The sequence below is a fragment of the Sorex araneus genome, chromosome X (assembly GCF_027595985.1).
Source record: "Sorex araneus isolate mSorAra2 chromosome X, mSorAra2.pri, whole genome shotgun sequence".
In the NCBI taxonomy this organism is placed as follows: domain Eukaryota; kingdom Metazoa; phylum Chordata; class Mammalia; order Eulipotyphla; family Soricidae; genus Sorex; species Sorex araneus.
This window is the reverse complement of record NC_073313.1, coordinates 141,379,552-141,451,640: the sequence shown is the minus strand read 5'-3', so window position 1 is coordinate 141,451,640 and position 72,089 is coordinate 141,379,552. Positions and strand designations below refer to the sequence as shown.

Here is a 72,089-nt window from a genome sequence, read left to right as displayed (position 1 = left end):
TAATCATTGCAGCAAGTGTGCAGGTATTTAACCTGATATGTAGGCCCTGGTGAGCACTACAGCTAAAAAATTGAATGGGCATCAAAGGCAGGCATGTTTGTAACCCATGTAACTTTGCACAACAATAAGGCAAAAGAGGAGGGAATAAAAAAATTATAACACCACATGATGTGGTTACTTAATCAGATACATATATGACAAGTGTATGCAGAGGAGCTACTTATGACACGTTTTTACTTTGGGGCCACCCCCAGAAGTGCTAGTGGAGAACTACTCCCAGCTCTCTGATTGGTAGACATTCCTGATGATTCAGGGCCCTTGTAATGTCACCTGTGAAGGACTAAACCAAGGTCTTCTATCTGAAAAGTATGTGCTCAGCCCACTATGCTGTCTTTATGGCTCAAGACATCCATAGTTTTAAAATGTGTAAGGTAAAGGAATATAAATAGAAGTAAGGTCTCTATCTTTAACTGGAAGTAGTAAAACATGCACAAACATAGGAGTACTCTACAATGAATTACATATTCACTTTGTAATACCTAGAACTACAACAAAGAAAACTGTATAAAAGATCACATATTAAAAAGTACTATGTCACTTTTATAGGTCTATTCGTATTTTCCCTTAATTTTTTCTCCTGTTCACCCTTTTTCTGGTTTTGCCATTTTCATACTTTTAATCAATTTATTTATTTCTATTAAAAACGTTGATTTACAAAGTTCAGTAACTTTTTAAACAGTTGAGGTTTAGGCATATAATACTTCAACATCAACCCACCACCATCAACTTCCTTCCACCTTCCCTCCCTACCCCTAACCCCCACTGCATTCCAACCTGTCAACTTGACAGGCACATTATAAAGTTCCAGTGGTTGCTGCTTAGATCTCATGTTTTAAGTGTTGTTGAGTCTGTGTTTTCGAAATATGTTTATACCACTCTCCCATATCATCATTATAAATGAAGGGCTGACACCTGTTCACCAATTACTTCCCATTTTCTTCTTTCCCCTTGATTTCTTTCCTGCTCTGTTCTTCTCCTCTTTAAACACTAGGTTCAAAGGTGATTTAGTAGGGGCTGGAGCGATAGCACATCGGGCAGGCCATTTGCCTTGCACGTGGCTGACCTGGGTTTGATTCCCAGCATCCCATATGGTCCCCCAAGCACCACCAGGAGTAATTTCTGAGTGCATGAGCCAGAAGTAACCCCTGTGCATCGCCAGGTGTGATACAAAAAAGAAAACAACCTAAAAGAGTGATTTAGGCATCCCTCCTTTACAACAATACATTTACTCATCCAGTGTTCTATACACCATACATTAGTGAGATCATCCTGTGCTTCTCCTTCTTCTGGCTTACTTCACTCAACATGATATCTTCCAGTTTCAACCAGGTTGTAGTAAACTGCATTATTTCATCATTCCTTGCAGCTGCATAGTATTCCATTGTATATATATATCACATCTCATAATCCATTCATCTGTCATTGGATACCTAGATTGACTCCATATCTTAGCTATTGTACTGAGTACAGCAATAAATAATAGTGTGCATATGTCCTTTTTTAGAGAGTTTTTTTTATGTCCTGGGGATACATGCTCCCAAAGTGGAATTGCTGGGTCATATGGCAGTTCAATTTTAAGTTTACTAAGAACTCTTCCATACTGCTTCCACAGGACTTGAATCAGGCAAAATTCCCACCAACACTGGATGAGAGTTCTTTTTCAAAACATCCCCATCAATGTAGGTTGTTTCTTCTATTTTTGATATGTGGCATTCTCACTTGTGTGAGTTGGTATCTCATTGTAATCCTGATTTGGATTTCTCTGATGACAAGTGATTTGAGCATTTTCTCATGAGCCTACTATCTACTTGATGTCGTCTGAGAAGTGACTATTCATTTCCTCTCCAAATCTTTTGATAGTTTTTGAATTTATTTTTGTGGATCTTTGTGAGTACTTTATATATCTTGGATATTAAACTTTTATCTGATGTGTTGAATGCAGATATTTTCCCCATTCAGTTAGCTGTCTTATATCTTTTTTCTATGTTTTTATTAAAGAATTGTGATTTACAAAATTATGGATAGTTGAGATTTTAGGCATAAAAAATTTCAACACCAATCCCACAACCAGTTACTTCCCTCCACCTGTGTTCCCGTGTTCCTGTGTTACCATATTACCTCCACACCCCAACACCCACTCCATCTCTTCATGTTGACATGAAGATAGGCAAGTTGACACTTGATAGGCACATTACGTTTTAGTGGTTGAAGCATAAATGTAATGTTTTTAGTTTTGGCAAGCCTGCATTTTAGAAATATGGCTATGTGATTCACCCATATCACTGGTATATTTGAAGACCTGGTATCTGTTCACCCATTACTTTCAGTTCTCTTCCCCACCTTGATTTCTTCTTTCTCTTTGCTTGTCTCTAAACACTTGGGTAAAGGGTGATCTAGGCATTAAACTTTTTAACTACATTTCCTCAACCAGTATTCTATATACCACATATAAGTGAAGTCATCCTGTGTTTGTTATTCTTCTTCAGAATTATTTCACATAGTTTTATCCCATGTTTCTTTTCTCATACAGAAGCTGTTTAATTTTATATAGTCCCATTTGCTTATTTTTAATTTTACTGCCTTTGCCAATGGTATCAGATCATTGAAAAAAATTTTGAGGTCTAAATCTTGAAGTGTGCTGCCTATATTTTCATCAATGTGCTTTATAGTTTCTGGTCGAATCTCCAGGTCTTTAATACACTTTGAATTGACATTTTAATCATAACTAGATTCATTTTATTAAAATACGACAACCTTAACTTACATAGGCTTTTAAGAAAAAATAGAACAGTAATACATTAATTAAGCTAAACTTGTGTAAAAGGGAGAGTTTTTATATAAATGTCCAAATTATCCTTCCGATTTAAAAGGAGATGTGTGAATCTGAAGTGAACACCCAAGAGTCCCATAAAATGTATATTTTGTATCCTCTTATTAGGTTGGTTTGCTACCATATAATTTTTATGAATTCATTTTTCTCCTTAGAAAATATCTTCAGTGTGTGGTTGAAAATGTGTAGTACAGAGAAATGGAGGCAAACCGGAGTTAGTCTTTTAGCCATAGATTCAATTATCTGACAATGTCCCAAGCTTCCTAATCCAGGACTTCTACAACAAAGTACCATAAACTGGGTGTGTATGGCATTAGGAAATTATTATACCACAATTTTAAGTCCTTAAGTAAAAAATCAAGGTGAATTGACTTTTGTGCGAGGTGTAGGATATGTATCCAGCTTTAAATTCTTACATGTAGTTGTCCAGTTTTCCCAGCACCATTTGTTGAAGAGGTTATCTTAACTCCATTTCATATTCCCAGGTTCCTTCTCAAAAATTAACTGTCCATATGTATGGAGTTTTGTCATTGGGTATTTGATTCCGACCCAATGATCAGAGGGTCTATATTTATTCCAGTGCCATGCAGTTTTGATCACTGTAGCTTTATAATGAAGTATCAAATCAAGTAATAAAATACCTCTCGATTTCTTATTTTTCAGTATGGCTTTGGCTATTCATGATCTTTTTATATTTTATACAAACTTTGCATTTACTTTTCTAAATCCTGAAAGAATGTCATTTGAATTTGAGTGGGGATGACATTGAATCTGTGTGATAGCTTAGGCAGGATAGTCATTTTTATAATATTGATTCTTCCAATCCATGACCATGGAATTTTTTTTCATTTCCTGTGGTCTTCTTATATATATTTCTTAAGTGATTTAAAGTTATCATTGGTTCTTGCTCTAGCCAGTGTCCAGAGGACAGGGACATGGCCCCTTGCCTCGGCTGAGCCTGAGCCTCCTGCTTCCTCATCCAGGTGCGCCTCTTTCCCTCACTGAGCTTCCCAGCCCTCAATGCCCTGGACCCTATCTCCAGCCAGTGTCCAGTGGCCAAAAGGGGCGTGACTTCTTTGGTAGTGGGCGTGACCCCGCTTCAGTGGGAGTGGTTGCCAGGAGCAGTGGCCGCTTGCGTGGCCACAATTATTTTCCCCTGTTCTGGTGTACTTGAGAGACATCGCCATCCCCATTAACTAACTTTGTGGAGACCTCCCCAGTTACCTCAAACACAAAAGGCTAAATTAACCACTAGCCTACTCCAATTGCACCAAAATATCAAAAACTCACTAAAAGAAAGATTAACTCTAGTGAACTGGAAGGTCCGACCTCCATACAACCGTGACAGCATAAAGAAACAGCGCAAATCCCCACAGCAAGGAGAGGATGAAGAAAAGAGTCCAGAAGCCTCAGCAGGGGTTTCCCACAAATGTGAACTCTCTGATAAAGAATTCAGAGAAGAAATTCTGAGAATGTTCATCGAACTTAAAGAAATGGTGGAGCAGTCAGCGAAGAAATTACGGGAAGAAATGAGAGCAGAAATAGGAAAGCTACATTCAGAAATGTCAGGAATAAAAGACACTGTAGATGAAATAAAAAACACAGTTGGAACCCTCAACAGTAGAATGGATACAGCTGAAGAGAGAATTAGTGAACTTGAAGGTGAGCAACAGAATACCCACAGGCTACAACAATTGGAAAAGATCTTAAAATAGCTCTAGAGCGAATCAGAGACCTAGGGGATTATACCAAGAGGAATAGCATAAGAATCATTGGAGTTCCAGAAGGACAGGGAGGCAACCCTAATGAGAAAGCCACAGTTCAAGAAATCATTGCTGAAAAGTTCCTGGAGCTAGATAATGCAGTTGTTCAGATCCTAGGAGCCAGAAGGGTGTCAGCTAGAAGGAACCCTAATAAAAAGACTCCAAGACATATCATAGTCAGAATGATGGATGCCACGGATAGGGATACAATACTGCAAGCAGCAAGGTAAAAAAAAAGAAGAAATCACATACAAAGGAGCACCCCTTCGATTCACGATTCACAGCAGACTTATCAGAGGAAACCCTCCAAGTCAGAAGACAATGGTGGGATATAGTGAAAAAACTCAAAGAAATGAACGCCTCACCACGAATACTTTACCCAGCTAAGCTGTCACTCAAACTAGAAGGAACCATACACAATTTCATGGATAAACAACAACCAAGGAATTTCATAGACTCAAAACCAAGCTTAAAAGAAGGACTAAAGGGGCATTTGTAAGGCAAGGAAAAAAACTCTACAAGAACAACAAACCTCACAGAAAGATGACACAAAAACCCCATGACAATAATCTCTCTCAATGTCAATGGCCTAAATTCCCCAATTAAAAGACACAGAGTGGCAAAATGGATTCGGAAATAAAACCCAACATTCTACTGCCTACAAGAAACACACCTGAACAGTCAGAGCAAACACAGACTCAAAATCAAAGGATGAAAAACAATCCTGCAAGCAAACAACTCCCTCAAAAAAAGCTGGGGTTGCCATACTAGTATCTGACAACATATATTTCAGGTTGAAAAAGATTAGAAGGGACAGAGAAGGTCACTTTCTATTTGTCAAGGGATATGTACAGCAAGAAGAAATCACACTCTTAAACGTATACGCACCTAATGAGCGACCGGCTAAATACTTAAAACAAGTCCTAACAGACTTTAAGGAGACATTGCTAGCAGCACAATAGTAGTCGGAGACTTCAACACTGCCTTATCATCTCTGGATAGATAGAAAAGAATAAAACTCACCAAGGAAATACTAACTTTGAAGGAAGAAATAGAAGAGAGAGGTCTAATAGACCTATACAGGGCTTTACACGCCAGAAAAGAAAGACTACACATTCTTTTCCAGTGCACAGGGAACATTTTCCAAAATATACCATGTACTGGGCCACAAAACATACCTCAATAGAATAGGAAAAATAGAAATTTTATCAACTACCTTCTCAGACCATGATGCACTGAAGATAAAAGCTAACTACGCACAGATGCAGAGAATCAAAGCAAACACCTGGAAATTAAACAGCTCATTGTTGAAAAGTGCGTGGGTCAGGAAGGAAATCAAGGAATAAATTAAGAGATACCTCGAAACAAATGAAAATGAAGACATGAGCTACCAAAATCTATGGGACACAGCTAAACCTGTGTTAAGGGGAAAATTTATAGCTCTGCAAGCATTCCTTATTAAGGAAGAAAGGGACTACATAGATAGCTTGACTTCACAGCTCAAGGCCTTAGAAAAGCACCAGAAAAAGGAACCCAAACCAGACCGAAGAAAGGAAATAATAAAAATTAGAGCAGAAATTAACGACATGGAAACCCGGAAAATAATCCGAAAGGTCAAGGAAACCAAAAGCTGGTTATTTGATAAAATAAACAAGACTGATAAACCACTAGCAAGACTCACAAAGAAAGAGAGAGAACCCTAATAAATCGAATCAGGAATGAAAAGGGGGACATCACAACAGAAACCAATGAAATTCAAAAGATCATCAGAGACTACTTTGAAAGTCTATATGCCACGAAACAAGAGAACCTAAAAGAAATGGATGAATTCCTTGACTCCTACAATCTCCCAAGGCTGAACCAAGAAGACTTGGAATACCTGAATAGACCCATTAATATCAAGGAAATTGAAACTGTAATCAAAAGTCTCCCCAAAAACAAAAGCCCAGGTCCAGATGGATTCACTGGCGAATTCTTCCAAACATTTAAAGAAGACCTGTTGCCAGTTCTCCTCAAGCTTTTCCAGGAAATTGAAAAAACAGGAACTCTCCCAAATAGTTTCTATGAAGCAATATCTCCCTAATACCAAAAGCAAACAAAGACACCACTAAGAAAGAAAACTATAGACCAATATCCCTGACGAACACCGATGCGAAGATCCTCAGCAAAATATTAGCAAATAGGATCCAACAACTCATCAAAAAGATCATACACCATGATTCATCCCGAGGATGCAAGGATGATTTAACATTCGGAAATCAATCAACACTATCCATCATATCAAGAAAAGTAAAGATAACAACCATATGATCATATCAATAGATGCAGAGAAAGCATTTGACAAGATCCAACATCCTTTCATGATGAAAACCCTCACCAAAATGGGTTTTGGAGGAACTTTCCTCAAGATAGTCGAAGCCATCTACCACAAGCCTATGGCAAGCATTATCCTCAATGGGGAAAAACTAAGGGTCTTTCCTCTAAGATCAGGCACAAGACAAGGATGCCCACTCTCACCACTTTTGTTCAATATAGTACTGAAAGTACTTGCGATAGCTGTTAGACAAGAAAAAGATATCAAGGGCATCCAGAAAGGAAAGGAAGAAATCAAACTCTCACTATTTGGAGACAATATGATACTATATCTAGAGAAGCCTAAATCCTCTACTAAGAAATTCTTAGAAACAATAGACTTGTAAGTAAAGTTACAGGCTATAAAATCAATACCCAAAAATCCATGGCCTTCCTGTATGCAAACAATGAGACAGAGGAAAGGGACATGAAAAAAGCGATCCCATTCACAACTGTGCCCCAGAAAATCAAGTATCTCGGAATTTGCAAGTAAAAGACCTCTACAAAGAAAATTACAAGACACTACTCCATTAAATAAAAGAGTACATGAGGAAATGGAAACAGATCCCCTGCTCATGGTTAGGTAGAATCAACATTGTCAAAATAGCAATACTCCCAAAGGCATTATACAGATTCAACGTGATCCCTATAAGGATACCCATGACATTCTTCAAAGAAATGGATCAAGCAATCCTGAAATTCATATGGAACAATGAACGCCCATGGATTGCTAAAACAATTCTTGGGAAAAAGACTATGGGAGGCATCACCCTCCCCAACCTCAAACTTTAATACAAAGCGGTAATAAAACAGCATGGTACTGGAACAAATGCAGAGCCTCAGACCAAATGGAACAGGGTGGAATATCCCTACACACAACCCCAAACTTATGACCATCTAATCTTTGATAAGGGAGCAAGAAATGTGAAGTGGATCAAGGAAAGCCTCTTTAACAAATGGTGCTGGCACAACTGGGCAACCACATGAAAAAGAATGGGCATAAACCTCGACCTGACACCATGCACAAAAATCAGATCAAAATGGATTAAAGACCTCAACATCAGACCACAAACCATAAGGTACATTGAAGACAAGGTCGGCAAAACCCTCCACAATATTGAAGCTAACAGTTTTTTCAAAGATGACACGCAACTGACCAACTGAGAGGAAACAGAGATAAACAAATGGGACTACATTAAACTAAGAAGCTTTTGCACTGCAAAAGATACAGTGACCAGAATACAAAGACAGTCTACAGAATGGGAAAGGATATTCACCCAATACCCATCAGATAAGGGTTTGATATCAAGGGTATATAAGGCACTGGTTGAACTCTACAAGAAGAAAACATCCAACCCCATCAGAAAATGGGCTGAAGAAATGAACAGAAACTTGCCCAAGGAAGAGATACGAATGCCCAAAAGGCACATGAAAAAGTGCTCTACATCACTAATCATCAAGGACATCAAGGAGATGAAGATCAAAACAACCATGAGATACCACCTCACACCACAGAGACTGGCACACATCCAAAAGAACAAAAGCAACCGCTGTTGGAGAGGATGTGGGGAGAAAGGGACCCTTATACACTGCTGGTGGTAATGCTGACTGGTTCAGCCCTTCTGGAAAAGAATATGGACGCTTCTCAGAAAATTAGAAATAGAGCTTCCATTTGACCCAGCAATACCACTGGGAATATCCCAGAGAAGCAAAAAAGTATTATCGAAATGACATCTGCACTTATATGTTCATCGCAGCATTGTTTACAATAGCCAGAATATGGAAAAAAAACCCGAGTGCCCTAGAGCAGATGACTGGTTAAAGAAACTCTGGTACAACTATACAATGGAATACTATGCAGCTGTTAGAAAAAATGAAGTCATGAACTTTTCATATAAGTGGATCAACATGGAAAGTATCATGCTAAGTGAAATGAGTCAGAAAGAGACAGACATAGAAAGATTGCATTCATCTGTGGAATATAAAACAACAGAGTAGGAGACTAATATCCAAGAATAGTAGAAATATGTACCAGTAGGTGGACTTCATGGCTTGGAAGCTGGTCTCACATGCTGGGTTAAAAGGCAGCTCATATAGAGAAGGGGACACCAAGTAAAATGTGGTTGGAGATCCCGCGCGGGAATGGAGATGCATGCTGAAAGTAGACTAGAGACTGAACACAATGGCCACTCAATACCCCTATTGCAAACCACTACACCCAATTGGAGAGAGAGACCAAAAGGGAATACCCTGCCACAGGGGCCAGGTGGGGTTGGGGGGAGATGTGATTGGGGGATGGGAGGGATACTGGGCTTATTGGTGGTGAAGAATGGGCACTGGTGGAGGGACGTGTTTGCGAACATTGTATGAGGGAAAAACAAGCTCTAAAATATGTGAATCTGTATCTGTACCCTCATGGTGATTCACTAATTAAAGAATAAAATTAAAATACAAAAAGGAAATCTAATGAAAGCTTTGAAAAGTATTACTTCTTACCTGACATGGTCAGCGAAGAGGAAATATCAACAAAAGGTAGATGAGAAGACAAGACGAGACGAGAGTATGTCTGAATACTGAATCGGAAGACCACAAGTGTCCAGTACAGATGACTGGTCACTGGTGATTGGTCATTGGTTACTTGTCACTTGCGATGACCCAAATGTGTTAACAACTGCACAGTAACCCCAAGATTCTACCATGTGGTGCTAGGTTTTGTGGGAGAATGATGTCATAAAGCAGGCAGTTGAAAGGTAGAGCCTAGCCAATAAGGAGGTCAGATTCCCAAGAAGATGACCGGATTGGATAGAGAGAGGTAGAATAAAGCAGTTTAGTAGATGGAATCCTACAAGACAGTTATAACAGTTTCACCTTCCTCAGACTCTCATGTTAGGGAAATACTCCTCTTATACTCAACAGCTTATATATTTCATTAATAAGTAAATAAAGTTTCTAGGTAATCATTTTTTAAAAAGTTATCATGGTTCTTTTGTTAAACTGATTTCTAGATACTTAATACTTTGTGATACTATTTAAATGGGATAGATTCCTTAATTTCTTTCTCCTCTTATTCATTCTTTGTGTATAAGAAAGCAACCGATTTTTGTGTATTGCATTTGTAGCCAGCCATATTGTATTGGTTTATTGTTTTTAGGGGCTTTTTTGTAAATAATCTAGGGTCTTCTATTTATATCATCATGTCATCTGCAACAGTTATAATTTGAGTTCTTCTTTTCCAATTTTATCACTTTGATTTGTTTTTATTGCCTGATAGCTGTAGATAAGACTTCTAAAACTATGCTGAATAAGAGTGAACAGAGTGAACATCCTTGCCTTGTACCTGATTTCAGAGAGATTTCTTTTAGTTTTTAACCATTAAAGATGACACTGGCTGTCTTCACCTTTTTTGAGGGGGCCACAACCAGTGGTGCTCAGAGTCCACTCCTTCACTATGAGCTTAGGGATTACTCCAAACAACCTCGGGATCATAAGCCCTAGGTCCCTGGGTTTGGTACTAAGCGTCAAACCCAGTTTGACCGCGTGCAATGCAAACACCTTCTCTGATATACAATTGCTCTGGGCCCAATTCTCTTCACTTTTACAAAATTTTATATTAATAGAATCTATGTATTTCAGGTAAGATTTTAATTTATTAGTATAAAATCATCTATATTTTATTTTTTAATTTACATATCTGTAAAAACATTTTTTGGAAAAAATTACCATATCCATCTATCATTTATTTACAGTTTTGTGGAATTTCAGGAGATAAGCTATATTTCTTTATATATGTGTAAGGCCTACCACCTACACACACACACACTCTTTCTCCCAGATATGGGATAAAATAAATATATAAGTATACTAAGGAAAAAAACTGATTAAAGTCATCAGAATGGAATATTCTGTCTATAGAACTGAGCCCCATACACAATGCATAGTGGGGCAGTATTGGAAGGATCCCTGGACCTGGTGGAGTAAAGCCGGGTCTCTGGTAATGGTTGCAGTATTTGAATGATTTAAGCATGAAAAGTGTAATTCACTACATTGTAAACCCCAGTAACTCATTAAAAATGTTTTTAACTATATGTCAGTAATGAAAAAGAGGTAAGCAAGGAAAGAGAACAATAAACAGAGGAAACAAGTCAAATAACAAAACAGCAGGTTTAATTCTTAACATACCACTCACAAACCACTCTTACAGTTTGAATTGCATTTCCCCAAAAGATATGCTAAAGTCCTGTCCCTAGTAACTGTGGATGTAACCTTATTTAGAAAAAAAAGGTTGTTTACTCAAAACAGGTTGCTATAATAATAACTCTAAAGTGGGTGGCTTATAAATGACAAAAATCTGTCTCCCCCCCCAATTTTTTTTTTGGTTTGGGAGCCACACTGGGGCGTGCTCAGGGTTTACTCCTTGCTCTGCATTCAGAAATTACTCCTATCCCAGGGTCACAGCTTGAAGAGAACATGATACTTCTGACTCTTCCCAGGTACACTGGACCCTGCTGAGAACTCTGCGATATTCTCAAAATGCAGGTTGGCACCACAGCGATAGTACAGAGGGTATAAGGCACTTGCCTTGCATGCAGGTTACATGAGTTTGATCCCCCTCATCCCATATGGTTTCCCAAACACCAGCAGTAATAATTCCTGAGGGCAGAGTCAGGAGTAACCCTTGGGTGTGCTCCTCCCCCCAAAAGTGGATGTGTGCATAGTCCCTTTCTGCTTGAAGACAGAGCAGCCCACAGTGGTACCCAATACCATACAACTTAGAAAGAGCCCAGCTTCACAATTGAACCTCATCAAACTGCCAAGCCACAAAATTGTCCCAGATCCATAGGTTGTGGACACCTCAGATTTTCATAGTACTATCAATCCAGTATGACCACAGCAAACATGATTGGGAAGTTTCATAGAAGGATACCAACCTCAATGAGAATAAACAATAATACTGAAGGTTCAACTAGCACTAACCAGAACATAGATTCTCAGACAACGTCTTTATTGACATAATTGTGAGATGTAACAATTATCACAAATTGTGTCTTACTGATGTAAGATTTGATAATTCCATTTGCCTTTGTGTCTTTGTGCCTAAGATTTGAAAATTCCATTGCCTACACACAACATGAAGTAAATTTGGTTGTGCCTGCAAGGGGGAAGCTGGAGTGGTGGGTGGAAAACTGGGGACTTTGGTGGAAGAAAGATTACACGAGTGGTGGGATTGGTGTTGGTACATTTAATTCCTGAAACAACTTTATTATGAACAACTTGGTAGATTATGTGTTTTTAATAAAAATATTAAAATAAAATGCTATTAATGGATATTCATGGGAATTTCACCCTCATATCTTAACTACATCCTAAAGGCCATGCCTCCAAATACCATCACATCAGACTTTAGGTTAAAACCTAAAACTTTGGGAGGGACATATTTAATCTATAGCAAGTATCTTTGCACTCGAGTTAAGATGGGGATATTGGAGAATACCTCATAAAATATAACTGCTCTCCTTATTAGATGTGGAAAATATTGACAAAGACACATAAAGAGAAAAACATATGTTTACCTGACGTGAATGCAAACAAAGAGAAGAGGGCTATATGCAGGTGGGTGAGAATAAAGTTTTGCTACTACAAGGCAAGTAATGTACAGAACTACCAGAAATTAGAGGAAACAAATAAAACTTCTCTAGAAGCTTCAGAGGGAACATATTTCTGCCAACACCTTGATATCATACCTTTAGCCTCCAGGACTGTGAAAAACTAAATTTGGAAGGCTGTGAGAGGGTGGTTGTTTGGCAATGCTCAGGCTACTCCCATACTGGTGCTCAGGCATCATTCCTGGTGGTGTCTGAGAGATTATTCAGTGCCAGAGATAGTACCCATATTTTCCACACACAAAGCATGCACTCCCAGCCATTTGACCCATTTTCCATGCTGAGTTTTTGCTGGTTTACACTATCAGATTGTGCTTTTTATTGCAGCAGTCCTAGGAAACTAATTCAAATACATTATACATAATGCAGGCTCTGCCATGCGGGAGGGATACTCTTGGTAGCTTGCCGGGCTCTCTGAGAGGGATGTAGGCTCTTAGGGCAGCCTCCAATCACCCTTAGAGGTGTTACCATGGTTCACACCAAATTTGAACCCTATTAAATATAGTGCAGGAATAACGGGTATTAAGTGTCTTATGGTCTGTTGCGTAGCCACTTTGCAGCCACGCTGTCCCGAGAGCGGCCTGGAGCGTGGCGGTGGCTGGGTAGTGACAGTGTTGGCCAGTGCAGCAGAAGCTGGATAAAGTATTCCCAATGCTCGCCTATCCTTCGCCAACTACAAGACCAAGATGACTGCCCTCCAGTGTCCCAATGGATTTATCATATCTTCCAGAAAGGCAATAGAGAGGATTATTCATGACTTCTACTCAGATCTCTTTGACACCATGTCCACCTGCCCACATACCAAATTCCGCCGGATGGATATGTCATCCCCAACGTTCTCCCTTCTGAAATCCAAAACGCCATTTCGTTGGTAAAGACGCGTACAGCACCTGGTCCGAACAAGGTCAGACCCGAACACCTGAATAATCTGCCGCCAGTACTCATCAACACATTGGCTAGACTCTTCACACGTTACCTGTCTGAATGCAAGGTTTAATGCAAGGTTTCGTCTCAGTGGAAAAACAGTAGGACCGTTCTGTTATACAAGAAGGGAGACATCCACGACATCAGCAACTATCACCCAATCTTCCTGTTATCCGTCTTCTACACGTTGTTCACTCGAGTCATCCTGAATAGAATAGGCAGAACACTAGATGAAGGACAACCAAGCGAGAAAGCCAGTTTCTGAAGGGATTCAGCATAATAGACCATATCCACACAGTGACCAAATGCATTGAAGTTTTGCGACAGTTCAAGATGCCGCTCTGTCTAACGTTCATCAACTTAAAGAAGGCCTTCAATTCTGTTGAGACTGAAGTGGTCATCGAAGCCCTAGCCAAACAGGGTGTTCAAACTCAGTATAACAAAATCCTTCACGAACTGTATTGTGGATTCACCACCAGGATCTCACCATTCTACAAGGAAGTGATCATTGATGTAAAGAGAAGGGTGCGGCAGGGTGATGCCATTTCACCGAAAATCTTCAGTGCCACCCTCGAGAACATCATGCAATGACTGTAATGGGAAAGAATAGGAGTGAAGATAGATGGCCGGCAATTACACCCCCTCCGCTTCGCTGATGACATCGTTCTCATAACACCAAACATTAGCCAAGTGACACAAATGCTGGCCGACTTCGACCACGAGTGTGGAAAGGTCAGATTGCAGCTGAATCTCAGCAAGACGATGCTCATGAAAAATGAAGTAGTCCCTGACGTTCCATTTGCTCTCAATGGAACAAACATCCACGAATGCAGCAGCTATGTGTACCTGGGTCGAGAAATCAACATGAAGAATGACTTGGTGCCAGAATTGCACAGGAGGAAGAGAGCAGTGTGGAATGCATTCAAGAGCATCGAAAAAGTGGTTAAGAGAACGAAGAGCCTCCGACTCCAGGCACATCTTTTCGACTCCACCATTCTTCCTGCACTAACATATGCCTCAGAGACCTGGGCCCTATGCAAACAGGATGAGAATGCTATTAGGGTATCCCAAAGAGGAATCGAAAGAGCTATGCTAGGAGTATCACGTCTCACTCAAGTGAGAGAAGGAATCCGGAGTTCTGACCTCCATCGACGGTCAAGAATCAGGGATGCTGTCTCATTTGCCAAGGCATCAAAAATCAGATGGGCCAGTCATGTAATGCGATTCAGGGACGACCGCTGGACTAGAGCTGTTACCAACTGGATTCCATGGGACGTCAGAAGACCTCGTGGCCGCCCACCAACTAGATGGTCTGATTTTTTCGTCAAATCCCTGAATGAACGATTTGAGGCTCTTCCTGTTCCTGGAGCAAGCAGATATCATTGGGTTGCACTAGCATGCGACAGGGACAAATGGAGACATAACTGGTGCCCGCTCGAGTGAATCGAAGATCAACGGGACTACAAGTGATACAAGTGATATATAATGCAAAATACAAGGTTAATAAACAAAGATTAGAGCTGAGGAGATAGTACAGCAGGTAGGGCACTTACCTTTCACATGGCCTATCCAGATTCGATCCCTGGCATCACCATTTGATCTACTGAGCACAGCGAGGAGTGCAGAGTCTGGAATAAACCCGAGTATTGCTTGGGTAGGTGACCCAAAGACCAAAAAAGACAAAAAAGTCAGAAATTGGCAGATTGAATAAAGAAAATATGTTCTAAGTATATATCCTCAAGAAAATTACTTGAAACACAGTGACATAAATAAAATAAAAAAAGTGTAGAGATCCACCATGAAACCATTAGTTTTTTAAAAAAAATATTGGATTGGTATATATTGCTCAGGCAATATTCACTGAAGTGTTACTTGGAAAAACAAAGCAATAATCATCAAAATCATATAGACACACATACATATATGCACACATAAATATATGTATACGTACACATAAAAAGAGATAATGAGTCAGAAGGAGAAAGACAGATATAGAATGACTGCATTCATTTTGGGATATAAAAATAATATAAAACTAACATCCAGGGTTAGGGAAAACAGGCCAGAAGGACAGGTCAATGGTTGGAAATTACCAAAAGGTTGTGGAGGTAGTTAAGATAGAGGAGAGTTCATTATTACAACATTAACTGGAAATGATCACTCTGGACAAAAACCAAGTGTTGAAAGTAGGGGAAAGGACATACATGATAACCTCTCAGCATCTGTATTGCAAGCCATAATGCCTAAAATAGAGAGAGATAAGAGAGGTGCTTGCCATAGAGGCAGACTGGGGCAGGGGTGTTTGGGGGGATGGCAGGGAAACTGGAGACATTGGTGCTGGGAGATTACACTGGTGGAGGGATGGGTGTTGGAACATTGTGTGACTGAAACCCAATCATGAACAGCTTTGTAGTTCTCTCACAGTTATTCAATAAAATAAAAATTAATATCTGGAAAAGAGGAAAAGACATAAAGGCTGCACAAACAGATATCTTCAATTTTACAAAGGGAGGGAATAAAGAAATTAAATTTTAATTTAAAAAACCTCCATGATTTACAATACTGTTAATGATAGTGTTTCATGCATACAATGTTCCAACACCACACCCTCCACTACAGTAATGTCCTACCCCTCAACCCACAACACACCAAGAAATTATTAACTTCATCTTTAAAAGAAAAAATTAAAATAATTAAAAATAATCTAAATAAAAAAAATTGACCCCTCCAAGTGCTGTTTGGAAGGCTTGAGGGCCTCTCCCAACAATTCTCAGCCAACCAGAAAAGCAGTTCTCTCTAAGGACCCAGAGTGAGGTGCTTTGGGGGGCTGTCTCTGGGCTATTATCCAGGCATCCAGCAGTGTCTGGTATGAAACCAGTTCAGTCACATGCAAGACATAACCTTCTGCCTTGTATTACTTTCTGGGCCTTCAATTTATCTTTTTGTATTTTCATACCATTTAACTTGTTACAGTGAGAACACAGTGTTTTTGTAAGTTAAAACAAAACAAAATTGCAGTTAAGACAAAACCAATATGGACAAAAATAACCTGCACCACCCATACAAAGATTTTGAAGAGTGCCAGGAAATAGTATAGGATTTAAGGTGTTTGAATATCATGCACCTAACCCAGGTCTAATCTCAGCACTATATGGTCCCCCTGAAGAGCACCAAGTGTGGCTCTAGAGACCCCAGCATTGGCAGGGGTGAGTCATGAGTTCCTCCCCCCAGCATTGTCTGGTAACTTGGGTAATTCTCAGCATTTCAGGGCTGTAACAACACTTCGTTTTAGGGCCCTTGGCATTCAACCACCAGCCCATTTGCCTGAGAATCACTGGTGGGCCCCACTCTGGGCCTCCTGAGGAATTTTTGGGAGACCCCACCACAAAAAGGATTTATAAAACCTAAATTAAGCACAGAATCCTGAATGAAACCTCGCTGAGAAAATCCACTAGGGAACACAGAGCTACTGCTGATTTCAGAGCTAAGGAATGCAACTCCTGGGAGTGGAGAAGTTTCAAAGCTGGATCTGAGGCTGGAACAACAGTACAGTGGGTAGGGTGCTTGCCCTGATTATGGCTGACCTAGGGTTCAATCCCCCACATCCCATTTGGTTCCCTGCATATCTCCAAGGATGAACCCTGAGAGTAAAGCCAGGAAAAATTCCTGAGCACCACTGGATTTGGCTTCCAAAATAAAAAAAAAATGTACATAAGACTGATAGTTCAAGCTTGCACTGAGAAAAGAAAGAAAACTGAAATTCAGCACTGTACTTAAATCTTGACCCAGAGATAAAGTTTTCTGAGCACAGAGGTTTTGCTGAAGTCCAGCTTTTGTGCTTGCACCTGCTAAATGTAACAAAGACTGGGATCTGGCAGGAGCCAGCACTAACAGTGGCCTTATTACTCTCAGCAGCAACTGGGAACAGCCATCCTGGAGGTGAGCCTTGCTCATCAGATCAACAGCTGAGCAGTATCTTGGCAGACTGACACTTGCTTACCCATGCCTATTAACTTTACCATGACCAGCTCACCATGGTGGAATAGCAAGCAAGACCTCTGGAAATGTTGACAACTAGCAAGAGGATTTCATTCAGTCTCAGGGAATAGAACAGGGCAGGTGCCAGTCTGCTAAGTTCTGGTTATTAAGAAACCCTCTCTCCCATAGATGTTTGAACATATATAGGTCCTTCTCACTGATATTCAAATACTTTGGAGCATTTAAAAATGTCCCACTGATATTCAAATACTTTGGGGCATCTAAAGCCTAATCAACCCCTCAAAGTTGAAAGAATCTGACTCGCAGCTACTCTTGTATTCACATAAGCCTGAATTCTCTTGCTACTCATGCCACATCTTTCAAAACTAGTAAAAAGCCAGTCTAATAGAAAACTAGTACACTGGGTAACACAACAGATGTGATAAAACTCAACACAAATATATTATAGGGTAGCAGATACTGTGGTACCCCTCGTCATCTTACAGAATTGCTTTAATGTAACACTCAGGCACGTGGGGACACCCATGAACTACAGTATCTAACAAGGTGCCACAGTTCTATCCAAACACAGGTCTATCACAGCATCAGACCACAGGTTGCTACCTAAATCTCCTGAAATTTGGGTCTATAATTGCAGCCAGTACTGGCAAATGCAAATCCCCCAGTTGCTATGAAGATCAACTTGCTGAACAGCTGATTTGAGTACATGTAACCACAATCCCCAGTTGCTGCTCAGGCTGTCTGGGCTATGATTCCACATCGGTTGCCAGATATCAACAACTGTGAAGCCTGGGTCAGAGCCCAGGCCAATTAGAGTTTGGTTCTACTGCATCTACAGGGCCCATAAGACCACAGATCCCCAGTTGTCATCCATAACCATACAAACTCAGTCATAGGCATTGGTTCAATTTTGCAAACGTAAGTGCTTGTTCTTTGCTCAGGTCAGCTTGTATTCAAATCATCATTTGTAATCCTCATGAAGCAACAAGCATAATGAAAATAAAAATGGAGTAATTCAGTTACTTTGATGAATGGAGACAAAACCCAGGAAGGTATTCAGATATAACAGTACTTTCTAAACTGTCCAAGGAATACTTCAAAGCATCAATGTTATTAATGTTAAATAAAATAAATAAATCAATGGAATATATAATAAATAATCTTCTGGAAAGTATGGAAAAAACATCCAAACATAAATTAAGGAGCAAAGAATATAATAGCTAAACTTAAAAAAGAAAAAGAAAGGGAACCTCAGCATCAGAACAGAAGTCAAAACTTGAATCAGTGACCTTGAGTACAAGGTACCAACAGGAAAAGGTAGTAAGAATTTTTAAAAATTAAGAGAACAGGGCTGGAGATATAGATCAACAGTCTGGAGCACATCCTTTGCATGTGAAATGCCCAAATCCAATCATTAGTATCATATGCCTCCCTAAGAATTTTCAGGAAACACTCTTGAGAACCAACAAGTGTGGCTTCAAAACAAAACAAAAAGTGAATAAAAATTGGAAATATATATGTCTGCATTAAGAAAAACAACATCTCCATCATCAGAAGTTCAAATGTAAAGAGAAAAAAATGAATTGTTGGTAGAAGCAATAAAAGCTAAGAATGCCTCTAACATAAGAAAGTATATATGTGCCCTGATCCAGAAATCCCAAAGGGTTTCAAACTAAATAAGTCCAAATCAAAGAACATCAATATACACTGTAATCTAAATGACAACATCCAAACAGAGCGATAAACTCATACAAACAGCAAAAAAAAAGGCAAAGACTCACATATAAAGGTACCCCCATATGATTCACATCAGATTTCATAAATGAAACTTTTCAGGCAAAAGGGAATGCTATGATATATTCAAAGTCTTGAGTAAAAAAACTTCCAAGTTTTCTACCAAGAATCTTCTAGTCCTGCAGGGTTATCACTCAGATTTGAAGGAGTGATAAAACACATATTTTAAAACAAACTAAAGGCATTAAACAAGCTAAAGGCATTTACTGCCTCTAAACCAGCTCTGTAAGAAATATAAATTTGTCTACTAAAAAAGTAAGAACACTCCCCTACGGAAAAAAATACATAAAAGTCATAAATATGGAAATGATGAAGAAAATAAATAATAAAATAAATGATAAAATAATAAAAGGAACTTTTAGAGTGAACTTAACATAAATTTAAAAAGTAATAAATGTAGAGTTTCAATCCAACCTCAAAGCAAAAATATCTAGGAGAAAATAACTAGAAGAGGCAAATGGAAGATGATCACATCAAAGAGAAGCCTAAAAGTGCATGCAGAGAAAATAAGGAAAGTTCAAAGGAACAAAGCCAAATTGTAAAAACACGGAGAAAAATATTTTTAAAATGGCAATAAATTCCTCTTTGTCAATAATTTTCCTAACTGTCAAAGGACTAATCAACCCAAACAAAAGGCACATAGTGACTAAAGGGATCAGGAAACAAAATTCAGACTTTTGCTGCTTATAAAAGACTAATAAAATACAATTACTTGCTTATGAAAGAGAGATACAACTGAACTCTCACCATAAACACAGGCTCAGAGTTAAAGGATAGAAAGCAATCATACAGACAAATGGAGTCTAAAAAAGTATTTGGCCATAATTTTATCAAACCAATTAGCATTCCAATTAAAGGAGATCATAAAAGATAGCAATGGAAAATATATCAAGAGGATTTAACTTTCATTAACATACATACATCCAGGTCTGGGGAGAGAGCTCAAATGGCTCAAATTTACTTTCATGAGGGAGCTTCAGGGTTAATCCCAAGAACTGCATCACCCCACGAGCACCAATGAGAGTGAATGCCCAAAATCTATATACACCAACTGAGGGACGGCAAAGTAGTTAAAACAATTAATTGTGGACTTTATGAAATCCATCAATGGCAAGACAATATTAGTGCTAGATTTCAACATTCATCACTAGACACATCAACCAGATAGATAATAAGGAAACAAGAACTCTAATGAATTTAAAGAGCTGAAATTAATAAACATGTGCAGAACACGCCCCACCCAAAAGTTGAGTATATTCATTTTCAGTGTATATGGACCATTTTTTCAGGAGAGACTGCACGCTAAGATTCAAAATAAGTGCCCATAATGTTACGTATATAGAGGTAAGGTTAAGTAACTTCTCAGACTAGAATGTAAGTAAAAGTGTAAGTAGAAAGACTACAATGAAAGTAGAAATTAACCAAAAAGAAAATGTTGGGTGGGGAAGAACAGAAATGGTTGGAAAAAGAACACATAGTTGAAAACTTAACAACATACTATTGAACAACCATTGGTTCAAAAAGGATGTTAAGAAGAAATAAAACAATTCTTCAAAATGAAAGACAAAAAGGCACAACTATCAAGAACCTAACCTATAGGACAGCAAAAGCAATTCTAAGAGATCAGTTCATAGCAATGAAGGCTTACATCAGAAAATTTAAAAAATCTAAAATAAATAAGCTAAACTCACATATTGAGAAACTACAGAAAGAACAATAAATGAATCCCCAAGTAATTAGGAGGGAATTTATAAAATAAGAATATGAATCAATGTTATCAAAATCAAGAAAACAACACAAAGTGTCAATGAAACCAAGAAATGTATTTTTAAAGAGTAAACAAGATTGAAAAACCCTAAGCTAGACTCAGAGAAAAAACAGAGCTACTGCATCAGATCATAAGTTAAAGGTTAAAGGGTGCTAAATGCAAGATACTGGGCCAGAGTGATAGTGCAGCGGGGAGGGCATTTGTCTTGCACAGGTTGACACTGGTTCAATCCCCAGCATCCCATATGGTCCCCCCAAGCACCACCAGGGGAAATTCCTAAATACAGAGCCAGGAATAATCCCTGAGCATCGCCAGGTGTGACCCAAAAAAGCAAAACAAATAAGTAAATAAATAAAAGAAGTGCAAGATACCAATACTTTGAGCAACATAGGATAAGGGTAGAACCTCATTCTAAGTATACAGACCAATGAATTTGAACTTCTTAATATATATATACGCATATATAATGCTTTACTGACTTTAGGACAACTAAGAGTAATGATCTACATTTTAAGCTTTTTAAGATATTTCACCTTATTGGGGGGTAAAGAAAAGAGTTTTATTAGATTTTTGACTCTGATGTTTTTTGCCCCAAATTTTCACTTGTTGCCACTGACTTCCAGCCAGAAACAATTTTCTTTGCAGCCTTTGTGACATCAGCATCAGTTACTGAGTCAATTTGCTGAAGGACTGTGATGGTGGCACAAACCAGCAACTAGAGCCTGAGACCTAACTTCACCCAGGAAACCTTCAGAAGACTCCATTTACTAGAAGTATCCAACTTTCAGCTTGTTCTGGAATTCTTGGAAAGACGTCCCCGAGCAGTTGATTTTACTTGGCTATACGCAGCATTCTTTACATCTCCAGCAGATGTAACCTATGAAATGGTATAAATGCCAAAGAGTCCAGAACTGGAGTAGCTGTTATTAAAATCAGAAATGTCAAATGATAGGTTAATTCCACTGGGAACATCTTGGTACAGAGGGCTGGTGGCACTGCCGCTTCCCTTGACATGTGGTCCAGCACCAGGGACATGCTGGAGAACACTGAATGCATTCACTACTGCTCTTCCTGTGACAACACTTCCTGCGACAAGCACAGCATGGACTGTCTCCATTCTCTTCTCAAATTTCACTCCACAGTATTGGGTCTTGCACCAAATAGACCAAGCCCTCACTTCACGTTGAGAAACTGTTCAGCAACTTGTTTCAGAACACGATGACATATCAAATCCAATCAAAGTCATTCTTACACTGTAAAGTTGTTCTGAACAAGAATTGTAACTTCTTTGATGTAACTTTTCTAATCCTATAATTCAGGGCGGGCTGGAGCGATAGCATAGTGGGTAGAATGTTTGCCTGGCACGCGGCAGACCCGGATTTGATTCCTCCGTCCGTCTTAGAGAGCCCAGCAAGCTACTGAGAGTATGAGAGTATCTTTCCCACACAGCAGAGCCTGGAAAGCTACCTGTAGCGGATTCAATATGCCAAAAACTGTAACAACAAGTCTCACAATGGAGACGTTACTGGTGGCCGCTCGAGCAAACTGATGAACAACAGGAGGACAGTTGCTACAGTGCTACATAATCCAGGGCAGTACAAAGAATTAAGCAAGGCATTTTTATGCAGCAGCATGCAAATTTTCAACAACATGAACCTGTAGATTCTGAAAGGCTACAGCTCTTTCAGTCTTTATCGGGGACTGAAGGATACTGACCTCCCAAGGATGAAATTCTAGTTCTGTGGTGATATTGAGCAGTAATTCCATTTAAAACACCAGTATCATACCACAGACTTTCCACAGGGTAGGCCATGCTTTCCCTTGTTGAAGTTACACTTAAATTACTACCATTTGCTTCAATTCCACATGATATGTTGAAAGATGATGGTACTTTTATTGTGAAACTGAATGCAAGACGAAGCAAGTGAGATATTCCTAAAATTCTGGAGTCTTTGTATGTACTACCTGTTTTAATGAACAGCCCATTTTTCAAAAATTTTTATTAGTGAATCATCGTGAATTATAGTTACAAACTTATGAACTTTCATGTTTGCATTTCAGTCATACAGTGATCATTTACATTCCTCCACCAATGCCCATTCTCCTCCACAAAGGCTTAATGGCTCCAGGGTGAGATGCAATAATTTTCACATACTTTCTCCTAAGGAAACTTTTTTGATGATTTTAGTGAACTATTCATAACAAGCAATACAAAATAAATTATTTAGGTCCTGCTATTGAGTGGTGGTTGGGAAAATTCGAAATAATCGTAGTGGGAAGGTGTAATGGTGGTGGAATTGGTGTTAGAATATTGAATGCAATAAATTATCGTGAACAACTTTATAAAAATAAAATTCACTGTATCACTGTATCACTGTCATCCCATTGCTCATTGATTTGCTCAAGTGGGCACCAGTAACATCTCCATTGTGAGACTTGTTGGGCTGGAGCGATAGCACAGAGGGTAGGACGTTTGCTTTGCACAAGTCCGACCTGGGTTTGATTCCTTCGCCCCTCTCGGAGAGCCAGGCATGCTACCGAGAGTATTTAGCCCACACGGCAGAGCCTGGCAAGATACTCATGGTGTATTCAATATGCCAAAAACATTAAAAATAAAATTAATTTTTAAAATGAGTGCTAAAGGTAGGTAAAGGGATATACCTACCGTACAGTACCTGTACCGCAAACCATAGATCACTTTTGATTTTCAGAGAGAGAGAGAGAAGAAAAGCATCTGCCATAGAGGCAGACTGGGGGTGAGGGATGAAAGGAGGCAAATTGGGGACATTGGTGGTAGAAATTGTACACTGGTGAAGGGACAGGTGTTGGAATATTGTATGACTGAAACCAATTATGGACAACTTTATAGCTGTTTATCTCATAGAGGTTTAATTATTTTTTAATTCCATTAAGAAAACCACTATAGTGCAACTTTTACCACAGAATTAAACTGAGTTCTGAATTTGATCATCTTTGAATGAACTGACTAAACTAGGTTTCTATACCTACAGAATAACAAATTTGGTTTGGAAATGCTGAAAAAGCCACAGAAATATTGACAACTCCAAAACCCAAGCTAAGGCATCCTACTGACTCCTTGCAGATCTCTCTTTAAATATCAGTGTTGGTGATTCCAAATTTGGGACTGGTAAACACTAAATTTAGAAATGAGTAGTTCCCTCTCTGCTTTTCTTTACTTCCCTGCATAAGTCTCACACTTGGAAGAAACAATAGAAGTTATGATTCTTTTATTCAACATCCTACCTGAAATGAATGGGCCTTCTAAAAGTGATTCTTGTGTATAGGAATTTTACCTCTAATGGCATTTATTATGGTATGGATCTCTAAGGAATGCAATTTAAAGTCACTTTTTAGTAGGATAATTTTTCAAGAAATTTCCAAAGATTCTAAACAAACACATAAGAAAAATATTTTCTCTATCTTGTTTTGGTTTTGTTTGAGGACATTCTGGCAGTGATCTGGGCTTACTCCTTTCTCTGCACTCAGGAAACACTCCTGGCAGGCTTGGGGAACCATATGCAGTGTCAAAGATCGAACCTGGCTCAGCCACAGGCAAGGTAACCATCGAGGGAGACCAGAACTCTGGACTCCTTCTCTCACTTGTCTCCATATCTCTCCAATCCCCAGAAAAAGAATTTCTATACATGATACAGGAAGAAACTTTACCATAAACTTACATTTTGGGTTGACTACACAGCTCAGTAGTACTTAAGGTCAATTATAACTATATTAAGTACAATTTATCTTAAAGGAACACACAGGGGCCAAAGAGATAGAACAGGAGTTAAAGAGCTTGCTTTGCATACATTTTTCTCCATGAAGCCTCCATAAATCTCCATCTTATGGATTTGGGTCTGATATTGAGGTCTTTAATCCATTTTGATCTGACTTTTGTGCCTGGCATTAGAAAGAAGTCTCCGTTTCTTTTTTCTCATGTAGCTATCCAGTTTTCCAGCACCACTTGTTGAAGAGGCTTTCCTTGCTTCACTTCACATTCTTTGCTCCTTTATCAAAGATTAAGTGAACATATATTTGAGAATGTTAGTGCAGAAAGAACACTAACATATGCCTCAGAGACCTGGGCCCTATGAAAACAGGGTGAGATCGCTATTTGGGTATCCCAAAGAGGAATTGAAAGAGCCATGCTAGGAGTATCACGTTTCACTCAAGTGAGAGAAGGAATCCGGAGTTCTGACCTCCCTCGATGGTTAAGAATCAGGGATGCTGTCTGATTTGCCAAGGCATCAAAAATCAGATGGGCCAGACACGTAATGCGATTCAGAGATGACCGCTGGACTAGCGCTGTTACCAACTGGATCCCATGGGACATCAAAAGAACAAGATGGTCAGATATCTTTGTCTAAATCCTGAATGAATGATTTGAGGCTCTTCCTGTTCCTGGAGCAAGCATATATCATTGGGCTACACTAGCACGCAACAGGGACAAATGGGGACATTACTAGCACCCACTCGAGCAAATCAAAGATCAATGGGATGACAAGTGATGACAAGTGACAAGTAATATCATGATGGGACTGGAGCTATAGCACAGCAGATAGGGTGTTTACTTTGCACACAGGTTCGATTCCTCCATCCCTGTTGGAGAGCCCAGCAAGCTACCGAGAGTATCCTGCCCACACGGCAGAGCCTGGTAAGCTACCCGTGGCATATTCAATATGCCAAAAACAGTAACAAGTCATAATGGAGACGTTACTGGTGCCCGCTAGAGCAAATCAATGAGCAACGGGACGATAGTGCTACAGTGATACATATTTGAGAATCTGTGTCAGAATATTCAACTCTGCTTCATAGGTCTGCAGGTCTGTGTCTATTCCAATATCATGCTATTTTAATTACTACCACTTTATGCTACAGTGTGAAGTTGGGGAATGTGATGCCCCCATTTTCTTTTCCCAATGATTGCTTTAGCTATTCATGGTGGTTTATTATTCCACAGGAATTTCAGGAGTGTTTTGTCTATTTATTTGAAAAATGTCATGTGTATCCTTATAGGAATCTGTATAACATTGAATCTGTATAACACTTTGGGGAGTAATGCCATTTTAACAATATTAATCCTCCTGATCCATGAGCAGGGGATGTGTCTCCATTTCCTTGTGTCCTATTTTCTTTCTTTTTTTTTTTGCTTTTGGGTCACACCTTGCAATTCTCAGGGTTATTCCTGGCTCTGCACTCAGGAGTTACTCCTGGTATTGCTTGGAGGACCATATGGGATGCCAGGGATTGAACCCGGGTCCACTGTGTGCAAGGCAAATGCCCTACCCGCTCTAGTATTGCTCCAGCTCCTCTTTTTCTTTCTTTTATTTTTTCTTTTATTTATTTATTCATTTATTTTTGCTTTTTGGGTCACACTCAGCGATACTCAGGGATTACTCCTGGATCTGCACTGAGGAATTACTCCTGGTGGTGCTCGGGGGACCATATGGGATGCTGGGAATTGAACCAAGTTGGCCGCTTGCATGGCAAACGCCCTACCTGATGTACTATGCTTCAGCCCCCTCCACTTTTATTTCTTCAAGTAGTGTTTTGTAGTTTCCTTTGTATAGGACCTTCACCTATTTAGTTAAGCTGATTCCGAGGTACTTGGTTTTCTGAAGCGTTATTGTGAGCGGGATTGATGCAGCTGTTAGAAAAGATGAAGTCAAGACGAGACCCCGAGCAGCCACACACAAACGGCTCCTCCGTTCCTAAGCGATCATGATCCCGGAGGCCCACTAACTACTTTCAGCACCCAGCGGCATCTTGCAGAAATGCTTCTAGACTGTGAACTCTACTGCCCCATGCCGCCCTGGGAGGGGAAAGGTTTTTCTCCCTCGGCCTTTTCTTTCAGCGGTGGCATGGCGACCACCATCTTTTAGAACCCAATAAACAGTTACAGCTTGCAGTGATGCAACTTCTGGCAGAAATTTTTCTGGACTTGGTTACTAAATACCAGAGGTCTAGAACCACATGGCTGAGACCTCATATGCTCTTCATTCTAAGCAATGGAAAACAAATTATCAAATGATGCCCTTTCAGCAGGTCTGATTGTTAGGGGGAAATTCCAAATAATAATAGTGAGTTTTCTGTTGAAATATTGAATATAATCAAAGTAAAGAGAGAGTAAAGTGAATATCATTAGCCACACAGGCGGGGGGTGGGTGGGATGGGAGGTACACTGGGGTTTTTTGTGGTGGAACATGTGCACTGGTGAAGGGATGGGTGTTTGATCATTGTATGACTGAGACTTAAACCTGAAAGTTTTGTAACTTTTCTCATGGTGATTCAATTAAAAAATAAATTAATTAATTTTTTAAAAAAGAAAAGATGAAATCATGAAATTTGCTTATAAGTGGATGGACATGGAGAGTATCATGCTAAGTGAAATGAGTCAGAAAAAGACAGACATAGAATCGCTGCACTCACTTGTGAAATATAAAATAACATAATATGAGGTTAATTCCCAAGGACAGTAGAGACAAGGACCAGGAAGATTGCTGCACAGTTGGAAGCCTGCCCCTTGTGCAGGGGAGAAGGCAGTTGGGATAGAGAAGGTATCATTAAATCAATGATGGTTGGAGGGCAAGCAGGATGAGAGATGTGTGCTGAAAGTAGACAAAGAATGCAACATGATTGCCTCTCTGTATCTGTATTGCAAATAATAATGCCCAAGATGAGAGAGAGAGAGTAAGAAGGAAAGTGCCTGCCACCTAGAGGTAGGGAGTGAGATGGGGTAGGGGTGGTGGTAGGGATACTGGGGACATTGGAGGTGGAAAATGAACAGTGGTTTAGGGATGGGTGTTCGATCATTGTGTGGAATGAAACTCAATCATGAAAGCTTTGTAACTGTATCTCACAGTGATTCAATGAAAAAGAGCTTGCTTTGCATGCAACTGACCCAAGTTTGATCCCCAGCTCTGCATATGGTCCTCCAAGTTCTATCGGCAGTGTTCCCTAAACACAGAGTCAGGAGTAAGCCCTGAGCACAGCCAGTAATGGCCCCAAAACACAAAAGAAAAGACTAGAAAATTACAAGAATTAGTGGGGATGTGCAAGAGTTTAGACCCCATCATGTTGCAAGTGTGGTTGTAAAGTGGTATGGTTTCTATAAAAACATTTTAGCAACTTCTCAGCAAGATAAAGAGAATTATTATATGACCAAGCAATGTGACCCTTAGGCATATACGCAAAATAATTAAAAATAGATGTTCAAAAATACATTCAAACACATATGTTTATAGAATCACTGCTCATAATAGCCAAAAAGTGGACTAATCAGATGTCTACCAATTGATAGACAAAATGTGATCACTTGTATCACTTATCATCCATTGATCTTCGATTTGTTTGAGCGGGCACCAGTAATTTTTCCATTCATTCCTGTCACATGCTAGTGTAGCCCAATGGTATCTGCTCGCTCAAGGAAAATGAAGAGCCTCAAACCGTTCATTCAGAGTTTTGATGAAGAAGTCTGACCATTTCGTAGGTGGGCGGCCACGTGGTCTTTTGACGTCTGGTGGAATCCAGTCAGTAACAGCTCTAGTCCAGGGGTCATCTCTAAGTAGCATTATGTGTCCCGCCCATCTGATTTTAGATGCCTTAGCAAATGAGACAGAGTCCCTGATTCTTGATTATCTACGGAGGTTGGAACTCTGTATTCCTTCTCTCACTTGAGTGAAACGTGATACTCCAAGCATACCTCTTTCAATTCCTCTTTGGGATACCCGAATAGCATTCTCATCCTGTTTTTGTAGGCCCCAGGTCTCTGAAGTGTATGTTAGTGCAGGAAGAATGGTGGATTCGAAAAGATGTGCCTGGAGTCGGAGTTCTTCGTCCTCTTAACCAATTCTTTGACGCTCTTGAAAGCATTCCACGCTGCTCTCTTCTTCCTGTGCAGTTCTGGCACCAAGTCTTTCCTCATGTTGAGTTCTCGACCCAGGTACACATAGCTGCTGCATTCAGAGATGTGAATTCCATTGAGAGCAAATGGAACATCAGGAACTAGTTTGTTTTTCATGAACATTGTTTTGGAGAGATTCAGCTGCAGTCCGACCTTTCCACACTTGCAGTCAAAGTTGGTCAGCATTTGTGCCACTTGGCTAATGTTTGGTGTTATTAGAATGATGTCATCAGCAAAGCAGAAGGGGTTTAGTTGCGGACCGTTTATCTTCACTCCCATTCCTTTCCATTCCAGTCGTCACATGACATTCTCGAGGGTGGCACTGAAGATTCTCGGTGAAATGGTATCACCCTCTCTTTACGTCAACTTCCTTGTAGAATGGTGAGATCCCTGTGGTGAACCCATAATACAGCTTGAAGAGGATCTTGATATACTGAGTTTGAACACCCTGTTTGGCTAGGGCTTCGATGACCACTTCAGTATCAACAGAATCAAAGGCCTTCTTTAAATTGGTGAACGTTAGACAGAGAGGCATCTTGAACTCTCACAAAACTTCAATGAGGTTGGTCACTGTGTGGATATGGTCGATCATGCTGAAACCTTTTCAGAACCTGGCTTGTTCCCATGGTTGTTCTTCGTCTAGTGTTCTGCCTACTCTATTCAGGATGACTCAAGTGAAGAACTTGTAGATGACGGACAACAGGCAGATTGGGCAATAGTTGCCGATGTTGTGGATGCCTCCCTTCTTGTACAACAAAACGGTCCTGTTGGTTTTCCATTGGGATGGAACTTTATGTACGGACAAGTAACATGTGAAGTGCTGAGCCAGTGTATTGACAAGTACTGGCAGCAATTTCTTCAGGTGTTTGGGTCTGATCTTGTCTGGACCAGGTGCTGTATGCGTCGTTACTGACAAAATGGGGTGTCGGATTTTGGAAGGGAGGACGTTGGGAATGACATATCCATCCTGCGGAATTTGGTATGTGGGCAGGTGGATGTGGCTGTCGAAGAGATCCGAGTAGAATCCATGTATAATCCTCTCCATTGCCCTTCTGGAAGATGTGATAGATCCATCTGGATGTCGGAGGGCAGTCCTCTAGGGCTCGTAGTTGCCAAAGGACAGGCGAGTGTTGTGAATACTTTTCCTAGGTTCTGCAGCATCGGCAAACACTGCTGCTCTTCTCTCTTAGAGGTCTTCCATTAATATTCTATGTAATCATACTACAGATATTATTTAGTCCTAGTCCTAAAAAGGAATTAAATACTGATACATGGTACAATGTGAATAAACCTTGAAAACCTCATGTGAATCATTTCACTATATAACAAATTTGTAATCATACAAAGTTTTAGTTACATATCAAAATATTACTTTTACACCTTAAATAATACAATGTTTGTCAACCATACTTCTAAGACACTGGATATAAAGAGAAAACAAACTAAGTGAAAATGTGACATATAAAATATAGCATACTACATGATTCTGTTCATATGCATTTTTTAGAATAGGCAAATTAGTAGAAAGAGAATCATTGTGGTTTTAAGCTTATCAGAAGCTGCGTACAGGAAGAAATGAGTATTACTATTTAATAACTATTGGTCTCCATTTGGATTGATGTAAAGTTAGAAGTGACAGTTGCTCCCATTTGACCCAGCAATACCACTGCTGGGAATATATCTCAGAGAAGCAAAAAAGTATAGTCGAAATGACATCTGCACTTATATGTTCATCGCAGCACTGTTTACAATAGCCAGAATCTGGAAAAAACCTGAGTACCCTAGAACAGATGACTGGTTGAAGAAACTTTGGTACATCTATACAATGGAATATTATGCAGCTGTTAGAAAAAATGAGGTCATGAAGTTTGCATATAAGTGGATCAGCATGGAAAGTATCATGCTAAGTGAAATGAGTCAGAAAGAGAGAGACAGGCATAGAAAGATTGCACTCATCTGTGGAATATAGAATAATAGACTAGGAGACTAACACCCAAGAATAGTAGAAATAAGTACCAGGAGGTTGACTCCATGGCTTGGAGGCTGGTCTCTCATTCTGGGCAACTCAGAGAAGGGAACACCAAGTAAAATGTGGTCGGAGGTCATGCGGGGGAAGGGTGATGCGTGCCGAATGTAGACTAGAGACTGAGCACAATGGCCACTCAACACCTTTATTGCAAACCACAACACCTAATCAGAGAGAGAGAGAACAAAAGGGAATACCCTACCATAGTGGCAGTGTGGGGTGGAGGGGAGACGGGACTGGGGAGGGTGGGAGGGATGCTGGGTTTACTGGTGGTAGAGAATGAGCACTGGTGAAGGGATGGGTTCTCGAACTTTGGGGGAAACATGAGCACAATAATGTATAATTCATTTCAATTCTTAATATAATTTTATTAGATCAATAAAGTCCAGATTGAAAAAAAAAGAAGTGATGGTTGCACAGAATTATAAATCTATTCAATGCTGTTGAATTAAACTCTTCAAAATAGTTTTTCAGAGTTTTATGGTACATAGTAAATCATGGTATTGTATTTCATGACAATAAAGGAATACAGCAAGGTAGCAACAAAGGTCCAAAGGGAACATATCAGGAGAGTTGATTCATACAATTTATTGGGGGGACTGAGGAGGGTGATCTTGGTGTCCTTGGGAGAGGGAGGAGATACACTGGTGATAAATGTGGTGTTAAAATTATGTGCATGTTACTGCTCACAATAGCCAAAATATGGAAACAACACGAATGACCTAAAACAGATGACTGGTTAAAGAAACTTTAGCACATCTACACAATGGAATACTATGCAGCTGTTAGGAGAGATGAAATCATGAAATTTGCTTATAAATGGATAAACATGGAGAGTATCATTCTAAGTGAAATGAGTCAGAAAGAGAGGGACAGACATAGAGGGACTGCACTCATTTGTGGAGTGTAGGGTAGCATCACATGAGGCTGACACCCAAGGACGGTAGATACAGGGGCCAGGAGGATTGCCCCATAGCTGGAGTACTGCTTCATGAGTTGAGGGGAGAAGGAAGATGGAATAGAGAAGGGATCACTAAGAAAATGATGGCTTGAGGAACCAGTTGGGATGGGAGATGCATGCTGAAAGTAGATAATGGACCAAACATGATGACCTCTCAGTGTCTGTGTTGCAAGCTATAATACCCAAAAGTAGAGAGACAGTATGGGGAATATTGTCTGCCTTAGAGGCAGGGGTAGGGTGGAAAAGGGGGGGTATACCTGGGATATTGGTGGTGGGGAATCTGCCCTGGTGGTGGGATGGGTGTTTGATCATGGTGATATTGTAACCCAAACATGAAATCTTGTAACTATCTCACAGTGATTCAATAAAATTTTTTTTAATTTAAAAATTATGTGCATCTTATTTGTGGAATACAAAATAAAATAATACAAGGTTAACACCCAAGGACAGTAGAAACAAGGGTCAGGAAGAGTGCTCCATAGTTGGAGGCTTGCCTCATGAGCTGAGGGAGCAGGCAGCTGGGATAGAGAAGGAACCACTAAGTCAATGATGGTGGGAGGGATTGCTCGGGATGGGAGATGTGTGCTGAAAGTAGATAGAAGACCAAGCATGATGGTCTCTTATTATCTGTATTGCAAACCATAATGTCCAAAAGAAGAGAGAGAGTAAGAAGGAAACTGTCTGCCATAGAGACAGGGGTGGGGATAGCAGGAGGGATACTGGGGACATTGGTGGTGAAAAATGTACCCTGTTGGAGGGATGGGTGTTTGATCATTGTATGATTGAAACTTAATCATGAAAGCTTTGTAACTGTATTCCACGGTGATTCAATAATTAAAAATAAAAATAATTATGTGCAAGACAAACCATTATTAATAGCATTGTAAACCACAAAATCTCACTTTTTAAATCTTTTTAAAAGAGGATTTGGAGACATAGTACATTGGGTGGGGTGTTTGATTTGCACACAGCTGTCCTTGGTTCAATCCCCAGCATTCCATATGGTCCTCAAAGCACGGATAGAAGTAATTCTTGAGTGCAGAGCCAGAAGTTACCCCTGAGCACTGCCGGTTGTGTCCCCCAAAAGCAAAAATTAAATTCAAATTCAAAAAGAGAAGAGAAAACACTTGGACATGTAAGAGGTTGCACGAAAGATTTTATTCTCCTCAACAAAATTTTGCTCAGGGGCTGGAGTGATAGCATAGCAGGTAGGGCGTTTGCCTTGCACGCGGCCGACCCGGGTTCAAATCCCAGCATCCCATATGGTCCCCTGAGCACCGCCAGGAGTAATTCCTGAGTGCAGAGCCAAGAGTAACCCCTGTGCATCGCCAGGTGTGACCCAAAAACAAAAAAAAATTTTTGCTCTCCTTAAAAATATCCTGTACTTGAAATAAAAGAGGACACGAGGAAATGGAAAGCTATCCCCTGCTCATGGATTGGAAGAATTAATATTACCAAAATGGCAATACTCCCCAAAGCATTGTACAAATTCAGTGTGATCCCTATAAGGATACCCTTGACATTTGCATTTCTATGTTCAGTGCAGCACTGTTTACAATAGCCACAATCTGGAAAAACCGGAGTGCCCAAACACAGATGACTGGTTAAAGAAACTTTGACACATCTACACAATGGAATACTATGTAGCTGTCAGAAAATATGAAGTCATGAAATTTGCATATAAGTGGATCAACATGGAAAGTATCATGTTGAGTGAAATGAGTCAGAAAGAAAGAGACAGACATAGAAAGATTGCACTCATATGTGGAATATAATGTAACTGAGAAGTACAAGTTGGCAATGATGCAACTTCTGGCAGATATCTCTCTGGACTTAGTTACTAAAATACTCAAATACAGAAATCCAAAACCTCTCGGTCGCTATTCTGGCCACACGACCTCATATCTCTTCATTCTCAGCAATGTAAAACAAATTATCAAATGCTTCCTTTCCAGGAGGTCCGACTTCGGAGGGGGAGGGGGAATCTCCAAACAATAATAGTGAGCTTTTTGTTGAAATACTGAATGTAATCAAAGTAAAGAGAAAGTAAAGTGAAATTTACCAGCTACACAGGCGGGGTGGGGGATGGGGCAGTGGGGAGGTCGGGGGGAGGTTTACTGTGGTTCTTGGTGGTGGAATATGTGCACTGGTGAAGGGATGGGTGTTCAAGCATTGTGTAACTGAGACTTAAGCCTGAAAGCTTTGTAACTTTCCACATGGTGATTAAAATAAAAATCCTGTACTCAAGGTACAATAGTCGGTCCCTAATCCAGGGGGAATGTGTTCAGAGATTCACAATGAATGCTAGAAACTGTGAGTCATAATTTATCTATATGAACTAAATATTTATACTCTCTATATAATTTTTTTAATTTTTATTTTTGAATAACACCTACCATTTCTGTGGTCAGGGAACTATATGTGGTATCATGTATCAAAATTTGGATTGGCAATGTACAAGGCAAACACCTTACTTGTTCTACTATCTCTCCAGCCTTTTATTATGCTTTTTCCTATTCATACATGCTTTAAAAGTTTTCCTTATAAATAGGTATAGTAAGAGTTTGACAGTAATAACTAATAAAATAGAACAGTTATAACATACTATGGTAAAAGTTATGTACATATAAACATATCACCGTATTCCCATTGCTCATCGATTTGCTCGAGCGGGTACCAGTAATTTCTCCATTCATCCCTGTTGCGTTCAGGGTCAGGGGAATGAGGCCCATTATTGTTACGGTTTTTGGCATATAGAATACAACACAGGTAGCTTGCCAGGCTCTGCCATGCGAGTTTCTGCATCATTCTCTTCCAGGATGAATCACTGTCACTGTCACTGTCATCCCATTGCTCATCGATTTGCTCAAGCAGGCACCAGTAACGTCTCCATTGTGAGACTTGTTGTTACTGGTTTTGGCTTATCAAATATGCAACAGGTAGCTTGCCAGGCTCTGCTGTGCAGGCTAGATACTCTCGGTAGCTTGCTGGGCTCTCCGAGAGGGGAGGAGGGATCGAACCCGGGTCAGCTGCATGCAAGGCAAACGCCCTACCCACTATGCTATCGCTCCAGCCCTCCAGGAGGAGTATAAACCAAAATTTTAAGGCAGAAACTTCTAAACCTGCAGAATGGTAGAAAATGTGAGGGCTTTTATTCCAGACATTTGAGGGTCATTCCCTTTGCTTCTACACTAAAGAACCATGCAGCATTATTCATCCAATTTGTTGTTTTGTTTTGTTTGGGGGGGTCACACCTGGTGATGCTCAGGGCTTGCTCCTGGCTCTGTACTCAGGAATCACTCCTGGCAGTTCTCAGAGGGCCATGTAAAATGCCAGGGATTGAATCCGGTTTTGGCCGTGTGCAAGGCAAACACCTTACCCCCTGTACTATTGCTCCGGTCCCATTTACCCAATTCTTAAATGGAGAGGGCACAAGGTCCATTTTAAAAAAAAGTTAAAGATCTTTAGAACTTAATACAGCTTGGTTCTTTGAACAGATCAGACAATGTACACAAGCCAGTGTGTAAATATTTGTTAGTTTTCAATCCAAAGGGCTGCTGAGCTTCCTTTGGATTCAAGAGTGATTTGCTAATTCATTTGTCACAGGGGAGAGGTATAAATTTAAGGAAAGAGACAGGAGAAAGGCAATGAGCTCTCCAAATATTTATTTGAGTTAATCTAGTCCAAAACAAAAAGTACTCCAAATGTTGATGAGAAGAATGAATATCTTTTCTTTATAAATATCCCATAAATATCCTAAATAAAGATCCTATTTCCTCGAAATTCTGGCAATAACATACAAGTTGGGGCCAGGGATGTGTCTCGAGTGGCAGAACCCAATGTCTTGTGTGAGTGAGGTCCTGAGTTTGACCCCTGGCACTGCATGTACCACCAGAAGTGGGGCTGATCCCCCAAGTGTGGCTGGGAACGGTGCCCACAACCAACTCAAAACTAAAAGCATCAGAACTTCTGAGGAGGCTGAAGAGTCCAAGCTGCTTCTCTGGCGGCCAGAGTGAAGCTGACACATTCATCATGGTGACGCCGAGCTCGCCGCCCACATCAACAACATCCACACCCACACCACTCATGTACATGTAGTCTCTATTTTTATCTCCCTTCGTAGAATATTTTATTGTTCATAATTTCTCTGGAGGGGAATCTTAGGTCACACTTGGCAGTAGAGTAGCCTGCAGTAGAAGACCACCGGGTGTATAAGATTAAATCCAGGGCTCCGGCAGGCAAAGCATTTACACTGATCCTTCGAGCTATCTCCCTTGTGCCTGTTTATATTTTTGAAAACCTGTTTTTAGGAAGCACTCCCAGCAGTATTCAGTGGCTATTCTTTGATATGTGCCCAGAGCCCACATCTGGTAGTGCCCTGGGGGACCATATTTAGTGCCAGGGATCAATTCATAATCAGCTGCATGCATGATGATACGGGAAAGTGGTATAGCCAAATATCCAAAACACAGATTCAAAAACAATGAAAACATGAGATCTGAGCTGCAACAACTGGAACTTTTTAATGTGCTTGGAAATTTGTACTATGCCTGTCAAGTTCACAGGCAAAGATGGGGTAGATTGGGGGCTTGGAGGTTGCAGCAGAATACGGGAACACTGGTGGAGGGAAGTTGACACTGGTGGTGGGATTGGTGTTAAAATGTTATATGCCTAAAACTCAACTCTCAATAACTTTGTAAATCACAACTCTTAATACAAATAAGAAAAATTAAAGTAAATTTAAAAAAAAAACTAATTACATTGGGTTTTATCAAAACCTGGCCGATCTGGAGCAATGGAAATAACCACCTCATTCCTAGTTCATCTAACTCGTACGGAGGAAATGAAAAGTACTTATAAAGATTGCATTTCAGGATCACAGGAACACTAAAAGACTAAGAGGAGGGTTATCAAATCCTTTCCTTCTTTCTTACCTTATCACAATATCAATATGGCTCATGTGTAATAACAGGAAAATATAACTTAAAGATCTTCATGTCTGAGACCTTATTTAAGAGTTCTCCAAGAAACCACAAAGAAAACAAGAGAAGCAAAAAGAACATCAGAAGTACTTACTCTGGAGGTATGGTGCCACCAACAGGTCAACCTGTACCTGCAGGGTGAATGTATCAGGCTTCTTGACACCCCAAAACTGCCATTGTGGCTTTGGACATACCCAACAACTTGGGACCAATTTCACCAAGAAATTAAATGGCCAAAAGTTTGGTATGTGGGAGCAACACCCACAAACCACTTTCGGCTCAGCTATACAAGCTCATTTATTGGCCTAATTTCAGAGACCCATAGATAAATCTCGAAAAAGATCAGAAGCCATGGTTAATATCAGACCAGCACATGGCTGAACAGACTGGGGTAAATTGGAAGGTTGCAAGTTAGGCTGATGCCCACCCAAGCAGAGCCCCCGGCAGCCGCTAGCTTACATAATCCATAATCACAGCCATACCCCCAGCCTGACTCCATTGTCTCAGGACAGATCTCACCAAGGAGTGATACACAGCGGGTAAGGCGTTCACCTTGCACGAAGCCAACCCGGGTTCGATTCCTCCGCCCCTCTCTGAGAACCCGGCAAGCTACCAAAAATATCTCACCTGCACGACACAGCCTGGCAAGCTACCAAGATATAATCTGCTGAAAATCTTGGTATACAGATTTTGTGACTGAAATCACCAGGCTATCTTGGGATTTGGATAGGCTACCCCCCCAACCTCCCTGTACTTCCAGTAGCCTCTGCAGTCACATCCACACCCCAAAGCCAAAAAGCTGCCATCCAATTGAAAAGCTACTCCAGCCTTACCATTCCAATAAAAATATCAAATGGCCTGAACAAACACCATGACATATTGGCACCTGTATTGCAAACCGTAAAAGGTAAAGGAGAGAGAGTAAAAAGGAAAGTGCCTCCTCTAGAGGGGGGCTGAGGGTGGGGGTGGAGGGTTGGGGGATCATGGTAGGGAAACAGGTGACATTTGTGGTGGGATATGTACATTGGTGGAGGGATGGGTGCTGGATCATTATATGACTGAAAATAATTTACGAACAGCTTTGTAATGGTCTATCTCACAGATATCCAATTAAAAAAAATTAAGTAATGTGGAGTTCGTTATGATGGCCACTCAAAACCTCTATTGCAAACCACAACATCCAATAAGAGATAAGGAGCAAAGAGACGGGGTAGGGGGAGGGTATGAGGGGGGTGGTGGAAGGGATGCTGGGGCCATTGGTTGTGGAAAATGGGCACTGGTGGAGTACTCGATCATTGTATAACTGAAACGCAAGCATGCAAGTCTGTAAGCTTGCAACTGTACCTCACGGTGTTTAACTAATTAAAAAAATAAATAAATAAAATAAAATTTTAAAAGTAATGTGGAGTTCATGCTCAATTCAATCAGCTTAATTAGTGGCTGAATAAATAGCAGTACTCTTACATTAAAAATTTTTATTATATTTTAAATTATTATATTAAATCATTATAAATGGGTAAAAAAAGAAATATTTTCTCTCCAACATAGCTACAGTAGACAGTAAATTTAGAGTAACTTCTAGCCAGAGAAACATAAAAGTTCACTCTACATGCCAATTTACCTGAGTTCTTTTCATCTAGAGCATCAGGAAAAGCTTTCAGCAAGATGAAAAGGCATGCTGCAAGGGGAAATAAGTTTAAACATAATTTAACCAGGTAGAGAGTGCATTACAACAAATCTCAGAAACTGCAAAAATTTTGGATTATCATACCAGAAATTTAAAATAATCATATGCTAAGGGCATATAGTTACAGAATATAAATCAGCATACAGAAATCAGTTGCTGGTCAAGCAAACAGAAACAAAGATAAACAAACGGGACTATATCAAATTAAGAAGCTTCTGCACTACAAAAAAGATGACCATTGGGGGCTGGAGTTATAGCACAGCGGGTAGGGCGTTTGCCTAGCACGCGGCCAACCCGGGTTCAATTCCCAGCATCCCATATGGTCCTCTAAGCACCGCCAAGGGTGACTCCTGAGTGCAGAGCCAGGAGTAACCCCTGTGCATCGCCGGTGTGACCCAAAAAGCAAAAAAAAAGGAAAATGATGACCATTGTATGACTGAAACACAAGCACTAAAGTTTGTAAGTCTGTAACTGTACCTCAAGGTGATTCACTAATAATTTTTTTAAAAAAAGATGATTGGAGTAAACAGACACACGACAACTGGGAAAGAATTTTTTAAATCCTTTTTCAGGTAGTATGATTTACAGTAATGTTAATGGTTTTATGAATACATTATTCCAACACCACCCCACCACCAGATTACTGACTTCTGTTCCCCCAGGTCCCAAAGACCTCTGGATGAAGGGCAAAACTTAATAAGAAACAAATTCCAACAAATAAATCCCATCAAAAATGGGGATAGTGATAAGAGATGAACAGAAATTTCCTCAAATAATATATGCATATGACCAATAAGTATATGAAGAAATGCTGTATATCATTTATTATCAGGGAAATGCTCATCAAAACAATAATAAGATATCACTTTACATCAGTGGAACTGGAACACATCACAAAGAACAAAAAAAATCAGTGTTAAAATTTCACTGGTACAAGTGCATATGGAACATTTTCTAAAATAGACCATGTACTGGGCCCCAGAACATACCGCAATAGAATAGGAAAAATAGAAATTGTATCAAACATCTTTTCAGACCACGATGCGCTGAAGATAGAAGCTAACCACTCACCAACACGGAGAACCAAATCAAACACCTGGAAATTAAACAATTCAATGTTGAACAATGAGTGGGTCAGGAAGGAAATCAAGGAAGAAATCAAAAGATACTTAGAAACAAATGAGAATGAAGACACGAGCTACCAAATCCTATGGGACGCAGCTAAAGCCATGTTAAGGGGAAAATTTACAGCTCTCCAAGCATTCCTCAGGAAGGAAGAAAGGGCCCACGTAGATAGCTTGACTTCACGACTCAAGACCTTAGAAAAGGACCAGAAAAAGGAACCCAAACCAAACCGAAGGAAAGAAATAATAAAAATTAGAGCAGAAATTAACGATATCGAAACCAAAAAAACAATCCGAAAGATCAATGAAACAAAGAGCTGGTTCTTCGAGAAAATAAATAAGATTGATAAACCACTAACAAGACTCACAAAGAAAGAAAGAGAGAGAGCCCTAATAAATCAAATCAGAAATGAAAAGGGGGACATCATGACAGAAACCAGTGAGATACAAAAGATCATTAGAGACTACTTTGAAGGCCTATACGCCACAAAACAGGATAACCTAAAAGAAATGGATGAATTCCTGGACTCCTACAAACGCCCAAGACTGAACAAAAAAGACTTGGAATACCTGAATAGACTCATCAATGTTAAGGAAATTGAAACTGTAATCAAACATCTCCCCAAAAACAAAAGCCCAGGCCCAGATGGTTTCACCGGTGAATTCTTCCAAACATTTCAGGAAGACCTATTGCCAGTTCTCCTCAAACTTTTCCAGGAAATTGAAAAAAAAGGAACTCTCCCAAACAGTTTCTATGAAGCATACATCTCCCTAATACCAAAAGCAAACAAAGACACCACTAAGAAAGAAAATTACAGACCAATATCCCTGATGAACACCGATGCGAAGATTCTCAACAAAATATTAGCAAATAGGATCCAACAACTCATCAAAAAGATCATACATCATGACCAAGTGGGAATCATTCCGGGGATGCAAGGATGGTTTAACATTCGGAAATCAATCAACATAATCTATCATATCAACAAAAGTAAAGATAAAAACCATATGATCATATCAGTAGATGCAGAGAAAGCATTTGACAAGATCCAACATCCTTTCATGATGAAAACCCTCACCAAAATGGGGTTTGGAGGAACTTTCCTCAAGATAGTCGAAGCCATCTACCACAAGCCTACAGCAAGCATTATCCTCAACGGGGAAAAACTAAGGGCCTTTCCTCTAAGATCAGGTACAAGACAAGGATGCCCGCTCTCACCACTTCTCTTCAATATAGTACTGGAAGTACTTGCGATAGCTATTAGACAAGAAAAAGAGATTAAGGGCATCCAGATAGGAAAGGAAGAAATCAAACTCTCACTATTTGCAGACGATATGATACTATATCTAGAGAAGCCTAAAGCCTCTACTAAGAAACTCTTAGAAACAATAGACTTATACAGTAACGTTGCAGGCTACAAAATCAATACCCAAAAATCCATGGCCTTCCTATACACAAACAATAAGGCAGAGGAAAGGGACATGAAAAAAGCAATACCATTCACAATCGTACCCCAGAAAATCAAGTACCTCGGAATCAGCTTAACCAAGGAAGTAAAGGACCTTTTCAAAGAAAACTATAAAACGCTACTCCATGAAATCAAAGAGGACATGAGGAAATGGAAACATATACCCTGCTCGTGGATAGGGAGAATCAATGTTGTCAAAATGGCAATACTCCCCAAAGCATTATACAGATTCAATGCGATCCCTATAAGTATACCCATGACATTCTTCAAAGAAATGGATCAAGCAATCCTAAAATTCATATGGAATAACAAACGCCCACGGATAGCTAAAACAATTCTTGGGAAAAAGACGATGGGAGGCATCACCCTCCCCAACCTCAAACTTTACTACAAAGCAGTAACAATTAAAACAGCATGGTACTGGAACAAAGGCAGAGCCGTAGACCAATGGAACAGGGTGGAATATCCCTACACACAACCCCAAATGTATGATCATCTAATCTTTGATAAGGGAGCAAGAGATGTGAAGTGGAGCAAGGAAAGTCTCTTCAACAAATGGTGCTGGAACAACTGGACAACCACATGCAAAAAAATGGGTTTAGACCTTGACCTGACATCAAGCACAAAAGTCAGATCAAAATGGATTAAAGACCTCAACATTAGACCACAAACCATAAGGTACATTGAAGACAAGGTCGGCAAAACCCTCCACGATATTGAAGATAAAGGTATCTTCAAAGGTGACACGAAACTAAGCAATCTAGTAAAAACAGAGATCAACAAATGGGACTACATTAAACTAAAAAGCTTCTGCACCGCAAAAGATACAGTGACCAGAATACAAAGACTATCCACAGAATGGGAAAGGATATTTACACAATACCCATCAGATAAAAGGGTTGATATCAATGGTATATAAAGCATTGGTTGAACTCTACAAGAAGAAAACATCCAACCCTATTAAAAAATGGGGTGAAGAAATGAACAGAAACTTTACCAAGGAAGAAATACGAATGGCCAAAAGGCACATGAAAAAGTGCTCTACATCACTAATCATCAGAGAGATGAAGATCAAAACAACCATGAGATACCACCTCACACCACAGAGACTAGCACACAGCCAAAAGAACAAAAGCAACCGCTGTTGGAGAGGATGTGGGGAGAAAGGGACCCTTCTACACTGCTGGTGGGAATGCCGACTGGTTCAGCCCTTCTGGAAAACAATATGGACAATTCTCAAAAAACTAGAGGTTGAGCTCCCATTTGACCCAGCTATACCACTGCTGGGAATATATCCCAGAGATGCAAAAAAGTATAATCGAAACAACATCTGCACATATATGTTCATTGCAGCACTGTTTACAATAGCCAGAATCTGGAAAAAACCCGAATGCCCTAGAACGGATGACTGGTTGAGGAAACTTTGGTACATCTATACAATGGAATACTATGCAGCTGTTAGAAAAAAGGAGGTCATGAATTTTGTATTCAAGTGGATCGGCATGAAAAGTTTCATGCTAAGTGAAATGAGTCAGAAAGAGAGAGACAGATATAGAAAGATTGCACTCATCTATGGCATATAGAATAACAGAGTGGGAGACTAACACCCAAGAATCGTAGAAATAAGTACCAGGAGGTTGACTCCATGTCTTGCAGACTGACCTCACATTCTGGGGAAAGGGCAACTCAGAGAAGGGATCACCAACTATAATGTAGTTGAAGGCCATGCGGGGGAAGGGAGTTTCGGGCTGAATGAGGGCTAGAGACTGAGCACAGTGGCCACTCAACACCTTTATTGCAAACCTCAACAGCTAATTAGAGAGAGAGAACAGAAGGGGATGTCCTGCCACAGTGGCAGGGTGGGGTGGGGGGAGATGGGATTGGGGAGGGTGGGAGGGATGCTGGGTTTACTGGTGGTGGAGAATGGGCACTGGTGAAGGGATGGGGTCCCAAACTTTGTATGAGGGAAGCATAAGCACAAAAGTGTATAAATCTGTAACTGTACCCTCACGGTGATTCACTAATTAAAAATAAATAAATTTTAAAAAAAATTCACTGGTACACTAGTCTCCTGACTGAAAACTCTATGGAGGGCAATGGGCTGACTCTCTGCCCTGCCAAAGCCCCAGTAGACGGCAGCCTCACACCCTACAGATGCCGCCATGCCAATGGCCCAACTCTACTGCTTCATGACTAAGTTTGTGTGTGAAGACACCAAACTACTGAAAAGTCCAGGAACACTAGTCTTCAGGCTGAGAACTTTGGGTTTTTCTTAGAGTTTGCGTGGCAAACCCCCACGCGTCCCCATACTTCAGGAAGCCCTGGCATCCACAACCACATCCCACAATCGTCAACATGTAAACTCATAGCCCAGTTAAATACTCTGGAGTTTGTGAAGCTCGTGAATGCATTAATGGCCATGCAACACCTCCAAATTCTACAATACTGACATTCCAGGAGTCTACCAAATTATATGTGAAAGTAATATAGAATCCAACTAAGACCAGTAAACAAAAACATTAATTCAGGAGACTTAACTAGCATCAACAGCTTGGTAAACTCTCTGACAAAGGTGTAATGACCCCGTGGTGAGATGTAACAATTTTTACAGGTTTTCTTTTATTCAAGTTTTTTATAATTCCATTAGTCATTTAGTTGTAAAAAGTAATATAAAATAAATTAATTTTATGCATGCTAAGGGAGGAAGATTGGGAAGTGAAGTGGCAATGGGCGGGTCACACTGATGGTGGAGTTGGTGTTGGGATATTGAATACCTGTAACAAATGCATCATGAACAACTTTGTAAAGCCTGGTGTTTAAATAAAAGGAAAAGTAAATTAAAAAACAAAAAATTAACTTCCAAATTACCTAGCATATTGGTTCATATTCTGCTTCTTGGTCATCTATTACAAAGGTCCATAAACTATTCAGAAAAGACATTTGCACTCCTATGTTCATTAAAGCACTATTCACAATAGCTAAGATCTAGAAATGATCCAAGTATTCAATAACAAATGACTGAATAAAGAATGTGTGGCATGTAAAAACAATGGGATAGTATTTAACTATAATAAAAGATGAAATAATGCAATTTGCCACTACATGAATGGAACTAGCGAGTATCATACTGAGTAAAGTCAGTCATAGGGAAAGGCAGAGATACAGAATGGTCTCTCGTATAAGTGGGATATAAAGAAACATACAAAGGGAATAACAAATAACAAAGGTAACAGAACCTGAATTGGGCAATGACCAATTGATATCTCATTGTGAAATGAGTCAGGGAGAGACAGACATAGAAAGACGCACTTATTGTCGTTTGTTTCCAGGAATCTTCTGATTTCCTCTTTGATTTCCTTTCTAATCAACTCATTATCCAATAGTGAGCTGTTTAATTTTCAGGTTTTTTATTTCGTTTTCTGTTTGTGTGTGTGATTTATTTCTAATTTCAGTGCATCATAGTCTGAGAAGATCGTTGATACAATCTCTATCTTCTTAATTTTATGGAGGTATGTTTTGTGGCTCAGTGTGTGGTCTATCTTGGAGACTGTTCCATGCACACTTGAGAAGAACGTATAGTCAGCTTTTGGGGGATGAAGTGTCCTGTATATATCTACTAAATCCCTTTCTTCCATTTCTTCCCTCAGATGCAGAATGTTCTTGCTAAGTTTGAGTCTCGTTGATCTATCAAGAGGTGATAAAGCGGTGTTGAAATCTCCCACTAGCATTGTGTTGCTATTGATGTCTTTCTTCAAGCCTATGAGTAGTTGTTTTAAGTATTTTGCTGGTCCCTCATTAAGTGCATGTATATTTAGTATTGTTAGTTCTTCCTGTTGTACAGATTCCTTTATCAATAAGGAATGACCTTCATTGTCTCTTTTGACCTTCTTCAGTCTGAAATCAATGTGGTTTGATACTAGTATGGCTACCCCAGCTTTTTTATGGGAATTGTTCGCTTGTAGAATTGTTTTACAGCCTTTGACATTGAGCCTGTTTTTCTCTGACTGTTGAGATGTGTTTCTTGCAGGCAGAAGAATGTTGGGTTCAATTTTCTAATCAAGAGTTACTCCTGGCGGTGCTCAGGGATGCTGGGATTTGAACCCGGGTCAGCTGCGTGCAAGGCAAACGCCCTACCCGCTGTGCTATCGCTCCAGCCCCAACACTCTGTGTCTTTTAATTGGTGCGTTTAACCCATTGATGTTGAGAGAGATTATTGTCATGGGGTTTTGTCTCATTTTTCTGCTAAAGTTTGGTGTATTTGAAGGTCCTGTCTTGTCTTAAAGTAGCTCATTCAGTTGTTCTTGTAACCATGGTTTTGAGTCTATGAAGTTCCTGAGCTGTTGTTTATCTGTGAAATGTGTGCTGTTCCTTCTGTTATGAATGAGAGTCTAGCCAGGTAAAGTATTTTTGGTAAGGCATTTATTTCATTGAGTTTTTTCACTATATCCCACCACTGTTTTTGGGCTGTGAGGGTTTCATCAGACAAGTCGGCTGTGAATCTTAAGGATACTCCTTTATAGGAAATTTCTTTCTTTGATCTTGCTGCTTTCAGGATTTTGTCTCTATCTAAGGTTTTGGTCATTTTGATCAGGATGTATCTTGGGGTATTTTTATTCGGATTTCTTCTAGCCAGTACCCTTCGGGCCTCCTGAATGTGGTTGTATGTTTTCTTTAGCTCTGGAAGCATCGTAGCAATGTCTTTGACAATTTCTTTTTCATCAGGGCTTTCTTCCTGTCCCTCGGCGACTCCAATAATTCTTATATTACTCATCTTGGCTTCATCACTATCTTCTCTTGCCATCTGTTCCCGGATTTTCAGTCTCTTTTCCGTTTTCTGTTCTTTTCTAGAGATCTCTGGACTTCATCTTCGAGCTCACTGATTCTGTCTTCAGAAGCTATTACTCTACTGCTGAGGCCTTCCAGTGAGTTTTTTAATTCGCCTGCCAGGTTTTTCAGGTCTGACATTTCCGTTTGTATTTTCTGCATTTCTACCTTCAAATCCTCTTTTTATTATTTTATTTTATTTTATATTTAAATATAAATAATATTTATTTTATTATTGTATTGTATTGTATTGTATTGTATTGTATTGTATTGTATTGTATTGTATTGGTATTGCTTTCCATTGTTTCTTTTAGCTCCCTAAACATCCTCAGTAGCTCCCTTCTAAATTCCTTGTCAGAGAGATTGTATAGCACTTCATTGCTGTTGGGGTCTTATGGGCTAGCCTCTTCAATAAATAAGCTTGGTGGGGATCTGCGTTGTTTTACCATTGAGACCTATGTGGCTCAGCCCTTCACACTCACTGTTACTATTCTGTTTATGATGCAGTATTAATTTAGGTAGGCTTAATGAGATATTGGCTAATGTGTTTCTGTTGGTTAAGCTAACCTGGTGAAAGTTCTAGCTAAGAGGGTAACTTCTAGTTCTTGTGGGATATGGATGAGAGAGAATAACTCGCTGGTACCTGAATAGGGTGGCTGAGGGTGCGCGGAACGATTCAGCTTTGGATGTGGCACAGTGTCCCTCAATTCAATCCCCCACAGACCAAGGGTGAAAATTGGCTTTCCTGGGAACTGATTTAAAACTCGGCTCCAGGCAGGAGCCCTGCCCTGGGCTGGTACCTGGATAGGGTGGCAGAGAGTGTGTGGAATCACTTCTTCATTTCTAACATCTGCATAGTATTCCACTGTGTAGATGTACCAAAGTTTCCTTAACCAGTCATCTTTTCTCAGTGACTCGGGTTTTTTTCAGATTCTGGCTATTGTAAACGGTGCTGCAATGAACATACAAGTGCAGATGTCATTTCAACTGTATTTTTTGCCTCTCCGGGATATATTCCCAGGAGTGGTATTGCTGGGTCAAATGGGAGCTCAATTTCTAATTTTTTGAGAAGCGTCCATACTGTTTTCCAAAAGGGCTGAACCAGTAGGAATTCCCACCAGCAGTGAAGGAGAGTCCCTTTCTCCCCACATACGTGCCAACACCAGGTGCTTTTGTTCTTTTGGATGTGGGCCAGTTTTTGTGGTGTGAGGTGATATCTAATTGTTGTTTTCATCTGCATCTCCCTGATGATTAGTGATGAAGAGCATTTTTTCATATGCTTTTGGCCATTCCTATTTCTTCTTTGAGAAAGTTTCTGTTCATTTCATTGCCCCATTTTCAAATGGGGTTCGATGTTTTCTTCTTGTATAGCTCAATCAGTGCTTTGTATAGCCTTGATATCAACCCCTTTTCAGATGGGTATTGGGTGAATATCCTTTCCCATCCTGTAGATTGTCTTTGTATTCTGGTCACTGTATCTTTTGAGGTGCAGAAGCTTCTTAGTTTAAGATCGTCCCATTTGTTTATCTCTGTTTCCACTTCGTTTGTCAGTGGCATGACATCTTTGAAGATTCTTTTAGCTTCAATTTCGTAGGTTTTGCCAACCTTGTCTTCAATGTTCCTTATGGATTCCGGTCTGACGTTGAGGTCTTTAATCCATTTTTATCTTGCCTTTATGTTTGGTGATAGGTAGAGATCTGAGCTCATTTTTTTTTGCATGTGGCCGTCCAGTTTTGCCAGTTCCACTTCTTAAAGAGGTTTTCCTTGCTCCGCTTCATATTTATTGCTCCTTTATCAAAGATTAGGCAATCATATATTTGAGGGTCTGTGTTAGGATATTCAACTCTATTCCACCGGTCTGTGGGTCTGCTTTGTTTCAATACCATGCTGTTTTAATTACAGTCACCTGTAGTACAGTTTGAAGTTGGGGAAGGTAATGCCTCCCATCTCCTTTTTCCCAAGGATTGCTTTAGCTATACTTGGGGTTTTATTGTTCCATATGAATTTCAGGAATATTTGATTTATGTCTTTGAAAAATGTCATGGCTATAATATAGGGTCTGCTTTGAATCTGTATAATGCTTTGGAGAGTATTGCCATTTTGACAATATTAATTCTCCCAATTCATGAGCAGGCAATGTGTCTCCATTTCCTTGTGTCCTCTTTTATTTCTTGAGTAGTTTTGTAGTTTTCTTTGTACAGGTCCTTTACTTCCTTAGATAAGGTGATTCTGAAGTACTTGATTTTCTGTGGCACAATTGTGAGTGGGATTGTTTTTGAAACTCTCTTCTCCTTCATTATTTGCATATAGAAAGCCATGGACTTTTGGGTATTGATTTTGTAACCTGTCACTCTAATATGCAAATATATTGTTTCTAGGAGCTTTTTGGTAGAGATTTTAGGGTTCTCTAAGTATAGTATCATGTCATCTGCAAAGAGTGAGAGCTTGACTTCTTCCTTTCCAATCCGATGACCTTAATGTCTTTTTTTTCCCTAACTGCTATGGTGAGTACTTCCAGTATGATATTGAATATCAGTGGCGAGAGTGGGCAACCTTGTCTTGTCCCCGATCTTAAGAGGGAAGTCTATTAGTTTTTCCCCAGTGAGTATAATGCTTGTTGTGTGGTTGTGGTAGATGGCTTTGACTATATTGAGGAAAGTTCCTTCAACTCACACTTTGCTAAGAGTTTTTATCATAAATGGGTGCTGGATATTGTCAAATGACTTCTCTGCATCAATTGATATGATCATATGGTTTTTTTCTTTCCTTTTATTGATATGGTGTGTTATGTTGATTGACTTGCAAGTGGTAAACCATCCTTGCATCACCAGCATGAATCCTACTTGGTCATCATGTATGATCTTTTTGATGAGTCATTGGATTCTATTTGCTAATATTTTACTGAGAATCTTTGCATATATGTTCATCAGGGATTTCGGTTTATAATTTTCTTTTTCTGTCGTGTCTCTGCTTTGGGAATCAGGGTGATATTTGCCTCACAGAAACTGCTTGAAAGTGTTTCTGTTTCTTCAATTTCCTGGTAAAGCTTGAAAAGGATTGGCAGTAAGTTCTCTTTAAAGGTTGGGAAAAAAGCAGGTTAGTGGACTGAAACAGGCGCCATCTCCTCTGCGCCTGCACCTCCCCCCCATCCACGTGCCATCTCCTCTGGGACCCTCACTCCCACCCCTCCCACCCTGCCTGAGAACCGCCCATCTAGCCCCTCCCCACCCTCCAGCGCTGCTACACGGGTTCGAGCCCTCTTGCAGAGGTGAACTTGAAGGTCCCTCTTCCATACCACCACAACAATATGAAGAAACAGCGCAATGAACATAGAAATACACGCAGCACTGTTTACAATAGCCAGAATCTGGAAAAAACCAGAGTGCCCCAAAACAGATGACTGGTTAAAGAAACTCTGGTACATCTACAAAATGGAATACTATGTAGCCGTCAGAAAACATGAAGTCATGAAATTTGCATATAAATGGATCAACATGGTAAGTATCATGTTGAGTGAAATGAGTCAGAAAGAAAGAGACAGACATAGAAAGATTACACTCATATGTGGAATATAATGTAACTGAGAAGTACAAGTTGGCAATGATGCAACTTCTGGCAGATATCTCTCTGGACTTAGTTACTAAAATACTAAAATACAGAAACCCAAAACCGAGAGGCCGCTAAGTGAGGTCACTCGACCTCATACCTCTTCATCCTCAGGAATGGAAAACAATTATCTAATGCTTCCTTTTCAGCAGGTCTGACTTTAGGGAAGAGACTCTCCAAACAATAATAGTGAGTTTTGTTGAAATATTGAATGGAATCAAAGTGAAAGTAAAGTGAAATTTATTAGTTACACAGGCAGGGGGGCTAAGGGTGGGGGGCTAGGGGCGTGGGTGCTTAGGGGTGTGGGGGTGCGGGGTGGAGCTATAATGGGATTCTTGGTGGTGGAATATGTGCACTGGTGAAGGGATGGGTATTCGAGCATTGTATAACTGAGACTTAAACCTGAAAACTTTGTAACTTTCCACATGGTGACTCAATAAAAAAAATTTTTTAAAAAAGAAACAGCGCAAATCCCCACCACAAGGAGAGGACGACGAAAGGAGTCCAGATGCCTCAAAAGGCGTTTCCTACAAGTTTGAGCTCTCAGATAAAGAATTCAGAGGTGAAATCCTCAAGATGTTCAATGAACTCAATAGAAAGATTGACAAGTTAAAGGAGGACCTGATAGAAATGATACAACAGACAGCCGACAAATTACGGGAAGAAATGAGAGCAGAAATAAAAAACCTACAAAAGTAAATGTCACAAATAAAGGATTTGGTAGATGAATTAAAAAACTCAGTGGGTGCCCTCAACAATAGAATGGCTACAGCCGAAGAGAGAATCAGTGATCTCGAAGATAAGCTGCAGAAAGCCTACAGGCAACAACAATCAATGGGGAGACACCTCAGAATAGCTCTTGGGAGAATCAGTCCTAGGGGATGATTTCAAGAAGAACAACATTAGAATCATCAGAGTACCAGAAGGTCAGGGAACCAACCCCAATGAAAAAGCCATAGTCAAAAAAATCATTGCTGTAAAGTTCCCAGAGCTGGAGAATGCAGACATCCAGATTCAAGGAGCCAGAAGGGTGCCAGATAAAAGAGACCATAACAGAAAAACTCCAAGACATATCATAGTTAGGATGATGGACATCACGGATAGAGACACAATACTGCAAGCAGCAAGGTTGAAGAAGGAAATCACATTCAAAGGAGCATCCCTTAGATTCACAGCAGACCTATTGGAGGAAACCCTCCAAGCCAGAAGACAATGGTGGGATATAGTGAAAAAACTCAATGAAATGAACGCTTCACCAAGAATACTTTATCCGGTCAAACTCTCATTCAAACTCGAAGGAATAATACACAATTTCATGGATAAACAACAACTCAGGAACTTCATAGACTCTAAACCAAACCTAAAATAAAGACAAAGGGGCTACCGTAAGACAAGAAAAACCCCTACAAGCACAACAAACCCTTACAGAAAGATGGCACAAAACCCCATGACAATAATCTCTCTCAATGTCAATGGTCTTAATTCACCTATTAAGAGACACAGACAGGCAAAATAGATTCAGAGACTGAACCCAACTTTCTGCTGCCTGCAAGAAACACATCTGAATAGCCAGAACAAACATAGACTCAAAGTCAAAGGATGGAAAACAATCCTGCAAGCAAACAACTCCCTCAAAAAAGCTGGGGTGGCTTTACTAGAATCGGACAACATAGACATCAGGTTGAAAAAGATTAGAAGGGATAGTGAAGGCCATTTCTTATTAATCAAGGGATATGTACAGCAGGAAGAAATCACACTCCTAAACGTGTATGCGCCCAATGAGGGACCAGCTAAAAGCTGCTAACAGACCTTAAGAAGGACCTTAAGACCTTAACAGACCTTAAGGACCTTAACAGTCCTTAAGGACCTTAACAGACCTTAAGCTGCTAACAGACCTTAAGAAGGACATTGTGAGCAACACAATAGTATTTGGAGACTTCAACACTGCCCTATCACCTCTGGACAGATCGAGAAGATTAAAACTCACCAAGGAAATACTGGCTTTGAAGGAAGAAATAGAAGAGAGAGGGCTAATAGATCTATACAGGGCTTTATATCCCAAAAAAAGGAATACACATTCTTTTCCAGTGCACATGGAACATTTTCCAGAATAGACCATGCTCTGGGCCACACAACATATCTCAACAGAATCAACAAGATAGACATTGTACCAGCTATCTTTTCAGACCATGATGCACTGAAGATAGAAGTTAATCATGGACAGATGAAGAAAACCAAATCAAACACCTGGAAATTAAACAGCTCGATGTTGAACAATGACTGGATCAGGAAAGAAATCAAGAAAGAAATCAAAAGGTACCTGGAAACAAATGAGAATGAAGCCACGAGCTACAAAAACCTGTGGGACACAGCTAAAGCCGTATTAAGGGGAAAATTCATAGCTCTGCAAGCTTATCTCAGGAAGGAACAAAGGGCCCACATAAATAACTTGACTTCACAGCTCAAGACCTTAGAAAAGAACCAACAAAATGAGCCCAAACAAGGCAGAAGGAAAGAGATAATAAAACTTAGAGCAGAAATAAATGACATGGAAACCCAAAAGAAATTCCGAAAGATCAATGAAACCAAGAGCTGGTTCTTTGAGAAAATAAACAAGATTGATAAACCACTAGCAAGAGTCACAAAGAAAGAAAGAGAGAGAACCCTTATAAGCCGAATCAGAAATGAAAAGGGGGACATCACAACAGAAACCAGAGACTACTTTGAAAATCTGTATGCCACGAAACAAGAGAACCTAGAAGAAATGGATAAATTGCTGGATCACTACAATCTCCCAAGGCTGAACCAAAAAGACCTGGAGTACCTGAATAGTCCTATTAATATCAAGGAAATGGAAACGGTAATCAAAAGTCTTCCCAAAAACAAAAGCCCAGGTCCAGATGGATTCACTAGAGAATTCTTCCAAACATTTAAAAAGGACCTATCGCCAGTTCTTCTCAAGATTTTCCAGGAAATTGAAGAAACAGAAACCCTCCCAAACAGTTTCTATGAAGCTCATATCTCCCTAATACCAAAAGCAAACAAAGACACCACAAAAAAAGAAAACTACAGGCCAATATCCCTGATGAACACAGATGCGAAGATTCACAACGAAATATTAGCAAATAGAATTTAACAACTCATCAAAAAGATCATACACCACGACCAAGTGGGATTCATCCTGACGATGCAAGGATGATTGAACATCTGGAAATCAATCAACATACTCCATCATATCAACAAAAGAAAAGATAAAAATTATATATAATCATATCAATAGATGCAGAGAAAGCATTTGACAAGATCCAGCACTGGTTTATCATAAAAAAAATCTCGCCAAAATGGGTATAGAATGGACCTTCCTCAATATAGTCAAAGCTGTTTATCACAAGCATACGGCAAGCATCATCCTCAATGGGGAAAAACTAAGAGCCTTCCCTCTAAGAACAGGGACGAGACAAGGATGCCCACTCTCTCCACTTATGTTCAATATACAACTGGAAGTACTTGCAATAGCGATTAGGCAAGAAAAATATATTAAGGTCATTCAGGTAGGAAAGGAAGAAATCAAGCTCTCACTATTCGCAGATAATTTGATACTATTTTTGGAGAACCCTAAAAACTCTACCAAGAAACTCCTAGAAACAATAGAGTCATATAGTAAAGTTGCAGGCTATATAATCAATACCCAAGAGTCCATGGCTTTCCTATATGCAAATAATGAGAGATAAGAAAGTGACATGATAAAAGCAATCCCGTTCACAATTGTGCCTCAAAAAATCAAGTACCTCGGAATCAGCTTAACTAAGGATGTAAAGGACTTGTATAATGAAAACTACAAAACACTACTTCGGGAAATAAAAGAGAACACGAGGAAATGGAAAGACATCCCCTGCTCATGTATTGGAAAAATTAATATTGTCAAAATGACAATTATCCCCAAAGCATTGTACAAATTAAATGTGATCCCTATAGGGATACCCTTGACATTCTTCAAAGAAATGGAGCAAGCGCTCCTGAAATTCACATGGAACAATAAACCCCCACGAATAGCTAAAGCAATTCTTGGGAAAAAGAAAATGGGAAGAATCAACCTCCCCAACTTCCAACTCTACTACAAAGTGGTAGTCATTAAAACAGCATGGTACTGGAACAAAGGCAGAGCGGCAGACCAATGGAACAGGGTTGAATACTCTGACACACCCCCCCCCAAATATATGATCATCTAATCTTTGATGAGGGAGCAAAAAATGTGAAGTGGAGCAAGGAAAGCATGTTTAACAAATTGTGCTGGCAAAACGGAACAGCTACATGCAAAAAATGGGCTTAGACCTCCACCTATCACCATGTACAAAAGTGAGATCAAAATGCATTAAAGACCTCAACATCAGACTAGAATCCCTAAGGTACATTGAAGACAAGTTCGACAAAACCCTCCACGACATTGAAGCCAACGGTATCATCAAAGCTCACACACCACTGGCCAAGCAAGTTATATTGAGTATATTATACCATTATGCCAATCTACAGGAAAGGATGTTTACGCAGTACCCATACGATAAAGGGTTGATATCAATGATATACAATGCACTGGTTGAACTCTACAAGAAGAAAACTGCCAACCCGATCAAAAAATGGGGTGATGAAATGAACAGAAACTTCCCCAAAGAAGAAATCCGAATGGCTGAGAGGCACATGAGAAAATGTTCAACATCACTAATCAGGGAGATGCAGATCAAAAGAACAATGAGATATCACCTCACACTACAGGGACTGCCCCACATCCAAAAGAACAAAAGCAACCGCCATTGGCGTGGATGTGGGGAGAAAGGGACTCTCTTTCACTGCTGGTGGGAATGCCGACAGGTTCAGCCCTTTTGGAAAATAATATGGACGATTCTCAAAAAATTTGAAATTGAGCTTCCATTTGACCCAGCAATACCACTCCTGGGAATATATCCCGAAGGCAAAAATGTATAGTAGAGATGACATCTGCATTTCTTTTTTTATAATTTATTTATTTTTAATTAGAGAATCACTGTGAGGGTACAGTTACAGATTTATACACTTTTGTGCTTATACTTCCCTCATACAAAGTTCGGGAACCCATCCCTTCACCAGTGCCCATTCTCCACCACCCGTAACCAAGCGTCACTCCCACCCTCCCCAATCCCATCTCCCTCCCACCCCACCCTGCCACTGTGGCAGGGCATTCCCTTCTGTTCTCTCTCTCTAATTAGCTGTTGTGGTTTGCAATAAAGGTGTTGAGTGGCCGCTGTGCTCAGTCTCTAGCCCTCATTCAGCCCGCAACTCCCTTCCCCCACATGGCCTTCGACTACAATGTAGTTGGTGATCGCTTCTCTGAGTTGACCTTTCCCCGGAACGTGAGGCCAGCCTCGAAGCTATGGGGTCAACCTCCTGGTACTTATTTCTACAGTTCTTGGGTATTAGTCTCCCACTCTGATATTCTATATACCATAGATGAGTGCAGTCTTTCTATGTCTGTCTCTCTCTTTCTGACTCATTTCACTCAGCATGAAACTTTTCATGCCCATCCACTTTAACTACAAAATTCTTGACTTCCTTTTTCTAACAGCTGCATAGTATTCCATTGTATAGATGTACCAAAGTTTCCTCAACCAGTCATCCGTTTTGGGGCATTCGGGTTTTTTCCAGATTCTGGCTATTGTAAACAGTGCTGCGATGAACATACATGTGCAGATGTTGTTTCGATTGTACTTTTTTGCCTCTCTGGGATATATTCCCAGCAGTGGTATTGCTGGGTCAAATGGGAATTCAATATCTAATTTTTTGAGAATCGTCCAAATTGTTTTCCAGAAGGGCTGAACCAGTCGGCATTCCCACCAGCAGTGAAGAAGGGTCCCTTTCTCCCCACATCCTCTCCAACAGCGGTTGCTTTTGTTCTTTTGGATGTGTGCTAGTCTCTGTGGTGTGAGGTGGTATCTCAAAGTTGTTTTGATCTGCATCTCTCTGATGATTAGTGATGCAGAGCACTTTTTCATGTGCCTTTTGGCCATTCGTATTTCTTCCTTGGTAAAGTTTCTGTTCATTTCTTCGCCCCATTTTTTGATGGGGTTGGATGTTTTCTTCTTGTAGAGTTCAACCAGTGCTTTATATACCATTGATATCAACCCCTTATCTGATGGGTATTGTGTAAATATCCTTTCCCATTCTGTGGATAGTCTTTGTATTCTGGTCACTGTATCTTTTGCGGTGCAGAAGCTTTTTAGTTTAATGTAGTCCCATTTGTTGATCTCTGTTTTTACTAGATTGCTTAGTTCCGTGTCACCTTTGAAGATACCTTTATCTTCAATATCGTGGAGGGTTTTGCCGACCTTGTCTTCAATGTACCTTATGGTTTGTGGTCTAATGTTGAGGTCTTTAATCCATTTTGATCTGACTTTTGTGCATGGTGTCAGGTCAAGGTCTAAACCCATTTTTTTGCATGTGGTTGTCCAGTTGTGCCAGCACCATTTGTTAAAGAGGCTTTCCTTGCTCCACTTCACATCTCTTGCTCCCTTATCAAAGATTAGATGATCATACATTTGGGGTTGTGTGTAGGGATATTCCACCCTGTTCCATTGGTCTACGGCTCTGCCTTTGTTCCAGTACCATGCTGTTTTAATTGTTACTGCTTTGTAGTAAAGTTTGAGGTTGGGGAGGGTGATGCCTCCCATCATCTTTTTCCCAAGAATTGTTTTAGCTATCCTTGGAGGTTTGTTATTCCATATGAATTTTAGGATTGCTTGATCCATTTCTTTGAAGAATGTCATGGGTATACTTATAGGGATCGCATTGAATCTGTATAATGCTTTGGGGAGTATTGCCATTTTGACAACATTGATTCTCCCTATCCACGAGCAGGGTATATGTTTCCATTTCCTCATGTCCTCTTTGATTTCATGGAGTAGCGTTTTGTAGTTTTCTTTGTAAAGGTCTTTTACTTCCTTGGTTAAGCTGATTCCGAGGTACTTGATTTTCTGGGGCACGATTGTGAATGGGATTGCTTTTTTCATGTCCCTTTCCTCTGCCTTATTGTTTGCATATATGAAGGCCATGGATTTTTGGGTATTGATTTTGTAGCCTGCAACTTTACTGTATAAGTCTATTGTTTCTAAGAGTTTCTTAGTAGAGGTTTTAGGCTTCTCTAGATATAGTATCATGTCGTCTGCAAATAGTGAGAGTTTGATTTCTTCCTTTCCTATCTGGATACCCTTAATCTCTTTTTCTTGTCTAATAGCTATCGCAAGTACTTCCAGTACTATATTGAAGAGGAGTGGTGAGAGTGGGCATCCTTGTCTTGTGCCCGATCTCAGAGGAAAGGCCCTTAGTTTTTCCCCGTTGAGGATAATGCTTGCTGTAGGCTTGTGGTAGATGGCTTCGACTATCTTGAGGAAAGTTCCTCCAAACCCCATTTTGGCGAGGGTTTTCATCATGAAAGGATGTTGGATCTTGTCAAATGCTTTCTCTGCATCTATTGATATGATCATATGGTTTTTGTCTTTACTTTTGTTGATATGCTGGATTATGTTGATTGATTTCCGAATGTTAAACCATCCTTGCATCCCTGGGATGAATCCCACTTGGTCGTGATGTATGATCTTTTTGATGAGTTGTTGGATCCTATTTGCTAGTATTTTGTTGAGGATCTTCGCATCGGTGTTCATCAGGGAAATTGGTCTGTAATTTTTTTTCTTAGTGGTGTCTTTGTTTGCTTTTGGTATTAGGGAGATATGTGCTTCATAGAAACTGTTTGGGAGAGTTCCTGCTTTTTCAATTTCCTGGAAAAGTTTGAGGAAAACAGGCAATAGGTCTTCTTTAAATGTTTGAAAGAATTCGCCAGTGAAACCATCTGGGCCTGGGCTTTTGTTTTGGGGGAGGTTTTTGGACATCTGCATTTCTATGTTCATTGCGGCACTGTTTACAATAGCCACAATCTGGAAAAAACCCGAGTCCCTGTGAACAGATGACTGGTTAAAGAAACTCTGATACATCTACACAATGGAATACTATGTAGCTGTCAGGAAACATGAAGTCATGAAATTTGCATATAAGTGAATCAACATGGAAAGTGCCATGTTGAGTGAAATGAATCAGAAAGAAAGAGACAGACATAGAAAGATTGCACTCATACATGGAATATAAAGTAGCTGAGATGTACAAGCTTGCAATGATGCAATTTCTGGCAGATATTTGTCTGGACTTAGTTACTAAAATACAGAAATCCAAAACTGTGTGGCCACTAGTGTGGCTGCTCGACCTCATATCTCTTCATTTTCAGCAATGGAAAACAAATTATCAAATGCTTCCTTTTCAGCAGGTCCGACTTTAGGGAGGAGAAACTAAACAATAATAGTGATTTTTGTTGAAATATTGAATGTAATCAAAGTAAAGTGAAATTTATCAGTTACACAGGCAGGGTGGGGGGCTGGGGAGCTGGGAGTGGGGGAGGTATATTTGTGATTCTTGGTGGTGGAATATGTGCACTGTTGAAGGGATGGGTGTTCGAGCATTGTAAACTGAGACATAAACCTGAAAGCTTTTTAACTTTCCACATGATTATTCAATAAAAGAACAAATTAAAATAAACAAATAAAAAATTAAGGTTGAGAAAAAATCACTAGTGAATCTATCTGGGTCTGGGCTTTTGTTTGGAGGGAAACTTTTGATGATCATTTTAATTTCCTTGATAGTGATAGGTCTGTTCAAGTATTCCAAATATTCTTGGTTCGGCCTTTGGATGTTACAATCCATTTGGTTCAGTCTTGGGAGGAATTTATCCATTTCTTCAAGGTTTTCTTGTTTTGTGCCACAATGATTTTCGAAGTAATTTCTGATGATCCTTTGGATTTCTGCAGTTTCTATTGTGATGTAGCCCTTGCATTTCTGATACAGTTTATTAGACTCCTCTCTGTGTGTTTCTTTGTGAGTCTTGCTAGTAGTTTATCAGTCTTGTTTATTTTCTCAAAGAATAAGCTCTTTGTTTTGTTAATATTTTTACTGTTTTGGGGATTCTAGCTCATTTATTTCTGCTCTAGTTTTTGTTACTACCTTCCTCCTGTCTTATTTGGGTTCTTTTTGTTAATCATTTGCCAACATCTTGAGCTTGAGGTTAAGTTATTGATATGGGCGCTTTCTTCTTTCCTGATGAATAAACACTCCTCTTAATATTGTTTTGCTGTGTCCCACAAGTTCTGGTAGTTCATGTCCTCATTCTAATTTGTTTCCAGGAGTCTTATTTTCTCCTTTGATTTCCTCTCTAACCCACTGGTTGTTCAAGAGTGAGATGCTTCATTTTCACGTGTTTGATTTTATTCTCCGTTTCTATGTGTGATTCACTTCTATTTTCAATGCATCATGGTCTAAAAAGACAGTTGATATATTTTCTATCTCCTTGATTTTATGGAGGTATGCTTTGTGGTCCAGCACGCGAACGATCTTGGAGAATGTCCCATGTGCACTGGAGAAGAACGTATATTCAACTTTTGGGGGACGAAAAATGCTTTATACAACTACTAAACCCCTCTCCTCCATTCCTTCCCTTAAATAAAGTATCTCGTTGCTGAGTTTTAATATATCAAGAAGAGACAAAGAGGTGTTAAAGTCTCCAACTACTATTGTGTTGCTATCAATGTCTTTCTTCAAGTTTCTGAGCAGTTGTTTCAAGTATTTTGCTTGTCCTTAATTAGGTGCATACACATTTAGGAATGTGATTTCTTTCTGGTGTACTAATCCCTTTATCATTAAGAAATGGCCTTCACTGGTTAAGCTTCAAAGAAGAAAACATCCAACCCCATCCCAGAAAATGGGGCAATGAAATGAACAGAAACTTTCTCAAGGAAGAAATCTGAATGGCTAAAAGACACATGAAAAAATGCTCCTCATCACTAATCATCAGGGAGATGCAGATCAAAACAATAATGAGATACAATCTCACACCACAGAGACTGGTCCACATCCAAAAGAACAAAAGTGACCAGTGCTGGCATGGATGTGGGGAGAAAGGAACTCTTCTTTTTTTAAAAAAAAAATTATTGAATCACCATGTGGAAAGTTACAAAGTTCTCAGGTTTATTTCTCAGTTATACAATATTCAAACACCCATCCCTGGGGCTGGAGTGATAGCACAGCGGGTAGGGCGTTTGCCTTGCACGCGGCCGACCCGGGTTCAAATCCCAGCATCCCATATGGTCCCCTGAGCACCGCCAGGGGTGATTCCTGAGTGCATGAGCCAGGAGTGACCCCTGAGCATCGCCGGGTGTGACCCAAAAAGAAAAAAAAAAACACCCATCCCTTCACCAGTGCCCATATTCCACCACCAAAAACCCCAGTATACCCCCCCGCCCCCGCCCCCCCCACCCCCAACAGTATAACTGATGAATTTCACTTCATTTTCTCTTTACCTTGATTACGTTCCATATTTCAACACAAAACTCACTATTGTTGTTGGAGTTTCCCCCCAAGAAAGACAGCCCTACTACCAAGGAAGCATTAGATATTTAGTTTTCCATTGCTGAGAATGAAGAGATATGTAGCCCCACTGCTCCAAGTACATAACTCTTTTTTTTCCCTTTTCCTTTTTTTTTCCCTCATCCCCCTTCCCGCGCCTCATAGTATGGTGGACAACATGCCGCGTTTCTCCCTGAAAATGGGAAACAACCGGGAAAGAGGGATATTTCCTCTTCTTGGCCGGCGTGGGGCTGTTGCTTAGTTCACAGTCCAGAGAAGTGACTGCCACTTTAATAACCTTCAATATTTCAACAAAAACTCATTATTATTATTTGGAGATTCCCCCCCAAGTCGGACCTGTTAAAAAGGAACCGTTTCACATTGCTGGCAATTATAGATGGTAAGTCACGTGTACGCGGCAGCATCCGCGCGGTTTTGGATTTCTGTATAAAGTCCAGGGGAAATTCTGCCAGAAATTGCATAGCCCAGCTCACAGTCCCAGTGCATTGCTGAAAGAAGTCTCTGGAATCAAAGTCTTTAGGCACAGAGGGTCCGTTTCACTCTCAGCAGCTCCGAATTTATCTTGGCCGAGGGCGTGCCGGTTACACCCACTTCCCATGATTCCCTAGGAGCCCCAAGTGTAAAAATCATATACCTCTGGGTTAGGAGTCTTAGAAGATGGCTCCTGCCCTGTGGATGCTGCTGCCGCCACCATTTTCCGTGCAGGAAGACAGGATGGGGAGGAAAGATCCATCCCTGGGCAGTACGGAGTTGTAGTCCAGTTCACAGTCCCAGTGCATTGCTATTAGAAGCTGCGCTGGATGCCCAAATGTGTTAGGTCTCTGGAATCAAAGTCTTTAGGTGCAGAGGGTCCGTTTCACTCTCAGCAGCTCCGAATTTATCTGGGCCGAGGGTGTGAGAAAGGATCTCTTCTTCACTGCTGGTGGGAATGCCGACAGGTTCAGCTCTTTTGGAAAACAGTATGGATGCTTCTCAAAAAATTAGAAATTGAGCTCCCATTTGACCCAGCAATACCACTTCTGGGAATATATCCCGGAGATGCAAAAATGTATAGTAAAAGTGACATCTGCACCTATATGTTCATTGCAGCACTGTTCACATTAGCCAGAATGTGGAAAAAAACCCGAGTGCCCGAAAACAGATGACTGGCTAAAGAAACTTTGGTATGTCTACACAATGGAATACTATGCAGCTGTTAGAAAAGATGAAGACATGAAATTTGCATATAGGTGGATCAACATGGAAAGTATCATGTTAAGTGAAATGAGTCAGAAAGAGAGGGACAAACAGAAAGATTGCACTCATTTGTGGAATATAAAGTAACATAATGGGAGACTAAAACCCAAGAATATTAGAGATAAATATCGAGAGGAGTACTCTACAGCTTGGAAGCTGACCTCACACACTAGGTGAAGAAGCAGCTCTGATAGAGAAGGGATCATCAAGCAAAGGGTGCTAAGGGGCACACTAGGGATGGGAGATACAGGCTGAAAATAGACTATAGACCGAAAAAGAAGCCTACTTAATACCTCTGTAGTAAAACACAACACCCAAAATGAGAGAGCGAGCAAATGGGAATGCCCTGCCACAGAGGCAGCTTGGGGTGAAGGGGACAGGGTGGGAGTGGTGGGAGGGATGCTGGGACCATTGGTAGTGGAAAATGGACACTGTTGGAGGGATGATCACTCGATCATTGTCATTGTATGACTGAAACGTAAGCATGAAAACCTGTAAGTCTGTAACTTTGTCTCTTGGTGATTCACTAATAAAATAAAATAAAATTTTAAAAAAATAATTGGCCTTCATTTGTCCTTACAACCTTCTTCATCCTGAAGTCTATATGATCTGATACTAGTACGGACACCCTGGCCTCTTAAAAATATTTTTTGTTTTATAAACTAGTTCACAATATTTGATTACATTTAATATTCAAACACCAATCCCACCATGATTACACCTTCACACCACCACATTTCGGATATTTCCATCCAGAACCCCAACCCTTGCCCCAAAGCAGAACCAAAATAATGTATTTAGCATTGTTATGAAAAACTGCTGAAAATGCTACAGAAAATTTCCTTAGAAGAAAGGGTGTGAAGATTGTTGTATTTCACCCAGGGGCCATTAAGCCCTTTTAAAGAAATCACTAACATGTTGTTAAAGGTGGAGCTTTGTGTGCTTATATATATATATATATATATATATATATATATCACTATATCTCTGTCATCCCGTTTTTCATCGATTTACTCGAGCGGGACCCAGTAACTTCTCTATTTTACTCAGCCCTGAGATTTTAGCAGCCTCTCCTTACTCGTTTTTCCCAAAGATTGGAGGGTTTTTCAGGGTCAGGGGAATGAGAGTTATCGTTGCTGTTTTTGGCATATTGAATATTGAATACACCACGGGTAGCCTGCCAGGCTCTGCTGTGTCGGCAGGATACTCTCGGTAGCTTGCCAGGCTCTCCGAGAGTAATGTATATATCTTTTCATGTATTTTGGGATATGAGAACGTCATGGGAAGCTTGAAAGTCTCTCCTGTGTGGGCAATAGACTCTTGGCAGCTTTTCAGGTACTCCAAGAGGGATAACAAGATTATTAGATGTCAAACGGCCGCAAAGCGGGAGCCTGCTCTTATAGTCTCTGGATGTTGATCATTGGTGGGATTACATGGCGCCAGAGGCAGTTTGTAGATGTGGCTGCCAAGCTAATTGAAAATGGGGGTTCCGGGTGGAGAAGACCCAGTCCCAATCCGAGCAGGCTTGGAGATCTCTGTCCCAGGTCCCGCACACCTGGGTTCCTCTGCCGGTCCCTTCATGGGTGAGGCTCATCCAAACGTGTAGAGAGTGGCCTTGAGCATGGCTGTGGCTGGGTTCAGGTCTTCAACTGTCAAGGCTCTGCTTGGGGCGGGAAGGGAAAGGCAACCCGTCCCCTCCGAGGGCCCCCGGTGATCACAGCCAGGTGAGGTGGGAAAAGAGACTCTGTGTCACTCTCTTCTGGGAGCTAGGTATTAAAGTCTCTGGATGTTGGCTCTTGGTGGGATTGCAAGGCTTGAAGACCTCAGTCCCGGGTCCCGCACACCTGGGTTCCTCTTCTGGTCCCTTCATGCATGAGGCTCATCCAAACGTGTGGAGAGTGGCCTTGAGCATGGCTGTGGCTGGGTTCCGGAGGTCTTCAAAATATAGATTATATATTCAACATAATATATCTATATATCTATAAAAAACATTTCCCTCTAAGATTGGTTGCCTCCTACTTTGAACCTTATCAAATGTGATGTGGTACTCTTGAAGTATGGGTGGTGTGTGATATGGAGTGTCACACAAACCACAAATGCAGACGAAAAGAAATAGGTTCACTCGTGGGTGAGGCTTGGCCCGAGTGTGTGGAGAGTAGCCATGAGCACGGCAGCAATTGAGTTCTGGAGGTTTTGGCTGCCGGTGCTGGGTCCCTTGAGTAAGGGTCTCACCCACCCTCATCACACCGGCCTTTCTGAGAGGGTTATTTGCCTGTAGAATTGTTTTCCAGCCTTTGACTTTGAATCTATGTTTGCTTTGATTGTTCAGATGTGTTTCTTGCAGGCAGCAAAATGTTGGGTTCAGTTTTCTAACCCATCCTGCCACTCTGTGCCTCTTTATTGGTGCATTCAGTCCATTTACCTTGCCAGAGATTATTGTGGTGGGGATTTGTACCATACTGTAGCATACTGTTCCTTCTTCTTGAAATGTCTTCTTATCACCTCTCTATGTATCAAAATCTCTTACTTAACAACTGACCTTAATCACAATGCTTTGATGTTGCTTTTTCCAATTACTGTAATCTTGAAAATACCAAGTCTCTGATTCTATGTATCACCCCCAAAGCACCTGGCATAACAGCGTGCATAAAGATCACCAGTAAGTACTTTTCCAAACTTATGGGATTGTAAATTAATAAGAAAAATTATAAAATTTAATAAACACAATATTCACTGACAAGTTGATATCCCACTTCTTTTTTTTGTGTTGATATTTTTGTGCCAAACTCAACAGTACTCAGGACTTACTCCTGGCGGAGCTTGGGAAACCATATGGTGTGCCAAGGATTCAACCCAGGTCAGCGACGTGCAAGGCAAGTGCCCTGCCCACTATACTATAACTCTTGTCCCTAATTCCCAGTTCTTAAATGTTATTATAACAGTTATTATTGAAGAACTGGAAATGTGGCTCATTGAAAAAACTCATACCTTTCTTGTCTGATGCTCATGTATGCCCAGTACCATACATCAAAAGGTGAAAATTTAGTAATAACTGTCTTATTTAAGTTTGTTATTAGAAGTAAATGAGCAAGTATATATGAAGCACATAGTGAAACACCTGCCACGCAGCGGCTTATGATGAATGTTAGCAAATATATCACATTGACCCCTTTCCAAACTTCTTTTATTGCCAATAGTCTCCGTAACCTAAGAATTAGGGATATGGCTCATTGGCAGAGCATTTTCCTTGCATAAATTGGCCCTGCATTTTTATGGTAGTACTGTTGCACTTTGGTCCCATTGCTCATTGATTCGCTCGAGTGGGCACCAGTAACGTCTCCTTTGTGAGATTTGATGCTACTGTTTTTGGCATATCGAATATACCACGGGTAGCTTGCCAGGCTCTGCCGTATGAGCGGGATACTCTTGGTAGATTGCCGGGCTCTCTGAGAGGGATGGAGGAATCGAACCCGGGTCGGCCACGTGCAAGGCAAATGCCCTACCCGCTGTGCTATGGTACTGTCAAAAAAGTGTCTCACAGACCAAAAAGCACACCCTTCAAAGTTTGAAGTCATTTTAATACCACTGAATGTCTTAAAACCCTTTTTTATTCTTCCATCTCAGGGATTTCAGGGTTATCAGGATGGCCTTAGGCATGTGGCAGCAGTAGGACTTGAACTGGTAGTCCAGAAAGTGTTTTAGGCTACTGAGCCATCGCTGGACCACCTGAAACTCTCTCTCTTTTTTTTTGTTTTTGTTTTTTGGGTCAGGGGTTGCTCCTGGCTTTGCACTCAGGAATTTCTCCTGGCAGTTCTTAGGGGACCATATGAGATGCTGGGAATTGAACCCGGGTCGGCCGTGTGCAAGGCAAACGCCCTACCCGCTGTGCTATCGTTCCAGCCCCCCCGAAACTCTCTTTACTCCTCTCTCTGTACTCACTTAATGAGGCCAATCATTTTTTCTTCAGAAATAACTCTTTGAATCTATTATTTCTTCTCTTTTGTTCAGGACTTCATTTCTCCATTGACACAATTCCAGCAGCCTTCTAAACTACTCTCCCTTTCCCTACTCTATTTTCTGTACTATAATAAGTCATCTGCAATACAATTCATTTTCACCTTTAAAGCTCTTAAATAGCTACCAGTTATAATATTGGTATAATAGTATAATATCAATAGTATTTGACATTCAAGGCCTTTTTGTGCTTGACCCCCACCTACCTATCCACCATTTCCTATCAATTCCCTATTTCACATCTATAACTATACTTACCAGTCCATTTCCAATTACAAGAATGAATGCAGTTTACCGCAACTTGCCCAAATAATTTAATTTATTTCTGAAATATCCTTCCAAACCTTGTGAATTTAGTAGGCGCTTAGTCATTGTCTCCATTTAATTGCTTTCTCCATGAAGAGTTCATTAATGTCACTCTTTACTGTTAAACTTCATCATGTTTTGTGTTTCCTTTGCTGCTATGAAACTTCTGTATCTTAGGAGCAAAAGCTACTTGTTACTCATATTTTTTCTTCTCTTTTTTTTTATTAGTGAATCACCGTGAGGGTACAGTTACAGATTTATACATTTTTGTGCTCATGTTTCCCCCATACAAAGTTCGAGAACCCATCCCTTCACCAGTGCCCATTCTCCACCACCAGTAAACCCAGCATCCCTCCCACCCTCCCCAGTCCCATCTCCCCCCACCCCACATTGCCACTATGGCAGGGTATTCCCTTTTGTTCTCTCTCTCTGATTAGGTGTTGTGGTTTGCAATAAAGGTGTTGAGTGGCCATTGTGTTCAGTCTCTAATCTACATTCGGCACGAGTCACCCTTCCCCCGCATGACCTCCGACCACATTTTACTTGGTGTTCCCTTCTCTGAGTTACCCAGAATGAGAGACCAGCGTCCAAGCATGGAGACAGCCTCCTGGTACTTATTTCTACTATTCTTGGGAGTTAGACTCCTATTCTATTATTCTATATTCCACAGATGAGTGCAATCTTTCTATGTCTGTCTCTCTTTCTGACTCATTTCACTTAGCATGATACCTTCCATGCTGATCCACTTATATACAAACTTCATGACCTCATTTTTTCTAACAGCTGCATAGTATTCCATTGTATCGATGTACCAAAGTTTCTTCAACCAGTCATCTGTTCTAGGGCACTCAGGTTTTTTCCAAATTCTAGCTATTGTAAACAGTGCTGTGATGAACATATAAGTGCAGATGTCATTTCGACTATACTTTTTTGCTTCTCTGGGATATATTCCCAGCAGTGGTATTGCTGGATCAAATGGAAGATCAACCTCTAGATTTTTGAGAATCGTCCATATTGTTTTCCAAAAGGGCTGAACTAGTCGGCATTCCCAGCAGCAGTGTAGAAGGGTCCCTTTCTCCCCACATCAACTCCAACAGTGGTTGCTTTTGTTCTTTTAGATGTGTGCCAGTCTCTGTGGTGTGAGGTGGTATCTCATGGTTGTTTTGATCTGCATCTCTCTGATGATTAGTGATGTAGAGCACTTTTTCATGTGCCTTTTGGCCATTCGTATCTCTTCCTTGGGCAAGTTTCTGTTCATTTCTTCAGCCCATTTTCTGATGGGGTTGGATGTTTTCTTCTTGTAGAGTTCAACCAGTTCTTTATACACCATTGATATCAACCCCTTATCTGATGGGTATTGTGTAAATAACGCTACTCCATGAAATAAAAGAGGACATGAGGAAATGGAAACATATACCTTGCTCATGGATAGGGAGAATCAATATTGTCAAAATGGCAATACTCCCCAAAGCATTATACAGATTCAACGCGATCCCTATAAGGATACCCATGACATTCTTCAAAGAAACGGATCAAGCAATCCTAAAATTCATATGGAACAACAAACGTCCACAGATAGCTAAAACAATTCTTGGGAAAAAGACTATGGGAGGCATCACCCTCCCCAACCTCAAACTTTACTACAAAGCAGTAACAATTAAAACAGCATGGTACTGGAACAAAGGCAGACCCGCAGACCAATGGAACAGGGTAGAATATCCCTACACACAACCCCAAATGTATGATCATCTAATCTTTGATAAGGGAGCAAGAGATGTGAAGTGGAGCAAGGAAAGCCTCTTTAACAGATGGTGCTGGCTCAACTGGACAACTACATGCAAAAGAACGGGCATAGACCTCGACCTGACACCATGCACAAAAGTCAGATCAAAATGGATTAAAGACCTCAACATCAGACCACAAACCATAAGGTACATTGAAGACAAGGTCGGCAAAACCCTCCACGATATTGAAGATAAAGGTATCTTCAAAGGTGACACGGAACTAAGCAATCCAGTAGAAACAGAGATCAACAAATGGGACTACATTAAACTAAAAAGCTTCTGCATCGCAAAAGATAGTGACCAAAATACAAAGACTATCTACAGAATGGGAAAGGTTAGTTACTCATATTTTTATTCCCAATGTGTCAGATGGTAGCTATTTAGTGACTAAACCTTTACTCCAGCAGAATTTCCTAGTAGTTCCTTGACCATACATTGCACTTTCCATTATTTCTCTCTTGCATTCAAAGTGTCCAAACGGAATGGTCAGCTTCCTCTCTCTCTGTCTCTCTCTCTTTATCTCTCTCTCTCCCACTTGGTCTTGGCCTTGTTTTTTAACTGCTACAACTTGCTGAAACAAAGCAGCTGAAATTCATACCAGTTCAATGCCATTTCTTTCAAGAATTAACTCATTTGGGGATAGAGAGACAGTACAGAAGATAAGATTTGTATGCAGCCAACTTGGGGTTCAATCCCTGGCATCACATATGTTCCCATGAGCGCCATCAGGAGTAATCCCTGAGCACAGAACCAGGGAGAAGCACTGAACACAGATAGGTGTCACAAAAAAAAAAACAACAAAAAGGGGATTAACACATATTCCTAGATTTTAAAAACCAAACAAAAATACATGGCTTCATTAGAACTCTACTAATATATCTTATACCCAAAATTTTCAAATGCCAATGAGTCTCATTCTCTTGAATAACCATAGATATTCAAGTGTTTATTCAAGTTATTGTGTTATTGTTGTCAGTTCCTTTCTATTTCCCCACCATTTGTCATCCTGGAAAGCCTCTCCTTTTTCTTTCCAGAGACTGACTTCTATTATTCATTTATGTGATTGCCTCTGTGGCCCTTTGCAATAAATGTGTAGCCCTTCAGAGAGGTGACATTGTCTGGAATGTGGACAATTCAATTGCTGAAAATGGTCTTCATTCTCACAGTAAGTGTGATGAAGACATGAAAATTGGCCTTTTTTTAAAAAAGCACTTCACTTTATTCTAATGCCAATAAGCAAGTCTGTAATGCCCTTTGAGAGATTCCTGGACCATTGTGTACTTTTTTCTAGAATAGGCCCACAGTTTATATTTGAGAGCTTAAATCTCACTGATCCTACAAGAAATGTGTTAACTAGCAATTTTCAAATAGTTAAGCTGTGTTAGAACAGAAATATGAACAGAGTTGCTAGTGTGGTCAAGTGATAGAGCATATCCCTTAAATGTTTGACACCCTGGATTTTATCCCTAGAACCTGGAAGTCCTCAACACACTGCTATGTGTAACCCCTGAAAAAGAAGGAGGTAGAGGAGGAGCAGGAGAATATGGGGGAAGAGGAGTTGGAGAAGAAAAGGAGTAAAGGAGGGAAGATAAAAATAATGTAGGACTGGGAATATGGTTCAAAGACTGGAGCACATGTTTTGCATGTGGGAGCCCTAGGTTAAATCCTCAGTGCATGTGGTTCCCTGAGCACCGTGGCAGGAAAAGTAATGCAACAAGAAAATGAGAAAGAAATATTTTAAATGCTGTTAGAACATAGTCCAGAGAGTAACTTTGTGTGCCAAGGGAAGCTAAGGAATATTTCACATATGGATAATGTTTTAGCAGAATCATCTAAAGTGAGTACATATTTTTAAGTGGAATATAAGAGTGCTAGTATTCTTGGGAGAAAGCACAGTGTATGTTAAGATATAATGATACCAAAGGAATGTTTTGAATATAATCTGTTTAGAGTATTTGTGAAAGAAAATGTACCTTGTATGTCAAGTTAGAGAATGTGAACTTTGTCCTGTTGTAAGAGAAACTTTAAAAAATTAAAACAAAAATAAAATAATACAAAAATCGCCATGTCAGTTACTTAAGGTATACAATTTTGTAGTTTTCAATATATTCACATGCTTTGCAACCCTCCCCATTATTTCCACAACAAAGTAACTCAATTATAACCTAGTTCATGATGTAACAATCAAGGAGAGTAGAAACAAAGGCCAGGAGGATAGGTCCACTGTTGGAAGCCTTCCTCAAGTGCTGGAGAAGAGGGTGGTTTGGATAGAGATGGGACAGCTATGATGATTGCTGGAAGGAATCACTCTGGATGGGATGGATGGGAGATGTGTACTGAAAGTGAGTAAATGACCAAAAATAATAGCCTCTTAGTATCTGCATTACAAACCTTAATGCCCCACGGGGGGGGGGGAGAGAGAGAGAGAGAGAGAGAAGAAAATGCCTGCCATAGAGGCAGGCTGGCAGTGGGTTGTACGGATGGGTACTGAAGATATTGGTGGCGGGAAATGTACACTGGTGGAGGGGTGGGTATCGTAACATTGTATGACTGAAATCTGATAATAAAAGCTTTATAACTTTGTATCTCACGGTGGCTAAATTAAAAAAAATATATTTTAAATTATAACCTAGTTCAACCTCTATGGAAAACGGCATTGAAACTTCTTTTAAAATAAAAAATAGAACTATCTCATGATTTATAAATTCCACTCTTAGGTTTTATCTACCCTAAAAATGCAAAAACTCTATGTAAAATATATATATATACATAAATATACACACGTTTGTTGGAGTGCTATTTACAGTAGTCAGGATTTGAAAACAATAACAAGTGCCCAATGACAGTCGACTAGATTAAAAGATTTTAATGTATATAGTGCCAGAGAGACAGTACAAAGATAAAAGTGCTTGCCTTGTATTCAGCCAACCCTAGTGTGATTCAAGGACCATATGGTCCCTGAGATCACCTGTAGTGATCGTCCCGCACAGAATCAGGAGTTGGTTCTGAGTACTTCCAGGTGTGGACCAAATAATAAATAAATAAAAATAATTTTAAAAAAAATTGATTACCATGGCAGTGAGATGTGGCGAGTTGAGTTTGTAAAGGAAGGGGATGCTGAGGGGGAAGTGAGTGGGGAACCTGAGATGATGTTGGAGATAAATAGACACTCTAGTGGGGGAGGTGGTGTTGGAAAATTGTATTTATGAAACCCTATGATGGACAGTGTTGTAAACTTGTAAATCGTGGTGACTAAAGCTTTAAAAATATTTTGAGGGAAAAAGTTTAGGGCCCTATCCACAATAGCCAGAATCTGGAAACAATCCAAGTACCCAGAATAGATAAGTCGATAAAGAGCCTATGGTACATCTACACAATGGAATACTATGCAGCCATTAGGGAAAATAAAGTCATGAAATTTACTTATAAATGGATGAACATAGAGAGTATCATGCTAAGTGAAATGAGTCAGAGGAAGGGGGACATACATACAATTATCACACTTATTTGCAGGATATAAAATATGTATGTATACAGTATGAGGATAATGGAAAAACACAATAGAAATGAGGACCAGGAGGACTTGTCCATTACAGGAAGCTTGCCATAAGAGGGTGGATGGAAAAGTGAAAATCCTCAGAGGATTGGGGAGTAAGGAGAGGAAAGGAGAGGAGAGGAAAGGAGAGGAGAGGAGAGGAGAGGAGAGGAGAGGAGAGGAGAGGAGAGGAGAGGAGAGGAGAGGAGAGGAGAGGAGAGGAGAGGAGAGGAGAGGAGAGGAGAGGAGAGGAGAGGAGAGGAGAGGAGAGGAGAGGAGAGGAGAGGAGAGGAGAGGAGAGGAGAGGAGAGGAGAGGAGAGGAGAGGAGAGGAGAGGAGAGGAGAGGAGAGGAGAGGAGAGGAGAGGAGAGGAGAGGAGAGGAGAGGAGAGGAGAGGAGAGGAGAGGAGTGTACAGTGTACATTCTCCACCACCAAAGTCCCCAATATACCCCCCTTTCCAATTTTACCCCTGCCTTCATGGTAGACAATTTCCCCCATATTCTCTCTCTACATTTGGGCATTATGGTTTGCAATACAGATACTGAGAGGTTATGGTGTTTTGTCCTTTAACTACCTTCAGCACACATCTCCCATCCCGAACGATTCCTCCAACCATCATTGTCTTATTTATCCCTTCTCTTTACCAGTTGCATTTTCCCCCAGCTCATGAGACAGCCTTCCAACTATGGAGCAATATTTCTGCCCTTGTGTCCTCTGTCCTTGGGTGTCAGTCTCATATTGTGTTATATTATAATCCACAAATGAGTGCAGTCTTTCTATGTCTGTCCCTCTCTTTCTGACTCATTTCACGTAGCATTATATTCTCCATGTCCATCCAATTATCAGCGAATTTCATGACTTCACCTCACCTTAACAGCTGCATAGTATTTTATTGTGTAGATGTACCAAAGTCTCCTTTCTTAAACTTTTTATTAGTGAATCACTGTCAGGTACAGTTACAGACTTACAAAC

The 72,089-nt window shown here is 40.2% G+C and overlaps 1 pseudogene; it reads right to left on the bottom strand.

Annotated features, from left to right (window-relative positions):
* Positions 1-21,712: 21,712 nt before the first annotated feature.
* On the bottom strand, positions 21,713-36,152 carry LOC101549070 (cytochrome b-c1 complex subunit 2, mitochondrial-like; annotated as a pseudogene).
* Positions 36,153-72,089: the final 35,937 nt, after the last annotated feature.